The sequence below is a fragment of the Peromyscus leucopus genome, chromosome 1 (assembly GCF_004664715.2).
Source record: "Peromyscus leucopus breed LL Stock chromosome 1, UCI_PerLeu_2.1, whole genome shotgun sequence".
Taxonomy (NCBI): domain Eukaryota; kingdom Metazoa; phylum Chordata; class Mammalia; order Rodentia; family Cricetidae; genus Peromyscus; species Peromyscus leucopus.
This window is the reverse complement of record NC_051063.1, coordinates 175,668,788-175,729,735: the sequence shown is the minus strand read 5'-3', so window position 1 is coordinate 175,729,735 and position 60,948 is coordinate 175,668,788. Positions and strand designations below refer to the sequence as shown.

At 54.5% G+C, this 60,948-nt stretch overlaps 4 protein-coding genes across 5 annotated transcripts; 3 read left to right on the top strand and 1 right to left on the bottom strand.

Moving 5' to 3' along the window:
• Positions 1 to 793: 793 nt before the first annotated feature.
• Dact3 (dishevelled binding antagonist of beta catenin 3) lies at positions 794 to 12,485 on the top strand. Its single transcript, XM_028854924.2, is given in 5 exon segments — positions 794 to 1,098; positions 8,114 to 8,210; positions 8,329 to 8,481; positions 10,298 to 10,501; positions 10,504 to 12,485. Coding segments are annotated over 5 exon segments (1,827 nt in total). The 5' UTR covers positions 794 to 849; the 3' UTR covers positions 11,628 to 12,485.
• An 8,125-nt stretch (positions 12,486 to 20,610) lies between these two features.
• On the top strand, positions 20,611 to 22,729 carry Gng8 (G protein subunit gamma 8). 2 transcript variants are annotated; one of them, XM_028854889.2, is made up of 3 exons: positions 20,611 to 21,143; positions 22,211 to 22,296; positions 22,539 to 22,729. In XM_028854889.2, the coding sequence occupies exons 2-3, from the start codon at positions 22,213 to 22,215 to the stop codon at positions 22,665 to 22,667; spliced, it is 213 nt and encodes a 70-aa protein (XP_028710722.1). In that variant the 5' UTR covers positions 20,611 to 21,143; positions 22,211 to 22,212; the 3' UTR covers positions 22,668 to 22,729. The 2 variants fall into 2 exon arrangements, with proteins under 2 accessions (XP_028710722.1, XP_037057938.1); XM_037202043.1 differs by lacking the exon at positions 20,611 to 21,143 and having other exon boundaries at positions 21,841 to 22,296.
• Positions 22,730 to 32,682: 9,953 nt separating this feature from the next.
• On the top strand, positions 32,683 to 35,937 carry Ptgir (prostaglandin I2 receptor). The gene is made up of 2 exons (XM_028854921.2): positions 32,683 to 33,645; positions 34,713 to 35,937. Exons 1-2 carry the CDS (start codon positions 32,878 to 32,880, stop codon positions 35,100 to 35,102), a joined length of 1,158 nt encoding a protein of 385 aa, XP_028710754.1. The 5' UTR covers positions 32,683 to 32,877; the 3' UTR covers positions 35,103 to 35,937.
• Positions 35,938 to 41,836: 5,899 nt separating this feature from the next.
• Calm3 (calmodulin 3) lies at positions 41,837 to 50,185 on the bottom strand. Its single transcript, XM_028854913.1, has 6 exons — positions 50,054 to 50,185; positions 46,102 to 46,132; positions 44,056 to 44,199; positions 43,844 to 43,950; positions 43,536 to 43,671; positions 41,837 to 43,446 (listed from the first exon to the last, which is right to left on the bottom strand). Exons 1-6 carry the CDS (start codon positions 50,054 to 50,056, stop codon positions 43,418 to 43,420), a joined length of 450 nt encoding a protein of 149 aa, XP_028710746.1. The 5' UTR covers positions 50,057 to 50,185; the 3' UTR covers positions 41,837 to 43,417.
• Between the last annotated feature and the right edge of the window lie 10,763 nt (positions 50,186 to 60,948).

Here is a 60,948-nt window from a genome sequence, read left to right as displayed (position 1 = left end):
ATATTTCACCCAGGGTCTTGTAATTCCAGGAGCGTGTTGTTTTAATGAGCTAGAAACCCGCTGTGTAATCGGACTAGTTTCAAATTCACTCTGTAGCTCAGGCTGGCCTCGAACCCTCAATTCTCCTTCTCCCTTAGCCTCCCCTGTGATGAACTCACAGAGCCGTTTTGCTTAAAAGGTCCTGCTTAAAAACATCATCGTATCGTAAGATGTCCACTTGATTTTACTTCTGGGAAAGCTTCCTGGGAGAGGAGGCGTGATCCGGATCCCATCCCCGCTGATGATTCTCCTTCTGCGCAGACTCAGAAGCTGGAAGTTCGGGATGGGCGGCAGGAGCCGCGGCGGGGCTGTCACGTGGACCCAATCTCTATTTATAGACTACCCTTCCCCTGTACCCCGGACAGTCCAATAGCAGCCAGAGCTCGCCCGCAAGAGGGCGGGACCAGCCCCCGAATCCGAGCGACAGACACCAATGGAATTGGAGCAAGGGCGGGCTTGTTTTATTGTGACGTTAAGGGCGTGGCCACAGCGCCTTAGTCCGCGCACGAAGGGGGCGTGGCGAGTCCCATTCCCGTAGGTAGTGGCGAGCATGCGTTGTGGGGGCGGGGCGGGGCGGGGCGGAGCGCTCGCGTCAGGGAGGGCAGCAACCAATAGACGGCAGTTGTTGCGCGGCCGGGGGCGTGGTCATGCAGATGAGGCGCGGGTGGGCGGCCCAATGGGCGGGCGCCTATGCAGATGAGACGGTGACAGCCCGGCCAGCGGGCGGGCGGGCTGCTGGGGCGGGGAGGTGGGACCGGCGGAGAGGGGCGGCCGTGGGGCCCGGCCGGGCTGGGGCGGGGGGCCGCAGCCATGATCCGGGCCTTCTCGTTCCCGGTGAGCCCGGAGCGGGGTCGGCTGCGGGGATGGTTGGAAGGCAGCCTGGCCGGGCTCTGCGAGTTGCATTGGCTCCGAGAGAGGCAGGAGTACCGCGTGCAGCAGGCGCTGCGGCTGGCCCAGCCCGGGATGGGGGGCGCCGAGGCCGAGGACGAGGAGGACGCCGAGGAGGACGAGGATGCGGCAGCGGCGCGCAGGGCCGCGGCAGCGCTGGAGGAGCAGCTGGTGAGGGGTCTCCTCCTGTCCGTGCATCCATCCGTGCATCCCTCCCTCCCCCACCCGTCCCCCCACCTCCCTATCCGTGTAGTCTGTCTGTCCATCTCGGTGGTATGCTCAGGACACCGGTCCTGGGGTGGGGGAGCAAGCACGGGAAAAGGACGAGCGATAAGACTGGAGACCTCCCCCACCCCCAAATCGAGCTGATGGAGAGGGATGCACGGCCTCCACTGGACCCTCCGCATGGACCCTGTTAAGCATTCTAGACGCCTAGTGTATGTCAAACGGAGCACTCGGCTTCTTACAGACTTCCCATTTCATGAGGGGTTGAGAGTCCCCATTTTACAGAGAAAGAAACTGAGGCTTAGAGACAGGAAGAGACTCACCCAAGGTCACACAGCCGGCATTCAAACATAACCTCCCTCTGGGCCCCGCTACCCAGGCTCCATCTTTCCTTAAGTCCCCGGGGGCGCTTGGAGATCCCTGGAGGGGGCGGGGTGGGGGAAGGGGAATCTTCCGGCCTCTGGAGGAAGGGACCCACTGCCGAGAAGAAGCTCACAGCCCCTGAGGACCCCCGGGGGCATTTTGATCAACCCGATGACACTTCTCTCTTCTGCTTGGTCCCGCGCCTCAGTAACCTAAGGGGAGGCCAGGTGAAAGTAGCTGGGGCGGGGTGGGGGGCCGGGATCTGACTCTTCGGGGCGGTCTAACGATGACTTTCAAATCGAAAAGGCCCCAGCTTTCTCTCCCTCCCTGTATCACCCCTGGAGTCTGGAGACCCTTTCCGGGGTCCCTCCCACCTTCCCAAGCCACAGCATCTCTGTTTCCTTTTCTTAACCCTGTCCCTGTCTCTACCGTCTTCCCAGACCTGCTTAGCATCCAAAACCAGGGTGTCTCAGGGATGGGGCCGTGGTCCGGCCCTAGACTCTCAGTGTTTTTCTCCCCCACCGGCTCCATCTCTCTTCCCTTCCCCCAGCCCTCGCCCCTGGCCCATCCAGGTCCCCTAAGCCTCCGTGTGTGTGTGTACATGTGTGTGGTCAGAGCTTCCCGCTTAGGGAAACCTGAGCCGAGGCTGTGGGGGTGGGGAGGGGGCTCTGGCTGCTGCTGACCTCGGCTGCCCCCTCCCCACATGGGAAGTGGGGAGAGGGGCCGAGGCCAGACGCCCAGCCCCACCCCCACCGGCCTGACCGCGCAGGGAGTGGGACCTTACATTCTTCTCGAAGCAGAAACAGCTGTGGGAGGCCCCGCCCCCTCTCCCAAAGTTACAGACGGGGTGGGGTGGGGGGAGCTTCAGCCGCTCCCCCCGCCCCAAGCTGCCTGGGCTTTGCCAGACCCCACCATCCCACTAGGAGAGGGAGGGAGAAAGCACCACAGCTTACCAGGAGTGGCCTGGCCTCTCTCCCTCCTCACTCTGCCCCTCACCTTCTATGTGTCTGTTTGCTTTTCTGCCCCGCGCCTCCCTGCTGGCACGAGGTGGTGATGGAAGAGAAGACTGTCCCCTCACCCTCCACCCCTCCACCCCTTCCCCACTGTCAGCAACCAAGGCTCGACCCAGCCTCAAAGAGGAGGCGGTGGCGGACTGGGGCAGGAGGCTGGCTGGTGGAGGAGCTAAATATAAATATATCTGGTGTCGAGGGTTCCTGGGTCTTTCTGAAGAGGGAATGGGGACACCTCTGATCCCAGAAGCCCTGTCTTATCAGGGGTTCATCTCCATCCATCTCTCAGAAACACACTCCCTTTGAAGCAAGAAAAACCGAAGTTAGACTTGGTGACTCTGCTAGACATGTCGTGGCCATGCCAAATAAAGAATAGAGACATTTCAAAAAAGAAGCCTGGAGATTGTGTGTGGACGGGTCCTGTTTGCTCCTAGGGAGGAAAAAGATCCCATCCAGCAAGGAGGACTTGAGTTAGACTTGCAGAAGGACTTCTTAACACAGATGAAAGGACTGGAATGTAAGGAGAGGAAAAAAGATTCGGGGAAGTTTGGGCAAAGGAGTCTCTCAAGACATCAGGCCACTTAAAGATGAAGGAACTCGGGCTGTCTGTTCCCCCAATTCTTGACTCTTCCCTCTAGTGGAAAAGCTGAAATAAGAGTTGTGGAATAATCTCCCCCCACCCAATCCATTATTTAACATATTTTAAATTATACACACAGTACTTGAAATTATTCCTTGAGAGATACCCTGAGCTTTTTTGTGATGATGTAGGCTAGCATTTATGAAGGGCTGAGAAAGAACTTCTCTTTTCATTCACTTTAGCCCTTCCAGCAAGCTTATGAAAGACCTGGTTGTATGATGCCCATGTTTCAGATGAGGACAGTGAAGCCCAGAGAGGTGAAGACACCCACCTAAGGTCTCACAGCTGGGCAGTGGAAGAGATTTGAATCTTGAGTTTGAACCTTGGCCACTGGGTACCAAGTCATAACTTCAGTATTTCATCGGCCTGTACAGTGCCCCTCATCTCTCTGATTTCATGTGTTCAGAAGGCCACTATCATTTGACCTTGGCTTCAGTGCATCCTGACAGTTTATATATCAGGAAAGCAATGGAGAGCACCCGGCAAAGCTTTGCTTTTTTATTTACCAGTACAGGGATTGGAATTAAGGGTTAGGTACAGGCTAGGCAAGTGCTGTACTCCTGAGGGACACCCCAGCCCCTCACTGGGGGATTCTAGGCAGGGGCTCTACCACTGAGCCACACCCCCAGCTCCTCACTGGGAGTCTAGGCAGGGGCTCTACCACTGAGCCACACCCCCAGCCCCTCACTGGGGGATTCTAGGCAGGGGCTCTACCACTGAGCCATGTCCCCACCCTCTTTTTGGTTTGTTTTTAGTTTATTTTTGGTTTGGTTCGGATTTTGAAACAAGGTCTCACTATGTGACTCTGGTTGGTCCAGAACTCACAGGGATCCACCTGCCTCTGCTACCTTGTCTAGCCCTAGCCCTCTTTCTGAGACTGGATTTCTCTATGATTCCCAGACTTTGTATACTCCTGGCTCTCTCTGCCCCCCAGAGCACTGAATTATCTCAAACCCCACCCCTGGCCTGCCTCAAAGGTTCTGCTGTTTTATAAAATTCCAGTTCCTTGGGTGAGGTCCTAAGGCATTGCTCAGGGTCTTCAGAATGTGGCCAACCAGAGTAGACACAAGGTGTGGAAATTGCTAGACATGCAAATTTTGGGGTTCCAATCCAGGTGTACCCAGAAGCTCTCAAGCTGGGGCTCAGTAACTTTGGTTTTTACAGACCCTCCAGGTTCCGTCAGGCTTAATCCCCTTGCCAACATCCATCAGCAGTGGTGTGCATTTGGAAAGGTGGCCCCATAAGATTGTGTCGTCACTGTGTGGTGGTGCATACCTCTCATACGAGCACTTGAGAGCACTGGGAGGTGAAGGCAGGAAGATTGGGCACTCAAAGTTATCCTTGGCTACGTAGGGAATGCAAGGTCAGCCTGGGCTACCTGAGACTGTCTCCAAACCCAAAAAGGATCGCTGCCTAATGTCATTGCACACAATGCCCCCATCATGATGAAGTCCCAGGACACATTTCTCTGAATGTGTCCCTGTGACTGTGAATCTGATTTCCTCTCTCCCTTGCACATTCCTTTTCTGCTCACCACTGTGTTTTCATGACAGCTCCACAGGAAAAAAAAATCTGTCTTCATCCATCTTCACAGCTGTATAGTATTCCACTGTGAGCATAGGCAGGCATTCGTTCCTTCACTAGAAATTTCCTAACTGCTGAGCCTGAGGGAGAAGAGTGTGCCGCTGTGAACAAAACAGTCAGAAATCTCTGCCCTGGTGAGAAATCACTTCCTAGTGAGAGACATGATCGTTAAACAAGTGACACTCTGATAAATATTTTAAAGTCAGGAGGCGGGAGGGAGAGCAGAGTGACAGGATGCAGAATGGTAAAGGAACTGTTTTAGAAAGGTGGGGGGTGGGGGATCACATTAGCAAATACTGGGCATTAGGAAGGTGTGGGGGCAGAAGCACAGAGCTCATGCTCCTGGTGGTAACCAGGGCCAGGCTGCCGCCCGGTCAGGTCCACTTGGAACATGACACAGGCCACTGATGATGGCGGCCTGGGGTTTGTGTTGTTGTTGCTGTTTTTCCCCAGACACTTTCCCATACGGTGTCATGGACTTCTCTTTTAGGTTTTGCTTACAGTGAACTGGCTGGGCCATGGGCATGTGCACATACCCAGAGTAGGCGCCTCCAGCCAGCCGGAGGCTTTTGTGGACACAGACAGGGCCACATGGGGGCTTCTGTTCAGGGAGAGGAGGGCAGGCCTGGAGGAGTCAAGGGCGGGGTGGGGGGTGGGGGTGTCTGTGGCTGCTGCCCAGAGCCAGGCCAGTCTTTCTGCCCTAAATAGGCAGGGCTGGGTGCTGGTCCCGCCCTCCCGCCAGCGGCCAGACAAGCCGCTTTTGTCTGAGGGTCAACCGTCTGCCCCTGGCAGCCGCTGCCTCTGGTCTCACTTGGTCCCCAGTGAGGCATTCCCTGGCCCTGCCTCGGTGCCTTCCAAATAAGATAAAATTCTGGATTTTTTTTTTTTAATTGTAGCGACAGGGTCTTGTTGCCCAGGCTGCCCTCAGACTCACCAGGCATCCAAGGATGGCTGTGAACTCCTTACCCTCCTGCCTCCAATCAGTGCAAGGACAAAGGTCTGTGCCACCACCCCAGACTTAGGGACTAAGCCCAGAGTTTCCCCGGCTAGGCAATCACTCATCCAACTCAGCTCCACCCCCCACCCGAGTCCTGGGGGTCTTGGTCTCTGATCACTGTGCAGTAGCTACCAGTAAGGCTAGACCTGCAGAGGACTTCCAGGAGGGACAAAGGGTGTGGGTTCTTCAGAGGGACGGGGAGCAATGGGGCCTGTGAATTGTGCGGCATGTTTTCGTTTTCTTTTCTTTCTTTCGTCTTTCTTCCCTTTTGGGGGGTTTTGAGACAGGGTTTCTTTGTGCAGCCTTGTGTGTCCTAGAACTAGCTCTGTGGACCTGGCTGGCCCTAGAGCTGGGATTAAAGGCACGCGGCCACCGCTGCCTGGCCATGCCGCATATGTTTTGTATGAGGTAGCCAGTCTGCAGCAGGAAGCAATAAGAGGAGACTTCCGTAAGAACTTCCTTTTGGTAATAAGGGTCCGCGCCAGGGAGAGCGAAATACCTAAGAAAGGAGGGTCAGAACTGAGGAGGAGGCAACCCCGTGTCCGCCCCGTTAGCACTGAACTCTCCGGCAACAAGAAGACCTGCCATAAAAAGATACAGCCCAAGTGTAGTGTGTCGCCACCAGCAACATGCGACTCAAAAAGTACAGGCAGAAAAGTCGTGAGTTCAAGGTCATGCTCCCCTGCATGGCAAGTTTGAGGCCAGCCTGGGCTCTGTGAGAAGGAGGGTCTGCTAGGAAGGTGTCTCAGCTCCTGACACTTGGGCATGAAGACCTGAGTCTGAATCCCCAGTACTACCCACATAAGAAGCCAGGGAAAAGGCTCGGGGAGGCTGAGATCCCTGGTACTAACTAAGGTGGCAGAGTCAGGAGGATTGTGGACTCATCAGAGCTGGGCTAGCCTAAGCAGGTGAGACCTTGCCTCAAAAAAATAAGGTGGATGGGGTTGGGGATTTAGCTCAGTGGTAGAGCGCTTGCCTAGCAAGCGCAAGGCCCTGGGTTCGGTCCTCAGCTCCGAAGAAAATAGATAAATAAATAAATAAATAAAAATAAGGCAGAGAAGTCAGGCAGCAGTGGTGCACGCCTTTAATCCCAGCACTCGGGAGGCAGAGGCAGGTGGATCTCTGTGAGTTCGAGGCCAGCCTGGTCTACAGGGCGAGCGCCAGGACAGGCTCCAAAGCTACACAGAGAAACCCTGTCTCGGAAAACCAAATAAATAAACAAATAGGGTGGAAGGGCTGGAGAGATGGTTCTGTGGCTAAGAGCCCTTGCTGAGCAGTCATGAGGACTAGAGGTTTGAATTCCACCACCACATGGAGAGCAGAGTGTCTTGCACACACCTCTAACTGCAGCTCTGAAGAGGGGGGAGGTAGGAAAGTCACTGGAGATCGAAACCCAGGTTCAGGGGGAGATTCGGCCAAAAAGGAATAGGCAAAGACTGGTAGCGTACGCTTGATGGCCCTCCTCCAACCTCCACTCTTAACTACAGGGGCACACACATGCACAGACACTCACACACATAGATAAATAATTATTTAGAAAAATAATGAGGGATCTGGGCATTGGTGGGACACAAATTTAATCCCAGCACTTGGGAGGCAGAAGCAGGAGGATCTCTGTGAGTTTGAGGTCTGCTTGGTCTACAGAGTGAGTTCCAGGACAGCCAGGACTACATACATAGAGAGAGACCCTGTCTCAAAAAACCATAATAATGGCCGGGCGGTGGTGGCGCACGCCTTTAATCCCAGCACTCGGGAGGCAGAGCCAGGCGGATCTCTGTGAGTTCGAGGCCAGCCTGGGCTACCAAGTGAGCTCCAGGAAAGGCGCAAAGCTGCACAGAGAAACCCTGTCTCGAAAAACCAAAAAAAAAAAAAAAAACATAATAATAATAATAATAATAATAATAATAATATAAAATTAGTAAAGACAAGCATGGTGATGTCTTTAATCCCAGCACTGGAGTTGAGGAGAGGCAGAGGCAGGAGGATCTCTGTGAGTTCAAGGCCAGGCTGGTCTACAGAGTGAGTTCCAGGACAGCCAGAGCTGCATAGGAAGACTCTGTCTCAAAACACACAAAGGCAAAACAAGGATGTGAAGTGGGACTGGAAGAGGAATATTCTAATAGGGTTTAGGGAGCCGTGATCATAGATGGGGGACATGGCTAAGAGAGAATGGACAAAGGGTGGGTCCTGAAGTCTCAGCACACATAGATGGGGTCACAGCGTGAAGGCTGAAATGTAGAAGGACTTCCTCATGGGGACGAGGGACAGAGAGCTGACATTTCCAAGTGGATCTCTGCCAGGAGCTCATGAGCAGCAGGCTGGTGGGCTCTGGAGCCTCCTGACCACTCTGTTCTCCCCATGCTTTAGGAGGCCCTGCCTGGGCTCATCTGGGACCTGGGCCAGCAGCTGGGAGACCTGAGTCTGGAGTCTGGGGGCCTGGACCAGGAGAGTGGGCGAAGCTCAGGTGAGAATGGGGGTGGGGTCTCTCTAGGACACCCCAGTCTTTCCCTGTCTCCCCTAGACCCACCTCTTCCTTCCCCACCCCAGCTCCCTAATTGATTCCGCTTCTCCCTGGAATCCAGGCTTCTATGAAGACCCCAGTTCTACAGGAGGCCCCGATTCACCACCCTCTACCTTCTGTGGGGACAGTGGCTTCTCCGGATCTGGCTCCTATGGACGCCTGGGTCCCTCGGACCCCCGGGGCATCTATGCCAGCGAGAGACCCAAGTCCCTAGGTAAGGTGGGTGGGGTGGGGTCCTGTGACAGTCAGAAGATGGCTTTGAGCATAAATGGAGTCCACTTTAGACTCCCAGTTCTGGCTGGGACCTCCAGTCTTGGTGTGGTTTAGCATCTCTCTCTCTTTCTTTCTTTCTTTTTTTTTTTTAAGATTTATTTATTTATTATGTATACAGTATTCTGCCTACACACCAGAAGAGGGCACCAGATCTCATTACAGATGGTTGTGAGCCACCATGTGGTTGCTGGGAATTGAACTCAGGACCTCCGGAAGAGCTGCCGGTGCTCTTAACCTCTGAGTCATCTCTGCAGCCCTAGCATCTCTCTTTCTTCGGGACTTCCGTTTAGGCTTCTGTTTAATGGGGTCCTAAGAGTGTCTACATTGCCAGGCATTTCAGTGCATGCTTTAATCCCATCACTGAGGAGGCAGAGGCAGGCAGATCTCTGTGAGTTCAAGGCCAGCCTGGTCCACAAAGTGAGTTCCAGCCTAGTGAGGGTCCCTTAACTTTCTTTCTTTCTTTTCTTCCTTCCTTCTTTCCTTTCTATTTTTTTTTTTTTTTTTGAGACGGTCTCTCTCTGTTCCCTGGCTGTTGTGGAACTCACTCTGTAGATCAAGCTGGCCTCAAACTCACAGAGATCCACCTGCCTCAGCCTCCTCAGTGATGGGATTAAAGGCATGCACCACCAAACCCAGCCTCAAGAGGGAATTGGTTTTAGAAAATATGGACAGTGAAGGCCTCAATGAGACTCTGACATTAGAGAAATGAGAGGAACAGGCCAAGCTGATATCCTAGAGAACAGGCCAGGAAGCAGAAGTCACAAGTGCAAAGGCCCTGAGGTGAGGCCAGAGCATGGCAATTCCGGGCATCTAGGAGGTCACTATGACTGCAGATGTAAGAATGTGAATGCTCAGGGTTAGCTGTGGTGTGAGGGAGGTCAGAGCAAGGGGTGAGGTCCTGAGGGGATTTATCATGAACCATATATTTATAGAGAGAGAGGGAGAGAGAGATTGCCCTATCCAGGCAATCCAAGGTAAGAAAAGCCTTGCTTTTTGTTTGTTTTTTGTTTTTTGAGGCAGGGTTTCTCTGCAGCTTTGGTACCTGTCCTGGATCTCACTCTGTAGACCAGGCTGGCCTCAAACCCACAGAGATCCACCTGGCTCTGCCTCCCGAGTGCTGGGGTTAAAGGCGTGCGCCACCACCGCCCAGTGAAAAGCCTTGATTTTATTGTGATCTGATGAAACAAGGTCCCACTATGTAGCCCTGGGTGGCCTCAAACTTGCAGCAATTCTCCTGCCTCAGTCTCCCCAGTGTTGGGATTACAGATGGGGGCCACCATACTCAGCTTAATTGTTGTTTGTTTGAGGCAGGCTCTCATGTGGCCCAGGCTGGCCACTAACTTACTATGTAGCCGAAGGCGGCTTTAAATTCCTGATCCTTCAACGTGCATCTGCCCAGTGCTGAGACTAAAAGCTTGTACCACTGTGGCCATCTTGGGTTTGGGTTTGGGTTTTTTTGGGGGTGTGGGGTGTGGGGGGGAAGCAGTTGTTTTGAGGTAAGGTCTCATGTAGCTCAGGCTGGCCTCCAACGTGTTAAGTAGCTGAGAGTAGCCTCCACCTCCTCAGTCCGGGGATGGATCACAGAGGTGCACCACCAAGCCCATTGTTTATCTATTTATTTTACACTATTAAACTGCTACATAGCTCAGGCTACCTCGGAACTGGAGGCAATCCTCCTGCCTCAGCTGCTTCAGTTTTAGGGCTAAGAAAGGCCTTTGAGTGCCCCTCCTCTCTCTTCCTCTGCCTCTCTCCTGTAGGTGACGCCAGTCCCAGCGCTCCGGAGTCGGTGGGCCCCCGGGCCGCGGTGCCTCGCTCCTTCTCAGCTCCCTACCCGACGGCGGCGGGCGCCGAGGCCTGCTCCTCCGCCGAGAGGCGTGCGCGAGCGGGGCCCTTCCTGACGCCCAGCCCGCTGCACGCCGTGGCCCTGCGCAGCCCACGGCCCAGCGGACGCGCGCCCTGCGGCTCCCCGACGGGGCGGCCGGCCGGCCCCTGGACGGCTACATCTCGGCGCTCCTGCGCAGGCGCCGCCGCCGGGGGGCGGGCCAACCGCGGACGAGTCCCGGGGGCGCGGACGGGGGCGCGCGGCGCCAGAACGGCGCGCGCCCGCGGCCGCCCGAAGCGTCCCCGCCCCCCGGAGGCGCGCGACCCGCGCGGGAGCCGTCGACGGAGCGCGCCTGGGCCACGGCGTGGGAGGCGGAGGTCGCACCCGAACCCGCGCCTCCAGCCGCCGCGTCGCCGCCCTCCAGCCCGGCTGAGGGCCGCCTGGTGAAGGCTCAGTACATCCCGGGCGCGCCTGCAGCCTCCAGGGGCCTTCCGGGCCGCGCCGCGCGCCGCCGGGCCCCGCCGCTCACGCGAGGTCGCAGCGTGGAGCAGTCCCCGCCCAGGGAGAGGCCACGCGCTGCGGGCCGCCGCGGCCGCCTGGCAGAGCCGTCGGGGCGCCGGGGATCCCCGAGGGCACGGAAAGCGGCGCGCTCGCAGTCCGAGACCAGCCTGCTGGGCCGCGCGCATGCCGCTCCGCCGCCCAAGTACCCCACGGCCGAGCGCGACGACCCCCGGCCGCCCCGCCCCCGGCGCGGCCCCGCGCCCGCACCCACCGTCCAGGCCTGCCGTCGGTGGCGCTCCACCGCGGAGATCGACGCGCCTGACAGCCGGCGCGCCCGCGCCCGCGTGCCCGCGCCGCGCGGCCCCGCGCCCTCGCCGTCCGCGCCCTCGCGCCGGCTACTGTACGGCTGCGCGGGCAGCGACTCCGAGTGCTCGGCGGTAGGGCGGCCGGTGCCGCTAGGCCGTCGGATGCCGTCGGCGTGCGGCCCCGGAGGTTATGGCGAGAGCGAGTCGAGCGCCAGCGAGGGCGAGTCACCCGCCTTCAGCTCTGCCTCCAGCGACTCCGACGGCAGCGGAGGCCTCGTGTGGCCTCAGCAGCTGGTGGCGGCCGCCGGAGCCTCGCCATCGGGGCCCGGGGGTGCGGCGGGTGTTGCGACCCCCGCGGGCCCCGCCAAGGTCTTCGTGAAGATCAAGGCATCGCACGCGCTGAAGAAAAAGATCCTGCGTTTCAGGTCCGGTTCTCTGAAGGTCATGACGACTGTGTGAGTTGGGGGGGATGGGCTTGGGATCCATGTCCATGGCCTCTGCACCCCCACACTTCTCATCCTCGACCCCCTCCACACCCACCTTCCAAAGACCACCGGTTTTCTCTGCTTCCAAAGACCCTCCTCCTCACTCACTGCCCGCTGTCCATAGCCGTCCTGGAGAGGCTGCCCCTCTCCCCCCATTGAGAGGCGCTCAGATTGTCCCAGTACAGCTGTTTTGCAAATCCTTGAACCAGAAAGGGTCCCTCTGTGGGCCTCGCTCTCCCCATCTGTACAATGGATGTCCATGTATGCAAAAGCAGTAATTCCATTCGGGTCCCCTCTCCCCCTGTTTTAGTTTAAAAGCTTAGTCTGCTCCCTCTCCATTTCTCTCATAGAGCTTTCTCATTCCTCTTTTCCTTGCCCAGATTGGGCTCCCCTTTCATTCACAAAGTGCCCCCTCCATGTCCCTGGACCCTTAGGATATCCCCTGGGGCCCCCGGGTCAGAGACTCTGACTCAGGTCATGCCTGCAGAGTGCCCTGGAAGAAGTGGCACTCACGTCTTAGGGCCTTTGAGGGTCAAGTAGGAGTTGCCAACACCTGGAAAGGACTCACTCTTTCTGCTCCATCCCTGGACGATTATGGAGGACTGGGAGGTTAGAGAGAGGAAGATGGTTTCAATCTCGTACCTCTCCCCACAGGGAGTGGGGGAAGCCCAATGACCCTCAGCTGTTCCAATCCAGTGGGTTTTTTTATTTTTTATTTTGATTTAAAAAAATTACTGTATTTATTATGACAATGGTGACTCCCCGGTGCATGGGGGGCCAGATTCTGTGTGTTTCTCTAACCTCTTTGTAAATAAATGCACAGTGTTACATATTCCCTGGATTCTTGTTCCCTGTTAAAAGGAGAGATGTGGCCTTTTTTTCTTCCGACCGGCATCCGTGGAGCACCTTCAGCTTGCTGTGGAACCAGCAAGGTGCAGAGCCAGGTGGCCAGTCCCAGGTGGGATTGCAGCGTCACTTCGTGACCACTGACTGTGTCTTTGGTGACTGACCTTTGAGTTGTATTTGGACGTCGTTATGTTTTCATAAAAATGGCAAGTCATCAAGAAGAGGGCTGGGGCGGGGGCTCGGGGGATCAAGTGCTTCCGGAGCGGGTGTGAGGGTCCTCAGGACCCTTGGAAAGCCCCACTTAGTGACTCCAGTGTGCTAACGTAGACAGGAGACTCCCTGGCAGCTCAAAGAACAGCCACACTGGTGCATGCAGTGGCAAGTGGAAGCCAAAGACGGACATGCTAGGTTGTCCTCCGGCCTCCACACAGCATTGCTTGCGCATCCTTCACACACACACACACACACACACACACACACACACACACACACACTCACACACACTCACGCATGCGCTAAAATAATTATGAAGAAGTCAGCAAGATTAGGGGCCAGGGAGTTCACTGTTGTGCAAGCATAAAGACCTGAGTTTGGATCATTAACACTCACGTAGAAGCCAGGCATGGTGGGAAATGCTAGGGAGATAGAGGTGGGCACATCTCTGTGAGCTCCAGGCCAGCCTAGGCTACATAGTTGAGCTGCAGGCCAGCCTAGGCTGCATAGTGAGCTCCTGGCCAGCCTGGGCTACAGAATGAGCTCTAGGCCAGCCTGGGCTACATAGTTGAGCTGCAGGCCAGCCTAGGCTGCATAGTGAGCTCCTGGCCAGCCTGGGCTACAGAATGAGCTCTAGGCCAGCCTGGGCTACATAGTTGAGCTGCAGGCCAATCTAGGCTACATAGTGAGCTCCAGGCCAGCCTGGGCTACATAGTTGAGCTGCAGGCCAGCCTAGGCTACATAGAGAGCTCCAGGCCAGCCTAGGCTACATAGTGAACTCCAGGCCAGCCTGGGCTACATAACCCTGTCTTAAAATAACATTTAATAATAAAATAAAAAACAGGGCTGGAGATACGGCTTAGAGGTTAAGAGCACTGGCTGATCTTCCAGAGGTCCTGAGTTCAATTCCCAGCACCCACAGGGTGGCTCCCAACCATCTGTAATGAGATCTGGTGCCCTCTTCCGGCCTGCAGGGATACATGCAAACAGAACACTGTATGCATAATCAATAAATAAATCTTTAAAAAATAATAATAATAATAAAATAAAAAACAACTGCTGTTTTATTGAGACAGGGTTGTCCCTGGGTAGCCCAAGCTGGCTATGAACTTGTTATATATCCCACATTGGCCTGAAGCTGGAGATCCTCCTGCCTCAGCTTCTGGAGTTTGGGACCACAGGCATGTCCCCACCACTTCTTGCAGTCATGTTCATTTTGAAAATCTCAGGGGGATGGGAGTGAGGGTGTTGGGTTAATTAGCATACCTGCCAATCTGCTTTTAGTTTTACTTTTTTTTTTTTTTTTTTTTTTTTTGGTTTTTCGAGACAGGGTTTCTCTGTGTAGCTTTGCGCCTTTCCTGGGACTCACTTGATAGTCCAGGCTGGCCTCGAACTCACAGAGATCCGCCTGCCTCTGCCTCCCGAGTGCTGGGATTAAAGGCGTGCGCCACCACCGCCCGGCTACTTTTTGTTGTTTTGAGACAAGCTTTCTCTGTGTAGCCTTGGCTGTCCTGGAACTTCCTCCGTAGACCAGGCTGGCCTCGAACTCAGAAATCTGCCTGCCTCTGCCTCCTGAGTGCTGGGACTAAAGTGGTGAGCCACCACTACTCCTCTAGTTTTACTTTTTATTCTTATGTATATGGGGTGTTTTGTCTGCATGTATGCCTGGTGCCCACAGAGGCTGGAAGTCGTCAGATCCCTTGGAATTGAACTCAGGTCCTTGGAAGAGCAGCCAATGCTCTTAACCACTGAGCCATATCTCTAGCCCCTATTTCTCTGCTTTGGCACAGCCTTTTGTATGGGATTTGGCCCTTGTGTTTCTTTTTATTTTGCCTCTTCATAGCCTTTACACATTTTTCTACTGGATGAGCCCAGCAACTATGACCATTTTATGGATGGGTAAATAGATACCTGGAAAGGGCATAGTTGTCACAGGCCTTAGGACAATCAGGATTCAGAGCCAATCCCCATCTGCTTCCACAGTGGGGAGAAGGGGATGTTTGTATCTGTCCAGGTGGGTCCTTGTCCCTTACTGCACTGAGAGAAAAGAGCCCAGGTCTGCCATGCTCTGGAGGACACAGCAGGGAACAAAACAGAGTCCCTGTCCCAGTCTAGTGAGGACAGAGGAGACAGGTAATAGGAAATGGTGGGTAGAGAGCACTTGCATAGCGTGGACGAAGCCCCAGGCTCCAACTGAGCACCCAGAAATCAGGCATGGCTGTGTACATCTGTAATCCCAGCACTTGGGAGGTGGAGGCTAGAGGATCTGAAGTTCAAAGTCATCCTCGGTTTCCTAGTGAGTTTGAAGCTAGCCTGGGCTACATGGAACTCATAGGTAATTAGGTAAGTAGATGGCTGGCTGGGAGTTTAGGGGCTGGGAGCTGGAGATGTGGACCTCTTGCTTGGCAGACACGGGCCATGAGTTTGATCCTCGGCCGTGGGGAGTGGGAATTCTGTTATTTTCGAAAGTGGTTGCTTGTAAGGCCCTGGGGACTATTTGTTCCACTCAAGAGGCAGCTGAGGTCAGAAGGGGGAGGGACTTGGCCAGGGTTTCGCAGGTCCTTAGTGATGGTCCAGATAGAAATGGTTAGTGATGGTCCAAATAGAAATGGTTAGTGATGGTCCAGATAGAAATGGTTAGTGATGGTCCAGATAGAAATGGTTAGTGATGGTCCAGATAGAAATGGTTAGTGATGGTCCAGATAGAAATGGTTAGTGATGGTCCAGATAGAAATGGTTAGCCCCACTGAACTTTTTGCTGTTGTTTTATTTTTTGAGACAAGAGTTTCTCTGTGTAGCCCTGGCTGTTCTGGAACTCTCTCTGTAGACCAGGTTGGCCTCGAACTCAGAGATCCACCTGTCTCTGCCTCCCAAGTGCTCACTGAAGTTTCTATGTAGCTGAGGATGACTCCTGATTCTCCTGTCTCTCTCTCCCAGGTGGTGGCATCTAGGATTGGAGGTGCATACCACTAAGCATATCTCCCCCACCTCTCTGTATGCGTGTGTATTTGAAACGGGGTCTCACTCACTCTGTAGACAGGCTGGCCTTGAACAGGCAATCCTCCTGCCTCAGCCTTCTGAGGTATCACAGCTGTGCCCATTCCATGCCTGGCTAATGGCCATGTTCTTGATTCCGCCTTCCTCGGCATGCCTGCTATTCACATCTCTTCCTTGGTCACAGGAAGAGATCTTGGGGCAGGGGTGGGAGTGGCTTAGAAGTTGATGAGGAGCATGGGAAAGGAACAGCAGATAGGCATGGTGCCGTGTGCCCGTTATCCCTGCATTCAGAAGACAGAGGCAGAAGAAGTGTTTTGAATTTGAGACCAGGAAGGACCACATGGTGAGCTGGCCAGCCTGAGCTACATAGGGAGATCCTGTCTCCATATTCCATCTCCTCAAAAGGAGGCACAGTCATATTTGAGCAGCTGTCTAAGGGACATCAGGCTCTGGATAGGTTGGACAGGAAGAGCCTGTGCACAGGCCCTGAGGCAAGGCTGTACCTGGCAGGTTAGTCAGACTGCACCAAGGCCAGGATATCAAAGCAAAAGGAAAGAGGCGTGAAAGAGACGCCGGCCCTGCCGCGCATTGGGTGAGGCCCTGAAGCCATAGACATGGCTTTCTGTATGGAAGACACGGGAGAAACCCGGGCAGAAGAGAAACTGGTTTTTCATTTTCCCCGTGAATTTTTTGTTTTGTTTCGTTTCATGGGAGGAGGTAAAAGCCTCATTGAAATGTAATCTGTACACTCTAAAATCCACCCATGGGAAGTATACAGTTCAGGCCAAGTGTGAGGGTGCCCATTCCAGTGCATGGAAGGCAGAGACTGGGGAATCTCTGAGTTTCTGGCCAGCCTGGTCTACATAGTGAGTTCCAGGCTAGCCCCCTCACCAGCCTCCTGACATCTCTTCTTGTTCTGGTCCTCTTAAGCTTGCTAGGGGAGCTGGAGAGCTGGCTCAGTGGTTAAGAGCACTTGTTCTTGCAGAGGACCCGGGTTCGATTCTCGGCACCCACATTGTGACTCACAACTATCTACAATTCCAGTTCCAGGGGATCTAACACCATCTTCTGACCTCCACGGACACCAGACATGCATGTGCACAGATACACATTCAAACAAAACACTCATACTCAAAAATAAAACAAAAAAAAATTTTTAAATTAACAAACATTGATTTTTGGGGGCAGGAGAGATGGCTCAGCGGATAAGAGCACTTTCTGTTCTTGCAGAAGACCTGGGTTCAGTTCCCAGCACCCACGTGGTGGCTCACAACTATTCATGGGTACCTGCAGGGTGCACATACACGCATTCAAGCAAAACACTGATAAAATAAATCTTTGAGAAAAATTTTAAGAAAGTGCTGTGTAGCTAAGGCTGGCCCCATGCTGAATTACAGGTATGTGGCCCCCATGGTTTCCTGCATGCTAGGAAGCAACTCTACCAACTGAGAGACACCACCACCCCAGTCCCCTCTCCCACTGCTCACTCTCTAGCACCAGCTAAGATGGAACTCACTATGTAGTCCAGGCTATCCTGGAATTCCCAGTCTTTTTTTTTTTTTTAATTATTTATTTTTATGTGCATTGGTGTTTTGCCTGCATGTATGTCTGTCTGAGGGTCCCCTGGAACTGGAGTTTACAGACAGTTGGGAGCTGCCATGTGGGTGCTGGGGATTGAACCCGGGTCCTCTGGAAGAGCAGTCAGTGCCCTTAACCGCTGAGCCATCTCTCCAGCCCCGCATTTCCAGTCTTTCAGGCTCATCCTCCTCAGTGCTGGGATTATGGGTACCCCGAGACAAAGACCTTGTGACTTCTCTTCAAGGAACAGGCTGATGGGGTCAGAGGCAAAAGGCCAGATGTGGAAGCCAAGAAAATAGTGAAGCCGGAGGGAGTTTGTGGGAGGAAACTGGATTCTGGACGTGTTTAAGATGCTTAAATACTTCAGGACTTTGAGATGGCTAAGCCTTAACCGGCCTTTGTCACCAGCCCGAGGACCTGAGTTCCACCCTGGGATCCACATGATGGGGGAAGAGAACCGAGGCTTGCAAGGTGTCCTCTGGCTTCCACACCAAGGCTGTGGCACAGGCACACACCTCCCATACACACAATGAATAAGTAAAATGTAAATATGCATATTTAAATAATGGAGCGGCTGCTGAGGCCTGTAGATTAGGAGGGAACCGGAGGTTATCCATTCCGTGTCCGAATGTCCTCCCTTCTCCTTCCTCTAGCCTTTGGTCGGGAGACGGGGTCATCACCCTGTCTTTCCAGCTTTAAGTAAGCTGGGCTTCCTCCTCAGGGGCACCCTAGGCCAGATCTGGAGATGAAAAACAGCTGCGGGAGGCGCCGAACTCGGCGCAAGCCCAGGCCCCTCCTAGGCGCCGGCAGACACCGCTCGGCTGGTGGGGGTGGGGGGAGCTCCTTGGCTCCCCTCCCCCTCCCGCAGCCCCGGCCCGGGGCCCTGGCACGTCCGGTGCGCCTGATGCTTTCCAGATGTGAGCCGTGTTCTCCTTCCAACCTGGCCCTGTGCGCCCACGAGGGAGGGAGGCAGGGAGCCAGGGTCCCATACTCCCAGCTCCAAAAAGCTTTCAGCGTGGCTCAGGCCTGTCATTCCAGCTCCCTAGGGATGGCCGAGGCAGGAAGGTCGCCAAGTTCAAAGCCTGGGTCACAGAGTGAGTTCAAGGCCAGTCTAGCTCAACTAAAGGAGACTGTCTTAAAATGAGAAAGTAAAGAGGGCCGTGCATGTATTTCATAGCACGTGTGGGACTTTGGATTCAATCCCCAGTCCGGGGGGGCGGGAGCTATCAGAGGCTGATATCTTTCCCCGACCAGTCTGGCTTCCTGGTGCAGGCGGTGAAAACCGAACTGGGGTTGAGCTGTCTGCAACAGCGACGCCTCTCCGGACTCCACCTCTTCCCAGGGTTCCAGTATCCCTGCGCGCCAGATTGGGAAGGAGCGTCAAACCCCGCCCTCACTCCCCTACAGGTCACGCCCCGTCCAGCACACCCCTGCAAAACCCCGCCCTTGACCACACCCACACCACGGCCCCTCTACAGCCCCGCCCCGCCGTGTGGTCCGGTGGGGAAGGTGCCAGGTGTCTCTCTTGTCTCTTGGTGGGCCTGGCTTGGTCTCTGGAGTGTCTGTCCCCAAGTCTGCCTCCTGTGACCTCTGCCTGTACCTCCCGTCTGTCTCCGTCCTTAGTTCCCTGTCTCTCTCTGCCCCTCTCACCTCCCTCTGAAGTTCACTGTCCTCTCCCTCTGGTCCCTCACTTCTCTTCCACCTTCGCAGGAACCCATCTCCCCTCTCATCCTTCTCGGGTCCCCCAGATCTCCGGTTTCTATCTTCTGCAAGGCCGGCGGGGATGCTGGTCTTCGGATGCTTCTGCACGCGCGCCTCCAGCGACTTTGGCTCGAGGGCGCCCCCGTGTGGCCAGCAGCGGGGCCTTGAGGGCGGCGAGGGTGGGCGACCAAGCAAGGGATGCTGTGGTGTCCCACGCGACATCCAGAGGTGGTGCGACCCACGCCAGTGTGAGGGCACGCCTCAGGGGTGGTGTGGGACGCCAGGAGATGACGTGTGACTGTGTGACACAGTGAGATTAGGAATGACAAGGAGCGATGGAGTGGGACTGTCAGAGTAAGGTGTGGCTGACCATGGGACTCTGAGGTTATCAGAGAGACTCTGGGGCACTGTGTGCGGCATGGGGTCTGAGAGAGGAACTTCCTGGAGACTGTCCGTGATGTCAGCTATATGTAAGGGAGTCCGCACGTGTTACAGGAGCGGAGTGAGTCAGGGGGACCCTGGACTATCCAAGTGATGGTATGAGTCAGTGATGCAAAAGGGAGGCCCAGAGAGGGAGGGGCCTGGTGTGGCCAACTGTGTGAATGTGAAACGCGTGTCCGCCACCCCGGTGGGTCGTGAGAAACTGGGTCATCACATGTGACACTGAGAGGTTGGCCTGTGTTTGTGATTGCCTGTGCAAATGTGTGAATGCCCAGGTAAAACTGAGCGAATGCATCTGGGCGGTGGTGGCACACGCCTTTAATCCCAGCACTCGGGAGGCAGAGGCAGGCGGATCCCTGTGAGTTCGAGGCCAGCCTGGGCTACCAAGTGAGTTCCAGGAAAGGCGCAAAGCTACACAGAAAAACCGTGTCTCGAAAAAAAATAAACAAGCAAAAAAACAAAACAAAACAAAACAAAACTGGGCGAATGCTGAGTGAGGAAGAGAGAGACAGTGAATGAGCATGACAAGCATTTGTGATACAGACCGCGAGGCCCAGCAAAGACTATGTACATGACAGTGTGTGTGTGCGCGCGTGTGAATAGCACACCATTGCATTCAACAATGTATAATATCAAAAGACAGTGTGTGGGTGTGACAGGGATTACATGTGACTTCTGTGTGTGTATGAGAGAGAGAACTGTATGCAATATGTGTCAAGCCGGTTAAGAGCACCGGCTGCTCTTCCGGAGGTCCTGAGTTCAATTCCTCACGGCCACATTGTGGCTCACAACTGTCTATGGAATCTTATGTGCAGGTGTACACACAGACAAGTATACATAAATAAACAAATCTTTAAAAAGAAGAAGAAGAAGAAGAAGAAGAAGAAGAAGAAGAAGAAGAAGAAGAAGAAGAAGAAAGAGAAAACGTGGCCACACACTTTCCACCCCTGGAAAGAAAACCATGTGGTCCTGGGTGACACCAAGCAACGGAGTGCTTGCTTGGCAGAGAGGCTGAGCGAGTTATTGTATGAGATGCTGAGAAAGCGTGGATGAGAACTTCAGGAGAAGCTGAAACTGCACTTGTGGGTGACAGCGTACACTTTCGACACTCTGAGATAGGGTACCTGCCTGTGCAGTGGTGCAAGCTGCCGCTGGCGGTGGCGTGCTCTGCTGTGCGAGGTCATGAGGGACAGCGGTGGTCTAGGTGTGTCGAGACCTTTGGCGGTGTGCATTGTGTTGAGCACTACAGCACTACTCAGTGACCTGGCAAGGTAGTGAGCATCTCTGTGTGAGTGACTTGAGTCTGCGTACCGCTGAGAGGGTCGCTGTGATGGGGTGATGCTGAGGGGACTCGTTTGCGTGCGAAGGAGGGAGAGGCTGCGTGGGACGCCCAGGAGAGGCTTGTGTGCATAAAGATACACACCTAGAGGGTCCGTCTTTTCCTGCCAGCGTGAAAGAGGGACTCGAGAGAAAGACACGCTGGAAACAAGAGTGACTGAAAAACGAGGGGGAGAGAGAGAAAAGAAGATACAGAGCCCGGAGAGGACCCAGAGAGACAGACCTAGGGCGCGGAGACAGGTGGTGACTAGGAGGAGGAGGAGGCGCTCCTGAGGGGCTGCACCCCAGGGGAGGGGGCGGGGCTGGGAAGGGGACCAGCCGCTGCCTCTCTCAGCCTCTGTCACCCGCCAGTCATCCCAGTCCTGAGCTGCAACAGGTAGGAGGCTCCTGTCCGGGTCCCAGTAGTTAGTTGGTGGCTACCATCTGTCCATCTGGGATTGAATGAGTGAATGGGTGAATGGAGAAATAAATGACTTTATACTTCTGTGTGTCGCCATCGTCCTCCCTGCCCATCTGTCCTTCTTATCCCTCGCCGTCTCTCTCCTCTTTCCTTGATCCATGTCCCTTCTAACCCTGCATGTCCCCCTCTGCCCGGGTCCCTCCTCTCCTGCGTCCCTGTCTCCTCCGTTCACATCCGCTCTGTCCCTGTTTTCTCCCGTATCCCTTCCCTTTCCCCCCCTCTCCCTATCGTCTTTCTTCATCATCTCTTCCCCCAATATCTCTATCCCCATCCTCAGTCTATTTTCTTTCTCCATGCCGGTCTCTCTCTCCGTCACTCTCCCCCCTCCTCACCCTCGCCCCGCCTTTTCCTCTTGTCCCCTTCTCTACCCTCCATGCCCCTCTGCAGAGCTGGCTGGGTTAGCTTGCCCCAACCCCTCTCCCCTGCCTGCTAATGAGCAAAGGAGCCTTTGAGGTAGCCAAGGCTGGGGCGGGGATGGATGGGTCCCTGAGGGTGGCAGAGGGGGCAGCTGCTGCCGAGGCCCTAATGAGGCCCCCTCTGCGCCCCTCCCGCCGAGATCTTAATTCTCAGTTCTCCCTGGAGTCGCTGCTAATTGGCCTGAGGAGCGGCCCCCCCTTCCTGGCTCAGGCTCTGTCCCCAGGGGGTGAGGGCACCTGGATCAGTAGATTCTGATCAAGCACCTGTGGCCCTGTCCTCTGGCCCTGCCTCCTCCACCTGCCTCAGCCTCCCCTCTGTGTGGCCCTCCTTCCTTCCCCGGCCCCTCAGCTCTTCTTCCTCCAGCGGCCTCTTGGTACCCCCATCCGGGCACCTCTGCATCCTCTCGTCCTCCTCTGTCTCTGGGACCCCATTCGCTCGTAGTCCCAACCTCTTCCCCTGTTTCCGGGTCGCACCACTGCTTTTCACTACTCCCCGGGGGGGATCCAGACGTGTTCCAGCCCCCAGTCCCCACTCCTGCGAGGTATTTAACCCCTTTCCTGCTGCAGCCATGTCCAACAACATGGCCAAGATCGCTGAGGCCCGCAAGACGGTGGAGCAGCTGAAGCTGGAAGTGAACATCGATCGCATGAAGGTGAGCGGAGCGGTGGGGGAAATTTTTTCTTGGGGTGGCGGGGGGGGGGCGGAGAGGGAGGGCGGTCTGCGCCAGGCTGTGTTGAGGGCGGAGCCTGGAGCAGAGGCGAGTGGGAGGGTGGGCCCCGACCGGGGGCGTGGCCAATCAAGGCGTGGTCAGGACAAGGGGCAGGGATTTGGGCGCTTGCCGAGGGACCAAAGCCCCTAGGGCGGGTCAACTGCATCTCTGCACCTCGCCTGCAGGTGTCGCAGGCGGCCGCTGAGCTCCTGGCTTTCTGTGAGACGCACGCTAAGGATGACCCACTGGTGACTCCTGTCCCCGCCGCCGAGAACCCCTTCCGCGACAAGCGACTCTTTTGCACCCTGCTCTGAGCCCTCAAGACAGCTTTATCCTCCCCCGCCGAAGCATGAATCCAATAAACTTGGTGACTTGGTGGTGGCTGCACTTTAAGGGTAACCGAGGCACGGGCGGAGCCTGGGGGCCACCTTTGGTGGAGGCTGCGTCCGTCCCTTCTCTTCCTTTCTGAGCGTGTGTGGAGTGTGAGATGGGTGGGTGGCGAAGCACTGAGCCCCACAAGAAATGAGTCCTCAGCCCTTTTTTCATTTCCCCCATCAGCTTGAGAAGAGCTGGCTATCTGCAAGATAAACCATCTCACAGCTGAAGGAACTGAGTCAAGGGAGGTCCCCTTCTCAGTCACACAGCTGAGAGGCTCGAACTTCAAGTTCTCGGTAGCTTCTCTGCCTCATCTCCTGCATCCCCTCCTGGCGGGACTTATGGGGCAATCCGCCCAGGTTTCACATCTTGTTGCGCCTACCGCTGGCTTACTTGGAAAAAAAAAAAAAGATTTATTTCATTTTAAGTATGTTTATGTGTATGTCTGTGTGTGGGTATGTGCGCATGAGTGCGGGTGTCCAGGGAGGAGAGGGTGTCAGATGCCCTGCGGCTGTATTTAGAGGGATTGTGAGCTGTTCTACGTGGGTGCTGAGAATTGAACTCTGATCCTCTGGAAGAGCAGTATTTGCTCTTAAGCACTGAGCAAACTCTCCAGAAACATCCCCCCCCCTTTTTTTTCTTTTTTACAGGATCTCATTTCATAGCCCTGGCTGGCCCAGAACTTGCTTTGTCATCCAGGCAGACCTCGAATTTACAGAGATCCGCCTGCCCCTGCCTCCTGAGGGCTGGGATTACAGGCCAGCGCCAGCACATCTGGCTCCCCTCTTCTTATTGAGACGGGCTTTCACTGAGTAGCTGGGATTGCAGGGCCCCTTTTCTCTAACTTACTCCTGTCTTCAGGCACCGACCTTGTTCTTAATCCATCCACTCACCCATCCATCCATCCATCCATCCATCCATCCATCCATCCACGCTTCCGAATTGTCCCTGGGTACCTGCTCTGTAAACAGCCCTGTCTTAGGCAATGCTGGGGGAATGTGACTGTGGTAGAGAGAGCCCTGGTTCTGGGGAATCTAGATGCTGGTTTCCATTGGCTGAGGTGAGATGAGAGAGTTCAGAGAGTTCCTGGCTCAGCTTCCAGGGGTGGGGGTGGGGGGGTGTGGCGGTGGGGTTCATGGAGGGGCTCTTTGTGGAAGGGAACATCTGGGCTGGGGTACAGGGTTGATAGAATTTGGAGACCTGGATAAGAAAGTCATGTGACTAGGACAGAAGGAACAAATGAAGATAATCATTGATGAGCCACCACCACCACCACCACCACCACCCCCGCCCCCGCCCCCGCCCCACATCCCTCCTGCTGTAATCTTAATTTGGGGTTCTGTGGGCCCCAACTCAGCCATGTTCTTCTTAACTGTGAGGACAGAGGACCCCTGCTCTGTTTCCCCAGGCATCCTCTGGAGCAGTGCGTATGTGGCCTGCACTTGTGGTTTGGAGGCTATTTTTGGCCTGGATGATGTTTAAATATGTTCTTGATTTGGTTGTGACACAGACATGATTCCTCATCGAAGCCCTTATTTCCGGCTTCTCTGAGGGTAATTTTGTCGTTTCGTTTAGTTGTCCAGACAGGGTTTCTCTATGTAGCCCTGGCTGTCCTGGAACTCCCGCTGCAGACCAGGCTGGCCTCGAACTCAGAGATTCATTGCTTCTCTCTGCCTCCCAAGTGCTGGGATTATAGGCGTGCGCCACCACCGCCCGGCTTTTTTTTTTTAACATGGGGTTTTGCTGTGCAGCCCAGACTGGCCTCAGGCTCACTATCCTCTTGCCTTGGCCCTCAGAACGTTAGGATTACTGGCGTGTGTCAGCATGTCTGGGCTTCCCCAGGATTTTATGAGGCTTCTGGGCTTTCAAGCTGGACAAAGTCCCCAGCATACCCCAATGTGTCCCTGACGCGTGACTCTTCCTTGGGAGGCGCACATGAACAAGTATGTTTGATCAATGACAGACAGAAAAAATGATAGCACGTGAATCCAGCCTGGGGAACCAATTAGATTATCGAGGTCATTTACAGGAACATTAGTGACTCAAAGGCGGCCGCGTCACTAATAAACCCACCGTGGCTGGTGACTCAGGGAAGCTGTGTCCCTGTTGCTCCCATCTCAGGGTGAAGGCGGCTTCACTGAGGGGTCTTCCTCCGCCAGCAGCTGTTTCCAGCTTGTACAACGACCTTGTGGGTTTAGTGACTGTGTCTTAGAGGTCTCTCCGGAGGAGAACGGCTTTGGCGAGAGGAATAGCTATAGAACTGTAGGCTAAGGAATCTGAGTTGCCATTCCCCCTGGGGGCTGCTGAAGGACTGATAGCGGAATAAAAAAGGAAATAACGGAATAAAAAAGGAAATGTCTCCACTGAAACTAGCGAGGGGGCTGGGGTGATGGCTCAGGTAGTGAGGTGTTTGTCACATGAACCTAAAGGCCTGAATTCAATCGCTAGCACTCATGTAAAAAGGGGCGGGGCTGGGAGGAGGCTGGAGAGATGGCTCAGTGGTTAGGAGCACTGGCTACTCTTCCAGAGGTCCTGAGTTCAATTCCCAGCAACCACAGGGTGGCTCACAACCACCTGTAATGAGATCTGGCGCCCTCTTCTGGCCTGCAGGCAGACATGCAGGCAGAACACTGTATACATAATAAATAAATAAAATCTTAAAGAAAAAAAAAAGGGGGGGGGGCTGGGAATGGTAGAACACGGTTGTAGTCCCAGGCAGGCACGGACATGTTGCCAAGACTCACTGGCCAGGCAGTCTAGCTAAACTGGCAAGCCCTAGGTCTCAGGGAGAGACCCTGTTTCAAAGAAAATTGGAGAGTGGGCAGCGGTGGCGCACGCCTTTAATCCCAGCACTCGGGAGGCAGAGGAGTTCATCTCCATGAGTTCGAGGTCAGCCTGGTCTAGAGAGCGAGTTCCCGGACAGCCAGGACCCTGTCTCAAAACAAACAAACAAAACAAAAAAGAAACGGTTCTTGAACAATATCTGAGGTTGTCCTCCGGCTTCCATATGCACACGTACATGTGTATATGTGCACCTGCACTCGAACATTTGCTGTGCACACAAGGACATGCTTGCACACCTTTGCATGCTTGAATGCATACCTGCACACACACGAGCAAACATGCACCCATGCACACAAGAACATGTGTATAGGTGCGCGCACACACACACACACACACACACACACACACACACACATAACCAGGGAAAAAACAGACTTTACTGATTTAATTCAAAACCACCAATTCCCTCCTCAGACTCCCCTAGACCCCATCCCTCTTCAGAGTCTATCATTTTTTTGCTGATGGAGACTGGACTCTCAGTCTCCTGAAGTGGCTCACTGGCTTTCCTCCCCAGGAGGTCTTGTGCCAGCCTGGCAAGTGCTCTACATTTGCATCGGATGAGGGTCCCCTGGGCCCCAAGTCTGAGCTTCCTGTAGAGTGGAGGCTGAGGCAGCTGTAATTACATCTCGCTCCTGCTCCCACCTCTCAGCCCGCTCCAGCCTGCTTGCATCATGTCTGTGGGAGCCGCAAGGGAAAAGGGGGACAGAGCGAGAGCCAAGGATGAGCTGGGGGTGGGGAAGGAGACCTGGCAGAGACCAGACTGCAAGGCTTCCAGAGTGCCATAAACCCAGCCCTCCCTTCACAGCTTAGAACCTGAAGGGATCTGGGCTCCCACGACCACTGAGCCCCAAAGTTATTTCAGTTTCTTTCTTTTGACTTAATTAGGCTTGGTGGCAGGCGCCTTTCCCTGCAGAACCATCTCGCTAGTCCTCTTCCCTCCCTCCCTCCCTCCCCCCTCCCTCCCTCCCTCCCTCCCTCTTCCTCCTTCCCTCCCTCCCTCTTCCTCCCTCCCTCCCTCTTCCTCCCTCCCTCCCTCTTCCTCCTTCCCTCCCTCCCTCTTCTTCCCTCCCTCTCTCCCTTCTTTCCCCAGGTCTTCTTTCGACAAGGTCTTACTTTACAATGTAGCCCTGGCTGGTCTGGAGCTCACTCTCTAGTCCAAGCTGACAGAGAACTCCTTTTGCTTCTGGCCCTCGAATGCTGGGATTACAGATGGGGGCAAGATTTTTATTACCCTAAGGTAGGATCTAGCTTTGTAGTCCTGGCTTGAGCAATCCTCTTGGCTCCTCAGCTTCTCTGAAGCTGTGACTACAGATAAACATCACTATCCCTCACCTGTTTTTTCCTTTTTCTTTTTTCTTTTGATTTTCCAAGACGGGAGGGGGGGGTTCTCTATGTAGCCCTGGCTGTCCTGGAACTCACTCTGTAGACCAGGCTGGCCTCGAACTCACAGAGCTCTGCCTGCCTCTACCTTCCAAGTGTTGAGATTAAAGGTGTGTACCACCACTGCTCAGCTTTTCTTTTCTTTCTTTTTTTTCTTTCTTTTTTTTTTTTTAGCAGTTTCTCACTCTGTAGCCCAAGTTGGCCTTGAAACCAGAGCAATCCTTCTGCTCCCCAACCTCACAAATGCTGAGATTAGAGCTGTAGGCTCCACCAGGCTCTTGCATTCCAGAGTCTTCTAGCCCTGGGAGGAAGGAAGCCTAGACCAGTGGTTCTTAACCTGTGGGTCTCCCATTGGAAAACACAGATATTTACAATATGATTCATACCAGTAGCAAAACTACAGCTGTGAAGTAGAAACAGAAAATAGTTTTGTGGTTGGGGGTCACCACAACGCGCGGAGCTGTGTTAGTTGAAGGGTCGCAGCCTTAGGAAGGCTGAGAGCCACTGGGGTAGACCATTGGGATACAGGGCCCTTCCACACCGAAATCTGCGAGGTCTGAACCTAATGTAAATGTTGCAGGTCTTGGGGAGGCTGTTGAGAAAGCTCTGGGGGCTGGTGGGCTGGAGGGAAGCCCGGAGACGGGTGGGGGAGGGGCGACAGACCCTGGGAGGAGCCAGAAGCCTGAAGTGGGGGCCAGGAGGCGAGGCTGGTCCTAGAGTCACCAGACACCAGAAGCACTGGGTTAATAAATCTCATTAGCCTTACAGCGCCTAATGGTACTGTCTCTGGTCACCCCTGCTCTTTCCTGCCACCCCCAGCTGTGAGGTCAGCTTTGGGGACCCGGATCCAGCTGGGGTCAGACCCAGGTCAAGGGGTGTGGGGGGGTGTACGCCTGAGGAAGTGCTTTGCGGCCTGTTTCTTCCAGTCTCCCGTCCTCATCAGTCCCCTGCCCCTGCTCTCCACGCTCCCCGTGTGCTCCCCATGAGACCTGGGAGTGCAGGGGGGCGGGGGGCGGGGGAGGGAGGCCCAAAGCCAGGCGGAGCCAGGCAGGACAGCCTGGAAGGGTCTAGCAGCTTCTTGAAGCAGGGCTAGGACAGAGTCGGACAAGACAGGCCTAACAGCGGGCATGGTGGCACGATTAGGGAACGCACGGGTTGAGTCCCGCAAGCATGCTCCCAGGGCCTGCACCGGGAGGAAAGGGACCAAGGAGTCAGGACAGGTGGGCCTGGGGCACATGGGGTCTGCAGCGGGAGCCGATAACTCAGCCCAAGGGGCCTGCTCCCCGGGCTCTACACTCTACACACCACGCGGCAGTACACACCCTCACTGTGTGGTGTGTTCTTACACACACACACACACACACACGCACGCACGCACACGCACGCACGCACGCACGCACGCACGCACGCGCGCGCACACGCGCAGCTGAAGACCGAACCCAGGGCTTTGCGCTTGCTAGGCAAGAGCTCTACCCCTGAGCTAAATCCCCAGCCCTTGGTGTCTTCTGAGCCCATCTATGCCCCTCCAGCCTTGGTCACAGTGATTGACAGGTTTGTCAATAAGCTCCAGCAGCGATCTGAGAAGCAGGCAGGATGAAGAGTCTTATTTTACACAATACCCCAGGGCTGGGACAAATGGTGAGAGGTGGGGCTGGTAAAACAGTTCACTTTGTGGAGGCATCTGCCGCCAAGCCTGAGGATCTGAGTTCAATTCCGAGGACTCACATGGTGGAAGGAGAGAGACCAACCCACCAGTTGTCCTCTGACTTCAGCCTGTCGTGGTACATGAGCAAAAACACACATAAACTCAATAAAAAAAGATAAAAGTTAACCTTTAATCCCAGCACTTGGGAGACAGAGACAAGCGGATCTCTGTGAGTTCGAGGCCAGCCTGGTCTACAGAGTGAGATCCAGGACAGGCAGGTCTGCACAGAGAAACCCTGTCTTGGAAAACCAAACCAAATAAACAAAAAACCAAAAGCAAAACAAAAAGCAACAACGACAGACATTGTGAACTGTGACATGCTGATACAGGCCTGCAGAGACACCTATGAACTGGCAATGCCCATCCTCACACATTGCAGAAACACCAGCCTATCCATGCACAATACACAGAAGCAAAACTATCTCCCCGGAGCTGGAGAGATGGCTCGTCAGATAAGAGCACACGGCTCTTGCAGAGGACCTGGCTCTGATTCCCAGCACCCACATGGTGGCTCATAACTGTCCAGAACCCCACTTCCAGGGGGTCCCACATTCGCTTCTGACCTCGTTTGGGCCCCAGGCAAGCATGTGGTGCTCAGACATAGAGGGAGAGTAAACGGCCATACGCATAACGTGAATAAATCTGTTTTAGGGGGCAAACTGTATCTCTGTATATCCCGGGCCATACCTCTGTACATCCGTCTGGCCATATCGATGCACACCCTCACCTGTGAGTGCCACAGAGAGCAGGCAGCTAAGAACCCGGCCAATGAAGAGCTAGAGAAGACATCCATCGAAGCTGTACAGTGTCACACACACACACACACACACACACACACACACACACACCTTAACTTGCAGTCTCACATGCCAAATTCCTGGTTGCCCTCCTCCTCTCTCTGATTCCCGTGTCCCTTGCCTCCGGGAACTGTGTCTCTGAGTCAGTGCCCATTCTCGGTGGTGTCTGTCCTGTCCTTCCTCTTCTGAAGAGCCCTGGGGTCCCTTGGGGAGGTTGAGTCCTCTTGCCTGCGGTGGGTAGAGAGCAGTCGGCTGAGTCACCCTCCCACCGCCGAGCTCTGTTCTTAGAAACCATGTGAGGGGTGCAGACGGCCCACCCCTCACACGAAGGCATCTGGCACTAGGCAATGAGGTAGAGAGTCATGGCATAGGTCCCAGGGTCCCTCTGTCCTCATGAGGAGAGAGCCCTACCGTCGCTGCCACCCTTACCTATTTCTGTTTGTTCTCTGACCTTTGAGACAGCCTGCTGTAGCCCAGGCTGGCCTGGGATGCTCTGTGTTGTAGCCAAGGATGACCTTGAACTTTTCTGATCCTCTTTCTCACACCTCCCGAGTGCTAGGATCTCGGGTGCACACCACCACACAGTAGGGAGATCTACTTCTAACCCAGAAGCAGGGCAGTGGCACCTAGAGCAGAGGCTGGCATCCACGGGGGTACGGCTCCTAGAAGTATAAGGGGGAAGTCGTGGCCTAGGAGGTTGCGGGGACTTGTTTGAGGTCCCTGGGCATAGCCGCCAGGGGACTTCCCGAATACTAAGTGATGGTGATTGGGACAGGAAATCATCGGGAGAGAGCTCCGGGAAATTGAGGTCTCACCTCCTCCTAGAAACTCCCCTGATGCCAAGACAGGACGCCAAGCCTGCCAGGCATCATCCTTCATTAATATGATATGACTTCCTGAGTTCCCTCTGGTCTTCCTGGGAACCAGAGGCTGTGACAAGGACCACATGGCCCTCAGGCCGGCCACCCCCCTGCCTCGGGCTCTCCGCCCCTCACAGCAGAGCCGAGTGGTCCTTTGGGGATCCCCAGAGGCACTGGAACTGGGGATCCATCCTGTCGGAAACTAGGGATGCCAGCTGGGTGGCATCTGGCCATGGGTGATAGGAAGATGTGGTCATGGGGGTGGGAACGCAAGGGTAATGCAGCGGCTGCCTGAAGTCAGCCCTGGTGTCAGAACACTCCTGCCCCCGGACATGGCCTTTTCCCTGCTACAAGGCAGGCCTGGGGTGGGTGGGAGACTGGCCTCACTCAGCCACAGGCCTGGAAGCCTGGTGGGACTCACATCATGGTGGAGGAGACTGGAATAAATCAACCTTCTGCCCTTGCCCAGGGCCATCGTGCATCGGGAAAGCGGTCACTTTGGTACAGAAATGAAAGTCACATGGATGTGAAACCTCTTGACCAAAACTGTCTCCCTGAAAAACAAGGGTGTCACACCCGGGTGGGCAGGGCAGAGAATGTTGATGCTAGCACACCGGGAATGGAGGCAACAGAATTTCCGAGAGTTTGAGGCCAGCCTGGGCTACGTAGTAGTGAGAACTCGTCTCACATAAACAAACAAGAAGAAAACAAAACAATGCTGGACTTGCTGCCAAGCAGAAGACCTGGCTTTGATCCCCAGGACCCAAAGAGAGAGAACTGACTCCTGCAAGTTGTCCTCTGACTACATGTGCACCATGGCATGGGCACACACGCATGCATGCACGCACGCACGCACGCACGCACACACGCATGCACAAACACACACAAATAAATAAATAAATAAATATGTATGCATGCATCATTTTTTTTTAAGTTTGAGATTATTTTTGGTCACACAGAAAATTAGAGGTCAGCCCAGGTCACATGAGATCTTGCCGCAAAAACAGAGCAGAACAACAGCAAGAACAGATAAAAAAGCCACAAAGGGCCAGGAGGTGGTGGCGGCGCACGTCTTTAATCCCAGCACTCGGGAGGCAGAGGCAGATGGGTCTCTGTGAGTTCAAGGCCAGCCTGGTCTACAAAGCCAGTTCCAGGACAGCCAAGGCTGCACAGAGAAACCCTGCCTCAAAAAAAGCAACAACAAAAAAGGCCACCAAGGGTGACTGGGGGTCCCCAAGGTCCCCTTTGGCCCTTGTCAGCCGTGAGACAATAGGAACTACTGTGGAGTCAGTGAGGAGGTCACATGACTGCCGGGTTGATGTTATCAGGGGATATGTGAGAGAAGATGAGCAGCAGCCTTGTGTGTGGGAGCGATGCTGGAGCCTGAGGTGGCCATCCATCCATCTCAAAGTGTTATTGTTGGAGGTCAATGTCATCAGCTCTTGGCCTGGGGCCTGGAAGGGCTCTGGTGAGAAGCAAGAGGTCAGCCTTTAATGGTGGGTCACCAAATGTGGGTCTCCTGTGAGCTGGAGACCATGCATGGACTGTGTGTCCTAACACGGGACTCTGGGATCCTAAGCTGGGGGTCCAGGGATGAGGTCCAGCAGGGCTGTCTCCTTCCTCAACTCCTGGAAGGAGTGAATTGTGTCCGGGGACCAGGGTTCTCTGTGATGCCTGGAAACACTACATCATGGAGGAATTTCCTGATCATTTCTCAATCCCAGGGCCAGGCCCTAACCCCAGGGCCTGAAGCCCAGAATAGCTCTCGCAGGCCGCCACTCACAGACAGCTCAGGCCCCAGTCAAGCTGGAGAATCACTCAGCTCTAGGGCCTGCCTGGCTCCCATGGGGGGCTCTGAACCTGGGTGACATGAGACAGGGACTGAGATATGAACAGAGAGAGGAGGGGAGAGAGGAGAGACAGAGACACGCAGAGAGAGAGAGGGTTGCCGGAGGGTGTGAGAATCAGCAGAGGCTGGGTGTGGGGTGGTGGCTGCAGGTGACTGTGCTGGGAACTGTGTGAGGAGGGGACAGGGGGAGAGGCAGAGGCAAGGGATGGATGCTCAGAGCAGGGGATGGGGTACCAGCCAGGGAAAGCAGGCAGGGAGCCCAAGGGGGCCTCTGGAGACCAGCCTAGGGGGAGGAGGGCGGGGCAGAGAGGAAATGAAAAAAGCTGGGGCGGCCAGCAAGATGAGGAGGGAGGGCGGGCCCTGGAGGGAGAAGCTGACAGACCGACACAGACCCCGCAGACAGGAGGAGTCTGAGGGTCAGGAGCGACAGGGAGAAGGCAGAGGTGCCGGAGGGTCCAGAAAGCAGCAATGTAAAGGCAGAGTACTGCAGAGGGAAGGACTGGGGGGTAGTGGGTCCAGAGGACGACGCAAGAGACACCGGCAGAAGGAAGGGGTGACAGGAGGGAAGAAACAGGAGACCGAAAAGCGCTCTGGAAACTGGGGATCGGCTGGCCGGTCCCGGCTGCTGTGACGACTGTGGCCAGCCGTGGGACCACCCCGCCTCCTGCCACCCCTGGGAGCCCTCTCCTTGCGGGCGTCGGAGAGTGGCAGGGCATGGCAGATTCTTGCCGGAACCTCACCTACGTGCGAGACTCGGTAGGACCTGCCACCAGCACCCTGATGTTCGTGGCCGGAGTGGTGGGCAACGGGCTGGCCCTGGGCATCCTGGGCGCGAGGCGGAAGTCACACCCATCGGCCTTTGCAGTGCTGGTCACTGGGCTGGCGGTGACGGATCTGCTGGGCACGTGCTTCTTGAGCCCCGCGGTGTTCGTGGCCTACGCTCGGAACAGCTCCCTGCTGGGCCTGGCCCACGGCGGGTCTGCGCTGTGCGACACTTTTGCCTTTGCCATGACTTTCTTTGGCCTGGCCTCCACGCTCATCCTCTTTGCCATGGCTGTGGAGCGATGCCTGGCACTCAGTCACCCCTACCTGTACGCCCAGCTGGACGGGCCACGCTGTGCCCGCCTGGCGCTGCCTGCCATCTACGCTTTCTGTTGCCTCTTCTGCTCACTGCCCCTGATGGGCCTGGGCGAGCATCAGCAGTACTGCCCCGGGAGCTGGTGCTTCATCCGTATGCGTTCCACCCAGCCCGGTGGCTGTGCCTTCTCCCTGGCGTACGCCAGTCTCGTGGCCCTGTTGGTGACTTCCATCTTCTTCTGCAACGGCTCCGTCACCCTCAGCCTCTGCCACATGTACCGCCAGCAGAGACGCCACCACGGCTCGTTGGTGCCGACCTCTCGGGCGCGAGAGGACGAGGTTGACCACCTGATTCTGCTGGCCCTCATGACGGGCATCATGGCTGTGTGTTCCCTGCCTCTCACGGTGAGTGTCTCTTGGAACTGAGGTGCGGGGAGGGGGAGCGGAGGAGGGCAGCGCCCGCCTCGGCTCTTCATCTGTCATGCCCACTTGGCAGATGGGGAAACTGAGGCTCAAAAAGGGTGAGGCGGTGACTTTGTGTACCATCCAATGACTCCTACCCACCCTAAGAAGTCTCTCCACTTTCTTTTGCTCCACTAGACGCCCCCCAGCCCTTAGCTGTCCCCCAGTCCCCTCTCAGCCCTTGCTTCCCAAAGACATCATTGACGCCATAACAGAATCTGCACAGTTCATGAACACTTGCTTTCTGCTGACAACAGTGCTTAATGGCTTCCAAATGCCTCTTCAGATACATTTCAAATTGACCTTTCACAATCATTTCAGAAGCACCGGCCAGGAAATGACACCAAGGTCCTGTCCGGTTGCCCTCTTTTGCAGAAGGACGATAGTGTGCGTTGCCTGCCTGTGATCACACAGACAGAGAAAGTTGCCATCCTGGCTCGCTCACATAACCATACAGCCGCGAGACCCCACCCTAGCCTTCCCAGTCCTTTTAGCTTCCCACTCCCGCAACTTCCCACAGGAACCGATCCTCCCGCCATAGCGGCTGCTGCGGGTGACACCCTCTTGTCACATCTCTAGGCTGGGTCTCAGAATAGGGGTTGGCATGGATTGGGGGTGTTTAAACCTTTAAAGGGTTAACAGTGACTGCCAGCCCCATCCCCAAGGGTGGCTCCGCATGGGGTTCCGGGTGCTCCAGAGGGCTTAGGCATCTGTGGGGGTTGGCAGGGGTTGCCTTAGCTGCAAAGCGTGGTTCTGGCAGGTGGGTAGGTACCCTTTGCCCCAGCCCGTCTTCCCTCGCCAGTTGTTAACTGTTTCCTGGGGGCTTTTCTGCCCTCTGCTCTCCGGATGCATGCACACATTAGCAACCCGGTCTATATCTTTCTTCATCTTATCTCATTTCCTTCCCTTTCAACCTGACACCAACTCCTCATCCCTGTGGGCAAGAAGTGGGAGGTGGGGTGTAAGGATGGCGGAGGGCAAGTCAGTGATGCATCTGCCCTGCCCCTCAGATCCGAGGCTTCACCCAGGCCATTGCCCCAGACAGCAGTGAGATGGGGGATCTCCTCGCCTTCCGCTTCAATGCCTTCAACCCCATCCTGGACCCCTGGGTCTTCATCCTTTTCCGGAAGGCTGTCTTCCAGCGACTCAAGCTTGGGTTATGTTGCTTGTGTGCCCGTTCTGTCCACGGGGACTTACAGACACCCCTTTCCCGGCCTGCATCGGAGAGAAGAGACACACTGGCTCCCACTGCCCTCCAGGAACGGAACTGGGTGCCCCTGACATCCTGGGGCACTGGGCAGGTGGCACCATTGACTGCTGTGCCTCCGGCTGGTGGCCATAGCTGCTCTGTGGGAAAGCCATCCAAAAGAGACGCCATGGTGGCTTGCTCCCTCTGCTGACGCCTAAGCTGGTCCTGCATGCCAGCCTGGGCCCCCGGTGTCGCAGGACCAGAAGCCAGAAGATCAGGGACTCAACTGGAGACGGTGGGAGCCACATATTTGACCCCCAAAGTCTGGGAGTGTCTGCTGCCCTTTTCCTCCTTGGGGACGGTGGTTTACAGACCTTGGGAAGAGGGTGAGGGATGATGGAGGCATGTTCTGTGGCTCTTGAGAAGGATTCTCTCAAAATAACCAGGGCCTGGCCAGGCTGCTCTGGCCCTGGGCTCCCCCATCTGTCTCACTGTCTAAATATTTAGGGAGCAGAAAAATTTCCAGCGGCTTCCGTGGACTCCAGTCTGCTGGGGTTAGAGTGTCTGCTCTCCGCTTCCACCAAGGGGGGCCCTGGATGCCCACCCAAGGTTCCCAGGGGACACACAGCCATGCCCTCTCCCAAGCCATTCCAGCAACCTCCCTCAGAATTGTTCCTGCCCTCCCCCCATTTCCCATCCTCTATCTGACTTTGGGGTCCTGAGCCCCACCAGGAAGTGGGAAGGGAAGGCCACTGTATTGTAGGTGACGTTACTGGACATGTGTCTGGTGCAGAAACGGCCTGAGAAATGTCACAGCTTGGGGGAATTGTGCCATGTGAACTTTGGGGGAAGGTGCAGGGTACAAGCCAGAGATGGTGCCGATGCATGTCCCAAGCCTGTCTCCCGATGATCCTGGAACGAACAACTGCCTCCGTTTAGAACTGGACCTCAACACGCCATCTCCGGAACCTCCACAAAGATTTCACTCACTCATTCAACCAGCTCCCGTGGGACCCTGAAGTCGGCAGGCGCTGACTCTCTGCCCCCCCCCCCCCCCCCCCCCCCCCCCCCCCCCCCCCCCCCCCCCCCCCCCCGAGCAAAGAAGCCAGGGTGCTTGGGAATGAGTTGACTGACTTGAGGGGAAGTGAGTCAGCTGGAGGGCTGGGCTAGGGGAGAGGGCAAACAGAAATGCTCCTCACTGCCGCCCCGGTTCCGTGTCTCCGCTCCTCTGGCCATTCCCCCTCCCACGCCATCTGCCTGGCAGCATATTAACAGAGCCTCTCCAGAGAGGGTGGAACCAAGGCCCAGAGAGGGCAATGCCCCAGCCTGGGCCACACCGTGAAAATGTGGAGTAGACTGTGTCTATTATTTTCTCATGGCCTCTCTGAACCTCAGTTTCCTTTCCACTGTTATCTGTTGGGGGTGCTGTGAGGATTGAATGACCACTCCCCCCCCCCCACCGCCCTAAAAAGAAGAAGAACTTAGCACGGGACCTGGAAGGAAGTTGCTGTTAATATTGTTAGACCGGCAATTGGAAAACAAAGGAGGATTTGTTTTGACTTTTTCCCGTGGTAAATATATTTCGGATCACATTCAGGAAGAGCAAGGAGTGTCAGGAGAGATGGAAACAAACGGGCTGAGGCAAGCTGCGCGGAGGTGCGGAGGTGCATGTCTGCAATCCCAGCACACCTATGCTCAGGCAGGAGCGTCACAGTTCAAGGTCATCCTCAGGTGTTACACAGAGCGTTCAAGGTCAGCCTAGGGTATTTGAAACTCGGTCTCCAAAACCAAATAACAGATACAATCATAAATCAAACCGGGCGACGGTGGCCTTTTAATCCCAGCACTCTAGAGGCAGAGGCAGGCGGATCTCTGTGAGTTCGAGGCCAGCCTGGTCTACAGAGCGAGTTCCAGGACAGGCAGGGCTATTACACAGAGAAAGCCTGTCTGGAAAAACAAAGCCAAACAAACAAACAAAATCATAAAACAAACCAGGCTGAGGTGACCAGTCTGAAGGTATTGGAAGGTACAGTATGTCGACAGTTGCTGACAGCGGAAATGGCCTAAAAACCGCTGAATCTATAATTGCCTGAGAATGGTAAATGGTCATTTTTATTTACGGGTATTTTAACACAATAAAAAAAATGTAATACTGAAAAATAATGAAGGCTTCTGGAAACTTTCATGTTATTTTCTTAGGTGTGTGTGTGTGTGTGTGTGTGTGTGTGTGTGTGTGTGTGTGTGTGAGCTCAAATACACATGTGTACATCTTTGCATATCTAGAAGCCAAGAGGGCGCTGGACTCCTGGGGGCTGGAGTTACAGGTGCTTTGGGACACCCAGCTTGCTTGGGTGCTGGGATCTGGACCTCATGATTGTGCCACCGGAGCCTTTTACCCACTGAATCATCATCCCAGAGTACTTTAAAAACTTTTGGACAGGGTCTCACGGAGCCCAGCCTGGTCTGGAACTTGCCATGTAGCAGAGGATTCCTGATCCTTCTACCTCCCTAGGCTGGAATTACGGGTGTAGGTCACCATGCCTAACTTCATATCAATCCCAGCAGAATACTAATATATCAGTTGAAGTTATTAATAAAAAGTCAGCTGGCCGGGTGGTGGTGGCACACACCTTTAATCCCAGTACTCGGGAGGCAGAGGCAGGTGGATCTCTGTGAGTTCAAGGCCAGCCTGGTCTACAGAGCAAGTTCTAGGACAGCCAGGGCTGTTACACAGAGAAGCCCTGTCTTGAAAAAAGAAAACAAAACAGAAAGTTCAATTGAGCGCAGGGGGTGGGGGGGTGGGGGTGGGGCCTCATACCTGCAGTCTCGGTGCTGGAGAGGTTGAGGTTAGTCTAGACTATGTAGGAAGGCCCTGTCTGAAAACAGAGGAGCAGAGTATGGTGGCATACACTTGTCATCTCTGCTTTGGAAGCAGAGGCAGGAGGTTAGGCGGTCCAGGTCTATCCCCAGCAACAGAGAGTGTAAGGCTAGCTCTGGCTTTAATTTAAAAAAAAAAAAAAATGGGCTGGGCGATGATGGCGTACGCCTTTAATCCCAGCACTTGGGAGGCAGAGCCAGGCGGATCTCTGTGAGTTCGAGGCCAGCCTGGTCTACAGAGCGAGATCCAGGAAAGGTGCAAAGCTACACAGAGAAACCCTGTCTCAGAAATAAACAAACAAATAAAAATAAAATGTGGTTCAGTGGTCATCGTTTGCCTAGTTGGGGCCCTGGGCTTGACATTCAATCTTCAGTACAAGGGAGGAGGCAGGGGTTTTCCTGCTCAGGGGTGGAGAGTGCATTTCACAAGTGTGAACCTCTGGTGTCAACACTTAGCACCCTAGAAAATGGAAAAAAGGTCATACTTAAACTTCCCCTCCTCCTTCCTCTCATTCTGACCCCTTTCAGTCCCAGGATGGCAGCCCGCCAGAGTGTACCTATGTCTACCCTCTCACCCATCTTGGCTTGTCCCTTGTGATGTTGGGGACATGGCAGTGACAGACATAACCCTGGTTCTGCCCTCCTGGGCTCCCTCTTCAGTGCGGGAAGACAGCCCTGTGTGGGAGTGGGCAGGGCTCAGGAAGGGCATAGGGACACCAGGGAGGGCTTCCCGGAGGTGGTGACTGTGCTGGGCTAAGGATTTAGGAAGCAATCCAGCCGAGTAGCAGGGAGTGCTTCTGTTGCGTTTTCGGTTCTGACCTGGAGGTCCAGTGCCTCACTGGCTTCTCCGGCCTCTTGTGTGTTCCTAATTCATCATGCTTTCCCTTGAGCCCCCCTGGGAGCGAGAGGCTACTCAGTGTCTGAGGAGCTACAAGGGCACGGTCGGGCGCTACTCTGCTCACAGTCCAGCGGGGCCATTGTATAATCACATCAACATGTCACAGGAAGCAGCACCTCAAACACCAAATTACAAGTTGTGCTGTGGACAGTTAGGACGTGGGACATGAATGTGTGCGGGGGGGGGGGATCCCAGGCACCTGTTGGGGGTGGGTGTCACCCACATTTGCACAATGTGTACAATGTACTGCCGTCAATTCTTCCCAGAACCCCCTCTCATCCTCTTCCACTCTGCTGACCCCCCCTTCCCAATTAACCATTCCCAACTTCCATGTCTTCTGACTTCATTAATTATAAAATTTCTCCATTCATTTTTTTTTAAAAATGTATTTATTCATTATGTATATAGTGTTCTGTCTGCATGTATGACTGCAGCCCAGAAGAGGGCACCAGATCTCGTTACAGATGGTTGTGAGCCACCATGTGGTTGCTGGGAATTGAACTCAGGACCTCCGGAAGAGCAGCCAGTGCTCTTAACCTCTGAGCCATCTCTCCAGCCCCTCTATTCATTTCTTTACAAGTCTTTACACTTATTTTATTTGTTTGTTTGTTTGTGTGTGTGTGTGTGTGTGTGTGTGTGTGTGCCCATGCCACAGTTTGCACATGGACGGACGTCAGAGGACAACTTCCAGGAACCAGTTCTCTCACCACTTTGTCGGTGACGGGAATCGAACACAGGCTGCAAGCTTGGTGGCAAGCTCCTTTATCTGCTGAGCCATCTCACCAGCCCTCTTACTCTCTTTTCTTCCTAGCATTGGACTGACTGACACACGAATGAGCTGGGCATGTGACAAAAACCTTTCATCTCTGCACTTGGAAGGCCGAGGCAGGATTGCCTGAAGTCGGAGGCTAGCCTAGGTTACCTGGCAAGACGCTGTCTCAAAGGCAGGCTGGGGATGTGGCTCAGCTGGTGGAGTTGCTGGCTTAGTGTGCCCCCAGCCCTCGGGGCCAACTCCAGCACCCTAGGAAGCTGAGCGTGGTTGGTGGTACAGGCCTCAGTCCCAGCACTCAAGGTGGAGGCAGGAGCATAGTTCCAGGCCAGCCTGGGCTACATGAGAGCTTCTCTCAAACCACACCACACCAAACCAAACCAAATTAAAGAAAAAGTAGCTGTGCAGCAGTGGTGGCGTACACTTTTAATGCCAGCACTCACGAGGCAGAGGCAGGCAGATCTCTGTGAGGTCGAGGCCAGCCTGGGCTACAGAGTGAGTTCCAGGACAGACAGGGCTACACAGAGAAACCTTGCCTCGAAAAACCAATAAATAATACATAAGTGATTTTTTTTTTTTTTTTTTTTTTTAAGTAACACACGACTAAGTCCTGGGGAATTTTTTCCATGCTCACAACCACAGGTTCCATCTCCAGCACAGAAAAGCAAAGTTAAAGAACAGGTTGCAGAAAGCGGCTGTGACCCGCTGGGAGTAATTCCATACAGTGCCCCAGAACCTATGGGGGAAATGGCTAAATTATTATGAACAATGAAACAATAACACAACACTAATATGCGCCAGTCCCAAGGCCCCAGCGGCAGGCCTTCTGTCCTCGCGGCTCCATCTGCTGGTCACACTGAGAATGACACTTAGAAGTGGCCTCGGCTCCCTTCATGAGCTGCCCCTTGCCTCTGGGAGGCGAGAGGACCCTGCCTGGCACCTGTGGCTCCTCCTGTCTTAGGCCAGGTCCTGATTGGCCTAGATCTGGGAGCCTGACCTGGACACGACTCCCCCACAAGCCCTTCCTTGGCTTTGCGCTGCAGCTGCCAGCCCTCACTGTTCACCCTGGGACTGGCAGGAGCTGAGTGTGGTGTCTGTCTTGGGTTTGTGAAAGACAAGAGGGGGCAGCGTGATGGTTATCTAATAATGTGGCCTGCCTTCCGAGGACTAAGTCTTCCCAAACCCCAGTAAGGATTCACAGAGGCAGAGGCGGTGGGGGTGGGGGTGGGGGATGCTGTGGTTAAGTGCTTGGCATCTGGAAGCCCAGTGAATAGGAGAGGGGGAGTTTGATTCTGCACGCCACTTCCAAGAAGTGGGACGCTTTACCTGCATAGGCCTCCTGTCTGGAAAAAGACCAAAGTCCCCAGCTCCTAAGGCAGAGCATGCCCACCACAACCAGTGTGGGCCACCTGGCCTGGGTGGGGATGCAAACACGGGGTGGTACAACCTGGAGGTTATTTTTAATATTTCAGGAATTATTTTCCATTCTAGTAAACTGGGGCCTAGGGAAACAGTCTGCTCCACTAAGCAGGATGTGGCCCACGGGGCCTCATCTATCCTGCAGGAGGGCGGGTGTATACATGCTGTCCTGCAGGTGGTCAGCAGGTTGTTCTCCACCTCGCTTTGAAGCAGGGTCTCTCAGCACTCGCCACCATCCGTGCATCCCATCTTACCACAGGAGTGCTGGCCATTTGGCTTTTTACGTGGCTCTAGAGGGCCAAGTCTGGGCTCTCAGGCTTTTGTCTCTGGCCCCCAGAAGAAGTGGTCTCTATCTAAAGCCCAGCCCTTGAAATCAGGAGTGACGAGGGGCCCACAGAGAGGGGTCCGCAGCTAGGCTCTCCCGTGCACGCTCTCACACGTCCCCACTACTGCAGCTGGGGGGCCTTCTCTCCCCACAGCCTCACGAAGGACAGGAAGCCAGCAAGTTGCTGTGCTTTACAACTGATTGGAGCTTTTCAGTTTTTGTTTGGAGACTGGGTCTCTCTGAAGCCCAGGCTGGCCTTGAACTCGGGTGCTTTGCCTGCCCTAGGGGAGAGCCACACTGCTCAAGTCCAACCCCCTCTGCTGAACTGCTATTCCACATGCTGTCAGTGCCCTGCCCCCCCCCACCCCGGGGGTCATCAGTGAGGCCCCCCATGAAGGACCTGTCACCCTCTGCCCCACCCAGCCTTGCTGTTCTTTGGCCTTCACATCCTGCTCTCCTGATGTCACAGGGTCCCACTGTCCCCTCTGGCTGTAGTATCCTCCCTGATGTTGGGTCGGGTGCCTTCGGGAGCTCTCCGATGGTGGGCCGATCTTTGCAGTCATACACACAGACCCAGACTTCCGGGCCAGGGCAGTAAGCTGCCCTTGGCGACCTGTCCACAGAGGAAGGCTGAGGATAGATGGAAGAGTCCAGACAGGTAGTCACTGTATTTTATTGGAAAACATTGATATATATTTTTCTTCACAGCTTGAACTGAACACAATATTGCCCGGTTTAAAAAAAAAAAAAAAAAAAAAAAAAAAAAAAACAGAAACAAAATAAAAACAAAAAAACAAAAAACAAAACCGAAACATTCCGCAAAGTCCACAGCCTCACGCCTACCTGCCCTCACCCTCACCTCTTGGCTGGGTCTCCCGATATGCCCTGTCCCTCCCTCCCTCCCTCAAGGCTGGCGCCAAGGGATGGAGAAGAGTCTCAAGCTGGGCAGGTCCCAGCAAAAGCAACGTGATTGCCCTGGGGGGCCAGAGGAGAACAGAGAAAGGAAAGGAACCCAGACTGGACTGCCCACGTTGACTGACAGACGTCCCAGAGGCTAGAGTCAGAAGCAAGGGCGCGGATCATGCTCTCCGCTGGGGAGGAGGACAGGCAGGGCGAGGGCAGAGGCGGGCAGAAAGCGATGCCAAGTCACCACGGAGGGGCAGGAGGTGCCCGCTGCGTGCTCTGCGCGGCGGCCCACACAAGTGTTTATTGCAGGTTGGTTCTTGTGAGCATGGTGGGGCTCGTCTCCCCTCTCCCCACCCTTTAGTTGGCCCGGCAGGTTTGGGACAAAATCAAAGTTCTGAGGGGCATAAAGGGGAAGAAAAAAGATCACCAGCACATTACACAGCGACCATCCCCCACATCATTCTTGGACCAGCCCTGGACTGGGCAGGTGGCTGGGGGCGCCATGGGGGAGCGGCATGGGATATTAGCACCAGGTATTTACAGAACAGCGTGAGATCACTGGAGGGGTGAGGGCAAGTGTGATCGGCAGCGTGGCCAATGACAGCCCCCCACCCAGCCTGACCTCAGAAAGCCAGCCAGATGGTTTCAGAACAGCGCCAGCGAGACCCGAGTGCTGTCCGCTCTGTCCGTCCCCCTCCAGTAGTGAAAGCATGTCAGCCTCCAAGGCCTTCCTGCCCCTTCCCCACCCTCCCACCCCCTAGCCCCATCCTGGGTCACATCCAGTCACTGCCACACTTCCTCGACTCTCTCAGTCCTGGAACACCCCCTCTTGGCACCCTGCCTCACAGGCTGCTGGGCTTGCACACAGAATCACAGGGCCGGGGTGCATGCAACAGTGGCAGAGGACATGCTCCTCCACTTGGCAAAGGCCTCGCTCCCCTCCCCACTGGGCAGGGACAGGGCCGGTGGCCACCCCAGCACCCAAAGAAGGGCGAACAGAAGGAAACAAACCAAAAACGGAGGAGAGCCATCCGGGCTGGAGGAGCAGGAGGAGGACAGAGGCTCCCCAGGGCAATGGGTTCACCTTATGAATGCATCAGGCCTGGAAAATGGGAATGGAAGGGGGAGGCCAAAGGAAGCGATGAGGGGCATGGAGGGACAGTCAGGAGGAGGGGAAAGAGCAGTCATGCAGCTTGGGACAAATCTTTTGTTGCTTTATCAGATTCTCAGTCAATCAATTGGTGTTTGCTAGAACCGGGAACGCAGGGGAGTTGAAGAGAGGAGAGCGCGAGAAGAGATCAGGAGAACGGGCATGGCCAGCTGCCCGGGCCTTCACTTCGCAGTCATCATCTGTACAAACTCTGCCAGGAGAGAGTCGAGTCCATCACAGGCTGAACCCCGCGGTCCTCCCAGCTCCGGGGGCCCGGAGGACCTGCCCAACACAACTCACCTTCATAATTGACCTGGCCATCTCCATCAATGTCAGCCTCTCGGATCATCTCATCCACCTCCTCGTCCGTCAGCTTCTCCCCCAGGTTCGTCATGACGTGACGCAGCTCGGCGGCACTGATGTAGCCATTCCCATCCTGGGGTTTGGGGACAGGGCTTGTCACTCAGGCTCCCCTGCTTGGAGAGCTGTGGTGGGCAGGGATTGCCAACGGCCTCCCCCCCATCTGGGTGAAGGAGCTCTCAAGGCGCAGAGGGGCCCCTGGCTTGCTGTCCGGCATCCGTCACAGGGCTCTGAGCAGGACTGCTTACCTTGTCAAAGACACGGAAGGCCTCCCGGATCTCCTCCTCACTGTCTGTGTCCTTCATCTTTCTGGCCATCATGGTCAGGAACTCTGGGAAGTCAATGGTCCCATTCCCTGGAAGAGGGAGGGAGGCAGAAGTTACCTAGGGCCCTGTAGGAGGGGTAATAGTTCCGAGGTCACGAGTGAGCAGAGTGGGTGGGCTGGCTCGCAGGAGCTCACCGTCAGCGTCCACCTCATTGATCATGTCCTGCAGTTCGGCCTCCGTGGGGTTCTGCCCCAGCGACCTCATCACAGTCCCCAGCTCCTTGGTAGTAATGGTGCCATCCCCATCCTTGTCGAAGAGGGAGAAGGCTTCCTTGAACTCTGGGGAGGGAAAGGAATGTGCCAGGAGCCCAGAGGTTAGAGTCACCTATTTCCAGGTGGAGGAGGAAGATGCGGGGCCAGGCCTCAGGTCAGGGCCCCACTTCCTCAGTGTACCCCTGCCTTCTTTCACTCCCTCCTCAGCCCATGGAGCCGAGTGACCTGGCCTGACAAGTGTCCTCTGATAGTTCTCCATGTCTTTCAAATGATGCCCTGGACCAAAGGGATGGAGCGGGTAACAGGCAAGACAACTCTCCACCTGAAGTTCCCTAGCCGAGCTGGCAGGAGGAAGGGGAGGCTGCCGAGGCTGCCGGCCAGCCTCAAAAGGAAACGTGGCACCCCATTCCTTCTGCTGGGCACCGCCAGCCCAGTCCCCACCGTGGGTGCTCCCGGAGGAGGAGTCGAGCCTGGGGCGGTGGCCTGTGGGCTGGTCTGCAGCGGGGCTTGGCTGATGGGACAGGGAGGGAGGGAGGCAAAGGGGGATGGCTGACAAGCCAGGCGGCCCAGGAGTGGGGTGCTGAGTGGGAAGACCACAGCTGGGGCCACAGCATCAGGAGAGGGAGAGAAGCATGTGGCTCCTGCCCTCCCACCGGGCCCACGTTGGCACCCAGAGCTCCCCACCCCCACACCCTCTGAGAACAGATGCCTGGCAGCCTGTTCTCAGAGGCTGTGGGCTGGGGTGGGGGTGGTGGAGGGGAGTGGTGGGCATTTTGCTAATGGGCAGGCTCAGGGTGAAAAGTGAGGCGTGTGCTTATGTTACAGGAGGGCCAGGTTGGGGATGGCAGGTGGCGTGGGAGGGACACGCACTGCTGGGCAGCTGTGACTCGAGCTTCTGGGCCCCGGGGAAACAGTCCAAGTCTCCTTGGGGATGCTGTCATCTCCCTGTGCCGAGGCCTGGCTGCTGGGGGTGGGGGTGGGGCAGGCAGTAGAGAGTGGGTCACGTGACCCATGAGCTCATGACCAATAAACAAGTCTAATCTTTTGCTTTCCTTGGTGGGTCTCTTCCTGCCCAAGGCCAACGTGTGACTCTGAGAAAGCAGGTCCTCTTCTAACACCTTGGCCTTGGAGCCAGCAAAGCTGGGGGCAGAGACCTTTCCTCTTACTTTGGCCTCTGGTCAGCTTTGCAGCCACCTGTGGTTAGGAGATATCCCAGGAATTGCCTCAGGCTGTGGAGGGGCAGAAACAGAGTCCAGGGCTCCATCCGTCCTGCAGCTGGTCTTCCTGGGGCTTGGGTTGGGGGGCGGAGCCACAAAAATAAACCACACGGGGTCTAGGGATTTGCTTAGCTTATGGGAGGTACATGATTATCGTTTGTGCAGGAAGAATTTATGGGGTGTCTACTAGGCTCCAGGCATTGAGGCTATGGCAGCAACCAACAAAACCAAGTCCTATGCTCTAGGAATGGATTCCTGGTGCCAGGCACCAACAGAAAAGGAGAACAGGTCATCTGTGGCCCATCAGACAGGCCTGTACCACACAGGCAGCGGGGAGTAAGAGAAAGGAGCCGCCTGCCTGGAGTGGAGTCAGGGAAGCTTGATTGCTGCCCAAGGACAGCGGTGGGAGAGAGAGAAGCAAGGGAGCACGTGGAGGTGGGAGTGGCCAGCCATCTTCCGGGCGGAGCAGGAGGGCCAGCCTATAGCAAGGGAGGCAGGGCTGACAGCTGGGTGGGCTCTGTAGGGAGGTTCTTTCCAAGGCCCGTGAGCTGTGTCGGGGAGGACAGACAGCCCCTGCAGCCTAGCCGAGGGCTGTGTCAGGGCCGCGGGGTAGGTGTGGCAGCGCCCCGCTAAGCTCTTCTGCTCACACACCGACATTCTAGCCGCAGGCCTGGCATGAGGTGATGAGGACACATATTTCATCAGATGCAGGGGCTGGCTAAGATCTGGCTTGGGAGAGTGGCACACTCACCTGCAATCTGTTCTTCGGTCAGCTGGTCAGCCTGGAAAAGGAGGAAGGAGAGTAAGTCACTGGGCTACCCACCCACCCTGGAGGCGGCCTCCTGCCCCTGCCCCTGCCCCCTCTGCCGGGGCCAGTTTCATAAGATGCACCTGCTGGCTAAGGGAAGAGCCTGCGGGAGGCAGGGCCTGGGACAGTCAGGACCCACGGGTCAGGGGCCGGGGCAGGCTACAACCACAGGCAGGGCTGAAGAAGCACCCGGCCTCAGCAGCAGAGCTGCTCCAATCCCAGCCTGGACGCAGTGCATGCAGCGTTAAGGTCTCACTTCGGGAGCCCCAGAGGCTGAGGCAAGAAGCAGCTGCCCTAGAGGCCTCATCAAGCGCTCTAGAAGGCTCCAAAGCAAAACAGGCCAGTAGTCCTTGGGTAGGGCGGAGGAAGCTGCCCACGGCTATCTTTGCTAGCTTCTGTCACCTAGTTGGAGGGACTAGGCCCGGGCAGCAAGGCTCATGTGGCAACATCTCTCTTAGCTGGTGTCTCCAAGTTGTTCCAGGGCCTGGAAGAACCCTGGTGGGGGAAGGCTGCTCCACCCCTCACAGGCAGGGCAGGCGCAGAGCACCATTCTGTTCTGTGGGGAGTGACTGCAGCAGGCAGCCGGGGGCACAGGACTGAAGTCTGCTTAGGCTTCAGCCTTCCAGATTAAGCGCTGCAGTTTTTAACCCTTCTCAGTCCAGGCTACTTGCGGCTGGCCAGCCACAGCAGACAGCCCCTGTTGCATCTGGGGTTGTGTGGAGGTCCTCGAGGGAGGAGCAGAATGGGTGCTGGGCCCCAACTTCTAACAGTTATAAGGGCGGTTTTCTTTTCTGGGGTGTGAATCCTGCTGAGGAATCTCCACCATCCCCGGGCCACTGTGGTCCATGAGGCTTCCTTTCCTTTTCCCATGAGGGCAAGGGGCACAAGGCCACAGCAGGCTCCGGGCCTGAGCCTGCAGGCCAGAAACGGAAGTGAACTATGGCAGGCACCCAGAGCATTCCACTGAGGCTCGGGAGCTTCCAGCAGAGGCCACAAACCTCTGCCTATCCCTAACCCGTGAGCCGCTCTTAAAAGCGATAGCCCACCCTCCTCCATATTCATAAACGATGCACACCGGGGGACACTGTTTAATCTGGAGGGAGAGGAACTGGAGACCTAGTCCCGAACATGAGATATCAGAGGAGAGATGTCTGCGGAGGGGCTGGGAGGGGGCGCAGGAGGGAGAGAAGAAAGGTAGACGTGAAGGCCTAATGGCTAGTCCTCTGTACAGCTATCAGAAATGACTCAGAGTGGTGGGCTTCCTAACCCCGACCTGTGACCCGGGCCAAGGAGTCCTTGTTCTAATGGCCCTCCTGAGCTGAGGCCGGCAAAGGTGCCCAGGCCCACCCCTTGGCTCTGACACCCGAGGACACTGGTGCGAGCTGCTCCGGAAAGGGAGAAGAGAATGGGCTTCTGGTTCCCGAGGCCAGCCTGTGCTGGGGGAGGGGAGGCCAGCTCTGGGGCCCATCTGCTTTCCATTCTCTTCCATCCGTGGGCCTAGGATGGGAAAAGCCAGCCCACTCAGGGACCTTCCTGTCACACAGTGCTGTCTGCAAGAAGCCCTGGCCTCTTCCCCTTTTGGTGACACCGAGGCAGGCTGCAGAATGGCCGAGGATGGCTCTGGAGCTGGAAGCTGCAGAGCAGGCACTGTCACGGTTGCTGCAAATAGGCGTGGCTCTGGCTCTGGGGAGGCCTGTCAGACACTCGGCCTGACATGCGGGAGCCCTTGCCCCTGCTCCATCAACGGAAGGCCACAGACAGAAAGGCAGGGCTGTTGGCCTGGAAAACGGATGGCCGAGAAGTGAGTCTGACTACTGCTGGAGGCCCTTCCCAGCCCAGATCCTTAGCTTTCACCGCAGGAGAACCAGGCTCCTCTCCAGCTTCCCAGACCTTCATCTCAGGCTCCAGGGAGCGGCTGGACAAGGAAAAGCAGCTTGAGGTGGGGAGGGGGAAGGGGATTATTTCTCTGTCTTGCCCCAGCCCCCAGAGGGTGCCAGAAAGCAGTGTTAAGTGAGCTCAGAACCCAAGGCCAGGGCCCCTCACCCGGGCCAAGGAGAGGAGTCACAACGCTCAGGCCAAAGTCCAAGGCCGGTTACCAGGGACTCTTCCTTCCCATACCTTGCTGATTACACACAGAAAGAGAAAAACCGGTCAGGGCCAAAGCTGGGACCCTCCTCTGGAGGCGGGGAGTGGGGGCTGCTGGCAGCTGCCCAAGCTGCAGGGCCCCTTTAGCAAGGTTCTGCTGGGGGGGAGATGGGGTGGTGGCAAGAGGAGCCCTCAGGTCTGTGTCAGCAGGATGAGATCTGATACATGGTGGCGGCTGCTTGTCCTCCCCAGCTTTGCCAGGGAGGGTGGTGCACACGGTTCCCAGGCTGAGCCTGGGGGGGGCTGGGGGTGTTGTGGGTGGCAGGACCAGGGGAGAAGTAGTCTGCTGTTTGCCTCTAGAAGCTCTAGCTGTGGGGAGCTGGGGAAGAGGCCTTGATAGAACGAGGGGCTCTCAAGCCAATGAGAGGGTCCCTTGGAGGTCTCTGGAGAAGCAGGCGCTGCTGCCCCCGCCCTGAGGGGATGGGACCAGGCGTCTGTCACCGACACCACACTGTACTGTATTGCACTGTCATTTGGCACAGCGAGGAGAAGCAGGTGCACGGGGCTGGAGGAGAAAGACACCTCCTGGCTTACAAGGGACAACGAGGGGGCTAGGCTTCCTGGCTGTAAGCAAGGTAGCTCATCGGGTGCGCCCCAAACTTTGACCCCACTCCCATCTCATGCAGCTTCAGTGCACAATGGGGACCGGAGCAACTCCACCCACCTGCTCCCACTGCCTTCAGCCTGGCCCAGCCCCGTTCTTCCCAGGGAAAGGGGACCTCACAGCTCCTCCTTCAGATCCTCTGCAGCAGCAGCCCACTACCAACCCAGCCTCACCAGCAGCCTTTGTGGCAGGACCCTTCCCTGGAGACACCCACCTCTAAACCTAGGCCTCCCTCAGTTACCATTCATTGTCTCCCCCGTCGCTCCTCTGGAAGCCTGTCCAATCTCACCCCCCCCCACCCAAACTCAAGTCCTCCCCCACCCCCTCACCTTGGAAACCCCGTTCGCCACCGACCCAAACAAAACACTGCCTCACCAGCCCTCCCTTCGATCTCTCTTCCTAGTGCAACAGCCTTAACCTCAGAATCCTTCCCAGCTACCCCCCACCAAGTTTTCCACAAGGCTCCCTGGTTCCCCCACTACCGGTGATCACATCCCTGCTCCTTTAAAAACATCTCTAAGACCCCAATCCCCCTCAGTCCCCCTCTGGATCCCCGCAGGCTCCAAGAGCATCTTCTAGCCTCTGCTTCCACCCACCTCGGGCTCCTCCTTACCTCAGCCTGCACCTGACCCTCCTCCTCCTCCCTCCTCCTCCTTTTCCAAGCAATGCTTGTCCTTGGAGACCCCTCCCCCACCGGGGTCTGGTATGCAGAAGTGACCCCCGGATCCCAGCTCCATCTATCCTCTCCTCTGCAGAACACCCCCTAGGAACCGATCGGCCCCCCTCTCCCACTCCGACTCCGCTACCCACGGCCACCCCTCCAGGAACCAAAGTCTTCATCGCCGGCGTTTCCTATTGGGGTAAGGATGTGATCCTGGGACCCAGCGTCCCGTGATGGATCCGAATGCTGATTTTTTTTGGGGGGGGGGGAGTAGGGGGAAAGGGTGTCCCGGTGTTCCCCATTTGAAGCCTCAGGTTGTCTGGTTTTTTTTGGGGGGGGTCCCACCAATTCCACCTGGTGATAAAGTAGCTTCTAGAAGTCCCAAGGGCCGCTTGGGAGATCCCGAGGGGCCCGGCCTCTGCCGCCCAAGGTTCGCTCGCCGTCTCTGGGGCGCTTCCCCTCCCGACCTCGGCCGCCTCACTCACCATGGCGAGGCACCGGGTGTCCGGAGCTCGGGGATCGAGGTTCCTCTGGCGGCGGCAGCAGCTGCAGCAGCTCGAGCTCCGCCGCGCGTCCGCGCCTCCACACTCTCTGCCCGCAGCGCGCGCCGCCGCCGCCCGTCCGCCCGCCCGCCGCCGCCGCCGCTGCCGCTGCCGCCGCCCGCCGCTGCCGCCCGCCCCAACGGTCCCTCAACGGCAGCCGCGCGCGCCCCGCCTCGCCCGGCCCCGCCCCAGCCGGCCCGCGCGCCCCCGCGGCACTGCGGCTTCCTCCGGATCCCTCCGCGCCGGGACGGCGCGCGCTCGCCGGCCCCTCTGCACAGAGCCCCAGGAATGTGCCGCCGGGCGCGCGCTCGCTCGCTCCCCCTTCCCCTCCCCGCGCGCGCTCCCGCCTCCGCGGCCGCCGCGAGGACTACTTTCGGCCTCCGCGCGCTCAGCCTCTTGCCGCCGCTCAGCTGTGCTCTTTGGCGGAGGGGCACCGGCTGGCGGGGAGTGACGCGTCCCTCTGTGAGCCGCGCCGCTATTGGGCCCGCCTCGTGGCGGAAATGAGAGCGCAACTCCGATTGGTCCGGCCTTCCCTGCAATGCGTCAAACTGGGGCGAGCCACTGCGCGGTGGGTGGGTGGGGGACGGGACGGGACGGCACGAGCTGTGTGGCTCGGTGGAGCCGCGGGCCATAAAGAGACGAAGACGGAAACGGAGCGGGTGTTGCAGACGCCAATACGTCGTCTCTGCGGCCTGGAAGTAGCAAAAGGGCTGGAGAAAGGCGCAGAAGGCCTTTCTTCTCTCTCCCCTTGAGCCGATACTAGATGGTTTAATCCAAAGCCGAGGGGTCTGGAAGCCCTGCCTGGCCCGGCTCTTCACGGTGGCCGGGTCTTCTAGGTTCCGTCCATCTCCTGAAGGTTCCACCCTCGACCCGTATAGTGTGCTGGGATGACTCAGCGGCTGAAGGCGCTTGCAGTCAAGTGCGACCATCTGAGTTCGATCCCGGGGACTCACGGGGTGCAAGGGAAAACAGACTCCCATAAGTAGTTGTCCTCTGACTTCCATATGCGCGCTGTATAAATGTAAACAAACAAACACGAATTTAAAAGATGCACCAGAGCAATATGTAGGAATCGCCACTTGGCTCTTGATCCTCTCAGGATCTGGACCCAGGACAATCTCAGGATGCAGGATTTCTTTTCATTCATTCATTTTTTGACATTGGGCAAAGCTGTATGCAGAGATTTGGTGCTTGGCTGGGCTGGGGACACCACACTTCTAAATCAGTCTCTGATCCTCTAGACAGTGTAACTCACTTCTTATTTCCAGGCTTCAAGACACGGAAAGAAAAAGAACTGGTAATATGGGTAGCTGAGACTATTGTACAGCACAGTATATAACTACTGTACAGTTCCCTAGTTTAGAATAGGAGCTGACATTCTCCCTCCCTCACTGCCCCCCTCCCTCCCTCCCTCTACCTCCCTCTCTCTCACTCTCCTCTTCTGAGACAGGGTTTCTCTGTATAGCCCTGGCTGTCCTGGAACTCACTCTGTAGATCAAGCTGGCCTCGAACTCAGAGATCTGCTTGCCTCCCGAGTGCTGGGATAAAAGGTGTGCACCATGGCCTTCCGGCAAGAGTTGACATTGTCTTGTACATCACCTTCTCACCACTGTGATCGACTGAGAGACAGACATGTTAATCCAGCGAGGCTAATCACATGCCCCATCCAGAACAGGATGTAGGCTGAACCAACGAGAACCCTTCCCTGGATTTTTGGCTCTGGAGCTTCCAGGGTCAGAAAACTTTCTTTTGCGGGAGGGGGAGGCTGTGGGAGAATACATTCTTTCTGTAGATGCCACCTGTGGCCATCTCCCAAATCTGCTCTCATTTTAGGAAAGAGAATGTGTCTAAAAAGGAAGGGAATAAAACTGACCTAGAGCAGAGGCAGAGAGGAGGAAGGATCTTGTTGACACTGACTTAAACTGCAGCCTGTAACGCAAGAATTACTACATACAACAGCAGTTCTCAACACGTGAATCCATATTTACATTACGATTCACAGCAGTAGCACAATTACAGTTATGAAGTAGCAAGGAAAATAATTACATGATTGGGGGTCACCACAACATGAGAAACTATATTAAAGGGGTCACAGCATTAGGAAGGTTGAGAACCGCTGACATATGATAATATGATATTGAAATGTGTCCTCCCTGGCTGGAGAGATGGCTCAGCAGTTAAAGGCTAGGCTCACAACCAATAATAATAATAATAATAATAATAATAATAATAATAATAATAATAATAAAATGTGCCCTCCCCCCTTTTTTGGTTTCTATGGCTGTAATAGAGGCCACATCCAAAAGTAGCTTGAGGAGGAAAGTCAAAGCTGCAACTCAAGGCAGGAATCTGGAGGGGAAAAATGAAGCAGAGGCCACGGAGCACCCTGCCTCCTGGCTTGTTCCTGCCGGCTTCCTGGGCCTGCCTTCTTCTATCATCCAGGACCACCTGCGGGGGCAGCCGGTGGGGGGGGGGACCTGGGTTGCGCCCTCCCACGTTGATCATCAATCAGGACGATTCCCCAAATGCCTGTCCACAGGCCAGTGTGCTGGGGGAGTTTTCCCAGTGGAGGTTCCCTTCTCTCAGATGATCTCAGCTTGCATCACAGTGACATCAAACTAGCTGGGTCTTACTGTGTAGTCCGGGCTGGTCTTGATCCTCCTGCTTCAGTTTCTGCAGCGTTGGGATCACAAGCACATACCATTCATTCCTCCCGCCTTCGAACTGCACATTTTTAAAAAAGATTTTGTTTTGTTCTTTGAGACAGGGTTTCTTTGTGTAGCCTTGGCTGTCCTGGAGCTCACTGTGTGTAATGTGTCTTTTTCTGTCCCAGTGACACAGAGACTTCTTATTAATTATGAAAGCTTGGCTTATAGCTTAGGCTTATTCCTAACTGATCTTATAACTTAAATTAATCCATTATATTAATTAAATTAATCCATTTACATTAATCTGTGCTCTGTCACATGGTGTTACATCTCTTCCATCTTGTACCTCCTGTTTCCTCTCCCTGTCTCCTGGCTTCTCCTGTGTGCCTAGATTCCTCCTCCTCTTCCGTTCTCTCCCTGAAAATCCCACCTGTACCTCCTGTCTAGCTATTGGCCGTTCAGCTTTTTGTTATACCAATAACAGCAATATACCTTCACACAGTGTACAAATGTCCTACAACAGCTCTGTAGACCAGGCTGGCCTCAAACTCACAGAGTCAAGTCTGCCTCTGCCTCCCCAGTGCTGGGATCAAAGGTGTGCACCGCCACCTCCTGGCAAAACACACACACACACACACACACACACACACACACACACAGGACTGGGATTGAGCTCAGGGCCTTCTGCATGCTAGGCAAACACTCCACCAAGGCAGTCACAGTCACGTCCCAGCCCTAGGCGCCATTCGAGCGCGTCTCTGAACTGCCAGTCTTTGGAAGATGTTGTGAGGGATCCCCCCGGTGGCAGCACACACTGTGTTCTGCTCTGATGTTCTGTTCTTCCCATCTTCCAGAATAATTGCTGTTTTTGCTAGCCGCATTGCCAACCAGAATAAAAACAACATTTCCCAAGTGACCTGCCTCTTAGGTGTGGTTCCTAGGCTGGATTCTACCGAAGGCTGCGTGTGGAAATTACATGTCCAATTTCTGGGCAATACCTTTAAAAGGGAGTGTGCTAGGTTTTTTTATTTTTCTTTTCTATTTTTCTTGTCTTTCTTTTTTCCTTTATTTTTGTTTTGTTTTTTTGTTTTTGAGACAGGGTTTCTCTGTGTAGTCCTGGCTGTCCTGGAACTCGCTTTGTAGACCAGGGTGGCCTGGAACTCACAGAGATCCACCTGTCTCCGTCTTCCAAGTGCTGGGATTAAAGTTGTGCACCACCATCGTCTGGCTTAAAAACATTTAAAAACAATTTATTTATCCTTATTTTGTGTGCATTGGTATTTTGGCTGCGTGTATGTCTGTGTGAGGCCATCAGATCCCCTGGAACTGGAGTCACAGACAATTGTGAGCTGCCATGTGGGTGCTGGGAATTGAATTCAGGACCTCTGGAAGAGCAGCCAGTGCTCTTAACCGCTGAGCCATCTCTCCAGTCCCTGTTTGTTTTTCTGACCGGGTCTGACCCAGCCCAAGCTGGCCTTGAACTTACTGTGCAGCCAAGGATTGGCTTGAATTTCTGATCCTGTCTCTCCCTCCCAAATGCTAGGATCACAGATGTTTGTCAACACACCTAGTTTATACAGAGTTAGGATGGACCCTAGGAGTGAACCCTAGGCAAGCAGTCTGCCAACCAAGGTAGGCCTCAGGCTCCCTCTCTCTTCTTGATTACAGCCTTCTTAGAGGTTATGATGCAATGTCTCATCGTGGTTTGTATTTAATGTCCCTAGTAACTAATGGGATTGGCCACGCTAGGTGTGTGCCTTGACCATTCATTGTCTGTGTACTTTGGAGAAGGTTGATTCCAATTTCTTGCCCATCTTAAAATCAGGCTGTCTTCTTCTTTATTTTTTTTCAGATTTATTTATTTATTTATTTATTTATTTATTTATTTATTTATCTATCTATTTATATGTATACAGTGTTCTGCCTGTGTGTATGCCTGCCAGAAGAGGGCACCAAATCTCATTATAGATGATTGTGAGCCACCATGTGGTTGCTGGGAATTGAACTCAAGACCTCTGGAAGAGAGTCAGTGCTCTTAACTTCTGGGCCAATTCTCCAGCCCCCAGGCTGTCTTCTTATTGCTGACTTGTATTCTTCAAACATTCCAGACACGGTGGCACTTGCTTTTGATCCCAGCACTTGGGAGGCAGAGGCAGGTGGATCTCTTAAGTTCAAGGCCAACCTGGTCTACACAGTGAGTTCGAGGCCAGCCAGGACTGTTACATAGTGAGACCCTGTCTCAAAAGATAAAGCAAAGGGGGCTGGAGAGATGATTCACAGATAAAGAGCACTGGCTGCTCTTCCTGAGGACCCGGGTTCAATTCCCAGCACCCACATGGCAGCTCACAACTGTCTGTAACTCCAGGGGATCTGACACCTTCACACCAAATGAATTACTAAAAAAATAAATTATAAAAAATTTCATTTTAATTTGTATGTGTATTACTGTGTGTACATGCCATGTGTGTTCTGATGCCAAGGGAGCCAGGAAGAGGGCATCAAATCCCCTGGAGCTGGAGTTGCAGTCAGTTGTGAGTCACCTGATGTGGGCTCTGGGAACGGAACGTGGGTCATCTGAAGAAAGGGTCAGTGCCATCTCTCCAGCCCCCAGCATGTTCTTTTCACTAGTTTTTGATGCAAGGTCCCACTGTGTGGCCCTGGCTGGCCTGGAACTCACAGAGACCTTCCTGCCTCTGCCTCTCAAGTGTTTTGAAATATATTCTTTTTTTTTTTTTTTTTTTTTTTGAGACAGGGTTTCTCTGTGTAGCTTTGGAGCCTGTCCTGTATCTCGCTCTGTAGACCAGGCTGTCCTCGAACTCACAAAGATCCTCCTGGCCTCCCTAGAGCTGGGATCAAAGGCGTGTGCCACCACGGCCTGACTCAAAATATATTCTTGATAGTGCACTGCAATTAGCTATATGCAAATTAGCTATATGCAAATTACTCATTCTGCAGAGTTCTCCTTCATTCTTTCTTTCCTCTCCCCTTTTTCTTCTGGTAGCTCATGTTGTCCTTCAGCTCATGGCAATCCTCCTGCCTCAGCCTCCCCAATGCTGGGATTACAGGCGTGAACCACCTCTCTCAGCCCTGAGAGCACCTCTCGCACTGAGTCAGACTCACACTTAGCTCACTGTCCACGTCCCTTCCTGAACAGTGTTAGGGAGAGCAGAAGTTTCCGACAAGTTCCCGGCTCTGGTTCCCAGCCTTGTGGGTTGTGTGATCTCCAGTGATTTCATGGGCATCTCTGAACCTCAGTCTCTTTCTCTGTGGCATGGGTACTGCAATAATTTTTCTTCCAAAAATTATCAGGAGGATTTAGTGGGACCGTGTTCTTGGAGCTTAGGACATAACAGCTCAGGACATGATCTACGACAGTCTTAGATGCCTGGATGTTGAGTGTCTCCTTGCCAACAGATTTGTCTGCCGTGACCCCTGTAAAGTACAGGTGTATCCCTTTGGCTCTGTCTACATGTTCTTCATGTTCTTCTACGTTGAAGTACTCTGTCAGAGAGACCTGGGTTTCTTGGCTTTTGCTTTTTTTTTTTTTTTTTTTTTTTTTTTTTTTTGGTTTTTCGAGGCAGGGTTTCTCTGTGTAGCTTTGCACCTTTCCTGGAACTCATTCTGTAGCCCAGGCTGGCCTCGAACTCACAGAGATCCACCTGCCTCTGCCTCCCAAATGCTGGAATTAAAGGCGTGTGCCACCACCGCCGCCACCGCCGCCGCTGCCTCCGCCTGGCGGCTTTTGCTTTTTAAAATCTGAATCTTTATTTATTTATTTTTTAATTTACTTTGTTATTTGATCCCATCTGTATGGGTGTTTTGTCTGGATGTGTGACTGTGCACCATGTGCATGCCTGGTGCCGTTGGAGGCCAGAAGAAGGCATCAGATCTCCTGAGGCTGGAGTTACGGGCAGCTGTGAGCCACCTTGTGGGCCCTGGGATTTGAACCAGGGTCCTCTGGGAGAGCTGCCAGTGCTCTTAACTGTTGAGCCGCTGAACCATCTCTCCAGCCCCAAGACCTGGGTTTAAATGTGAAAACCATCACTCCTTTGGTGCCTGGCTGTGTGATTTCAAGCAGAAGGCTTAACCTCTCTGCTAAGGACTGCAGTGAAGAATGGGGAGAGAACCTGGAGGGCACAGGGCTATGCTGAGAACAGGACCAAAAGGTGTCCTGCAGTTCACTCACATGCCACTAGAGGGCTCTCTGGTGAAAATTTTTTCTATCTCTCCTAACCCCGCTACTAAGGAACCCTGACCCCCATCCGGGGCAAAGACATCGGCCTTGAATTCTGTTCTGTTTGCGGGATAATATAACCAATGATCCTCTTCTGATTTGGTGAGAGAAAAATCTTACAAGTACGTATGCCCTTTAACAGCACCAGGGGAAACAGTTCTCACCGTGGCCACAGAGGAAGGCAGCAGACAGCCAATCAGAACCACCACTGGCTTACTCAGGGCGGCGATTTGCCTCAGGATATAGTAATGTTTTATGCTAGAACTTCACAAGACTCCTTTAACTATATTTCCAAGAATTGTCTTTGTTTCATTTCTTTTTTTTTCCAGATGCTGGGAATTGAACCCAGAACCTAGTACAAGCACTCCACCACTAAGCCATATATCTCCAGTATCTTTACTTTTATTTATTTACATTTTTTGCTTGTTTATTTTTCGGGACGGGCCTCGAACTCACAGAGATCCACCTGCTTTTGCCTCCTGAGTGCTGGGATTAAAGGCGGAGACCACACACTCAACTCCATTTTTAGTTTTGAGGTTGCATCGTCATAAGCAGTCCAGGCGGACTTTGAATTCACTGCATATGTAGGTTAGGTAGGACTCTAATCCTCCTGCCTCAACATCCTGAGTGGCTGAGATGACAGAACCGAATGGCATACTTCAATTACGGCTAGCACCATGGTCCACCAGGTGGCGCTATGGGCACATTTATGATCATCTTCCTGCCTCCCAAGGTTTAGGTCCACTCGGAGGGTCTGAGCCTCTTTGAACGTAGTTTGGAATGACAACGTCCAAAAAAATTGGATATAGTAACAGAGTGGGCTGTCAGGAGTCGGGTGAGATTACAAGAGGAATCTGGCTGTGTCGCCCATTTTCTGGCGGCTGTTGTGAGAGGTTACTTTGGAGAGTCACGGGGAGGGAGGGAACATGTCTCCCGCACTCAGCCAGTAAGACCTGAGGACTTCCTTCTGCAGGGAGTGTTTGGAATTGGAGGTCCACACTGAGGTGCCTGCAGCCCCAGATGTCCCCTGGCGAGGGCCACAAATACCTACTTACCCTAATGAACCGGGAGATGAAGCCGAGCATGGAATCCCATACCTGTCATGCTCAGGAGGCAGGGGCAAAATCACATGATTTTTGAGGCCAACCTGGGCTACGTAGTGAGCTCACGCAAAGCCTGAGCTACAGAGTGAGACTCTGTGAAAAAGCCAAAGCCAAATTAAACAAATGAAGGAAATAAAGAAAAGGAAAAATAAATTGGTAATTGTTACTTTTGTGTGTGTATGTGTGGACTCAGGATGAAATCTAAGATCTAATGAATTCTAGGCAAGTGCTCTACCACTGAGCCACACCCCAGCCCCTCACTGGGGGATTCTAGACAGGGGCTCTACCACTGAGCCACACCCCAGCCCCTCACTGGGGGATTCTAGGCAGGGGCTCTACCACTGAGCCACACCCCAGCCCCTCACTGGGGGATTCTAGGCAGGGGCTCTACCACTGAGCCACACCCCAGCCCCTCACTGGGGGATTCTAGGCAGGGGCTCTACCACTGAGCCACACTCCCAGCCCCTCACTGGGGGATTCTAGGCAGGGGCTCTACTGCTGTATTTATTTATGTAAATATGAGGGTAAAAAGGTGTCAGGAAGTTGGCTAATTGTCACTCACTTGCAGCCAAGCCTGAATACCCGAGTTTGAACTCTAGAATGCATGATGGAAGGAGAACACCAACTTCTGAAAAAATTGTCCTCTGTCTTGCACACACACAGACACACACACAGATACACACACACAGACACGGACACACACATATAGACACAGACAGAGAGACAGACAGACAGACAGACAGACAGACAGACACACACACACACACACACACACACACACACACACACCCCCCCCCCCCCCATAGAGGTGAGTTGCCTTTGTAGCACATGCACTCATGGTATTCTACTGCGGACCACCAGATGGCGCTCTGCTCTGCATTTGGGGGCCATCACCAGGATTTAAATCTGCGTCACATTGAGTTCGTGCTTTTGTTAATTCATGTAGGACAAGAACCTCTATTTTCTTGTTAAAGTCTAAATCTCAAAGGGCATTGTTCTCCCATTTCCTCATTTTCACGGAAGAAGAAAAACAACCAATTTCATAGAGAAACACTCATGTATTTATTCTCTACAAAACAGAGGTGAGGGTTAACCACCGTGTCACCATAGCAACAGATAATAAGGGAGGCGACCAATCGGCAATCGGGCTTCTTTGGGGGGTTCTTTTTGTTCAGAGCTAGCAACAGTTTCTAAGAGAATCTCGGATTCTTTTGTTCAAATTATCCTGTCAAGGACAGACTTACATAAACAGTCTTCATGCAAAATGGTACCCTTCCCTAAACATCCGCGGGGGAGCACACCTCCCTCACCTCACGTTCGCATTTGTATTTTATTTCTTTGCTTGTTTGTTATCTTCGCAAGGCAGGGTCTCAGGTCGCCCTGGCTGGCCATCCTCCTGCCTCCAAACCCCTGATCCCCCTACTTCCACTCCCGGAGGGCTGAAACCACAGGCGTGACCGACCACACCTGTCTTCATGTGTTGGTGGGGACCCATCCCAGAGCTTCATCGTGCTAGGCAGGCATCCTACCAGCTACTCTCCAGTCCTTGATTGTGCTTGACCTGCTAATGGTGCTGGTCTAAAGGTTTGCCTCGTCTCCTGGCATCTAGAAAGCTTTTCGTTTCGTTTTGTTTTGTTCTTCTGGGACAGGGTTTCTCTGTGTAGCTTTGGTTACCCTGGAACTCACTCTGTGAGTGAACCAGGCTGGCCTCGTACTCACAGAGATCTGTCTGCCTCGGCCTCCAGAGTGCTGGGATTAAAGGCGTGCACCACCACTGCCCGGCTCAGAAAATTCTTCTTCTTTTCTTTTCTTTTTTTTTTTTTTGATTTATTTATTTATTTATTATGTATACAGCATGTATGACTGCAGGTCAGAAGAGGGCACCAGATCTCATTACAGATGGTTGTGAGCCACCATGTGGTTGCTGGGAATTGAACTCTGGAAGAGCAGTCAGTGATCTTAACCTCTGAGCCATCTCTCCTGAGAAAGTTCTTTATTGGTGTGTTAATAGTGGCCCCTCCAGCACCTGAAGTATGACCCCATAGTCACAGTGACTCCTCTAGAGATGTCCTGGACACTGTACTTTTTCTCTCTGCAGGTGGAATCTGGGACTACTAAATCTCAGATAAATCGTCAAACCCTCCTTGAGTTTGAGCAAAATATTAGATATGATCTGTCCACTCCTCTTCCATGATATTGTTTGAGCCTTGGGTTTAGGGCTTGTGTTGTGGACGTACCAATGGAGGCTGAACACCGCATGGTCATCTGTTCTCTGCATTATAACAGTCGTGGGTTGCTGTAATGGTCTCTGTCATGCCAGGCTGGAGCTTTGAGATTGTGTATATGACAAGACACAGTCCCTTCTGCCTATGACAGGAAATCTGCACCCATGAAATCTCAACAACACGGCTGCCTAAACAATACCTGAATGCCGGCACCAGTGGACGTGCCAACGTGGGTTGGAGGAAAGCTTCATGGGACTCCCACGCCCGGAGGAAGAACTACAGACAATTAATAACTGTTGAGGGAGGGAGGGAATTAGTCCTCCCCAGGGATGAATTGATTATCCAACACAAGAGGTCAGTCCTAAAAAGCACAGACATACGAGCAACAATAAATGGACTGAGCACTAAAAACTGCATTAGTAGCAAACAAAATCAGAGCCAAAGCTAGTGACATTGTTACTCGAAGTCCATCCCGGGGCTGAGCCCTTTGTCCTACAAGCCCTGTGATTGGGAACGATTGCAGAATGATTTTGCTCCAGGGACGGTGAGACCATGTTCTCTGTTGACAAGAGACCTATGGGTCCAACAGTCACAAAGTCTTGAGGTCTATGACAAATGATGGAGTCAA

Excerpts from the sequence above, each read along its gene's own strand:
- Ptgir (XM_028854921.2), top strand. The coding sequence starts at position 32,878 with ATGGCAGATTCTTGCCGGAACCTCACCTACGTGCGAGACTCGGTAGGA. Across the intron at positions 33,646-34,712 it reads TGTGTTCCCTGCCTCTCACG|ATCCGAGGCTTCACCCAGGC; the intron begins GTGAGTGTCTCT and ends CCTGCCCCTCAG.
- Gng8 (XM_028854889.2), top strand. The coding sequence starts at position 22,213 with ATGTCCAACAACATGGCCAAGATCGCTGAGGCCCGCAAGACGGTGGAG. Across the intron at positions 22,297-22,538 it reads TGAACATCGATCGCATGAAG|GTGTCGCAGGCGGCCGCTGA; the intron begins GTGAGCGGAGCG and ends CCTCGCCTGCAG.
- Calm3 (XM_028854913.1), bottom strand. Across the intron at positions 43,672-43,843 it reads CCTTCCGTGTCTTTGACAAG|GATGGGAATGGCTACATCAG; the intron begins GTAAGCAGTCCT and ends CCCAAACCCCAG. Across the intron at positions 43,447-43,535 it reads TGGCCAGGTCAATTATGAAG|AGTTTGTACAGATGATGACT; the intron begins GTGAGTTGTGTT and ends CTCTCCTGGCAG.